Source organism: Schistocerca americana, chromosome X (assembly GCF_021461395.2).
Source record: "Schistocerca americana isolate TAMUIC-IGC-003095 chromosome X, iqSchAmer2.1, whole genome shotgun sequence".
In the NCBI taxonomy this organism is placed as follows: domain Eukaryota; kingdom Metazoa; phylum Arthropoda; class Insecta; order Orthoptera; family Acrididae; genus Schistocerca; species Schistocerca americana.
Window position 1 is genome coordinate 684500460 of NC_060130.1, and position 64282 is coordinate 684564741.

The 64282-nt window shown below is 44.9% G+C and overlaps 1 protein-coding gene across 1 annotated transcript; it reads left to right on the top strand.

The window, feature by feature from the left end:
• The first annotated feature begins 32175 nt into the window (after positions 1-32175).
• LOC124556676 lies at positions 32176-60619 on the top strand. Its single transcript, XM_047130642.1, has 2 exons — positions 32176-32219; positions 59772-60619. Exons 1-2 carry the CDS (start codon positions 32217-32219, stop codon positions 60090-60092), a joined length of 324 nt encoding a protein of 107 aa, XP_046986598.1. The 5' UTR covers positions 32176-32216; the 3' UTR covers positions 60093-60619.
• Positions 60620-64282: the final 3663 nt, after the last annotated feature.

Consider the following 64282-nt stretch of genomic DNA (forward strand, 5'->3'; position numbering starts at 1 on the left):
AGCCTGATGGGTTGTACAAGTTACGCCCATAGTGCGTCCCCATCTGCACCAGCGATCATGATGGACTTTCCATGGCACCAGAAATCCAGCACGGTAGCCAGCCCGTTGTGGTGGGGTCATCATATACCCGCTAGGTTGTAGCCCCGTGACAACACAGGGATCGTACTGCCAATACCTGAGCAGCACCCTCCCCACGTCGGCCAAGGAGTAGATGCCCGTCTCCTTGGGGCATCAGGACTCCCGGCAACGGTCATCCTGCCAGGTGGCGCCCGTGGGGAGAGCCCCTGGTCAGAGTGGGTGGTATCGGGGCGGACGTTTCGCAGATCAAACGTCAACATGTATGAGGTCTTTTAAAAAGAAAGGTGCTGTCTCTGGTTCTGGTTCTCCTGCCCTTTCCCCTTGGCCACTCCCTGGGAGGAAGGACAGGCCCGCCAGCCGCCGGCTTGGGGCGAAGTACTTCCCCCACTATTTGGTCTGTTCTCGAACCGATGGGGGGACGTTCGCCACCTCCAAGCCTATGTTCTTTGTCCAGCACAGAGGACATCTTCAGGGAAATCGAGGCTCCCAGTAAAATGCGTTCGGGGTCCGTTCTTACAAAGACCACCTCCGCCACACAGTCGGCGGCGCTCCAGGCGTGCAACCGACTAGGGGACATCCCAGTGTCCATTGTCCCGCATCTGGCACTGAATACGACGCAGGGGGTTATTTTTCATCGGGACCTCATGCTGCAATCTGATGAGGAGCTCAGGGCCAACCTGGAGCGCCGAGGCGTGCATTTCATCCGGCGAGTCCAGCGCGGCCCCAAAGACCGTCGCATCGACACCGGGGCCTTTATCCTCGCCTTCGAGGGGGGCGTTCTCGTTCTCCCGGAGAAGGTAAAGGTGATGGGCTACCGGTGCGACGTGCGACCTTACGTCCCGCCTCCTATGCGCTGCTTTCGGTGTTTGCACTTTGGGCACATGTCGTCACAGTGTGAGGCCGAGCCCCTTTGTGGCGATTGTGGACGTCCTCTTCTTGAGGAACATACATGCACCCCACCACCTCGGTGCATTAATTGTCCTGGCATCCACTCGCCTAGATCTTTAGACTGCCCCGCGTATCAGAGGGAGAAGAAGATTCAAGAACTCAAAACTTTGGATCGTCTCTCTTATTCTGAGGCCAGGAAGAAGTATGACCGCGTCCATCCTGTGACGTTGACAACTTTGTTTGCCTCCATCGTGTCCACTCCTTCCACAGTATCCTCACCCCTATCCTGTCCCCCCTCCACCTCCTCCCCGATCCGGGGTCTATGCCTCCGCCTCCCAAATCCCTCCCTTCCAAATCCTCCTCCCCCGCGGCCCCCGCCCCCTCTGCCCCAGGGGCCACTCCTCCTCCTCCTCCTCCTCCTCCTCCTCCTCCTCCTCCTCCTCCTCCCGCCTGAGAAGCGATCCTATTCTCGGGCGTCCATCGGGGAAACGTTCCGGACCCCGGCTTCCGAGGTCCGGCGTTCCAAAACAGACCCCGCGCGTAAGAACCTTCTTCGGGTCCAGCCCACCATTCCTGTGCCTCCTCGGGCTTCCAAGGCGGCTTCCAAGAAGGCCTCTCTATCCCCCTCTCCACCCCGACGCATTTCGTCTGACGCTCCATCCGTGAGTTGCTGCTTCCGGCCGTCCTCAGTTTCGCCGGGACGCTCTGCTGCCAGGCGCTCAGCTGGCCTCTTGTCGGCAAATGATGCTGCCCTCCTACGCAACCCGGGACAGCGGCCGCAGCTGGCGACGACTCGATGGAACAGGATCCGCCTCCCGCCGGTTATAGCGTTGTTCCCTCGAAACCTGGCCCTCCGCGGCCGTCGAGGTGACCAGCTCTTCCCCCGTCTCGTTCCCCCCTTTTTTCTGACTAGCGATGGCTTTGTTACATTGGAACATAAGAGGTATTCGATCTAGTCGGGAGGAGTTACAACTGTTCCTCCGCCTGCACTGTCCGCTCGTCCTTGGTCTCCAGGAAACCAAGTTGCACCCAACTGACGGTATTGCTTTTACCCACTATACCTCGGAGCGGTCTGACCTAACCGTTGTGGACGGTATTCCAGCTCATGGTGGGGTCGTGTTGCTCGTTCGGGACAATGTCTGTTACCATCACATCCCATTGACCACCCCACTCCAAGCAATAGCTGTCCGTATTACTCTTTCTGCCTTTACTTTTTCAGTTTGTACCGTCTACACTCCATCGTCATCCGCAGTTAGTCGGGCTGACATGATGCACCTGATTGTTCAGCTTCCTCCGCCGTTTTTATTTTTAGGCGACTTCAATGCCCGTCATCCTCTTTGGGGCTCTCCTGCATCCTGTCAAAGAGGCTCACTCTTGGCGGATGTCTTCAACCATCTCAATCTTGTCTGCCTCAATACTGGCGCCCCAGACTTTCCTCTCGGACTCCCACTTGTAGAGACGCTATCCGTGCTCGACGACGTGCTTTACGCACCTTTCGCCGCCATCCTACGTTGGCGAATTGTATTGGATACAAACGACTCCGAGCGCAGTGCCGTAGAGTCATCAAAGACAGCAAAAAAGCTTGTTGGGCCTCTTTCACCAGCTCCTTTAACAGTTTTACTCCCTCTTCTGTCGTTTGGGGTGGCCTGCGCCGGCTGTCGGGCATTAAGGCCCACTCCTCAGTACCTGGCCTGACCTCGGGTAATAAGGTCCTTGTTGATCCTGTTGCTGTCTCCAACGCCTTCGGCCGCTTTTTCGAGGAGGTTTCAAGCTCCGCCCATTACCACCCTGCCTTCCTTCCCAGGAAAGAGGCAGAAGAGGCTCGGCGACCTTCCTTCCACTCGCTGAATCTGGAAAATTATAATGCCCCCTTTACTATGCGGGAACTCGAACGTGCGCTTGCACTGTCCCGGTCCTCTGCTCCGGGGCCAGATGCCATTCACGTTCAGATGCTGGCACACCTTTCTCCGGAGGGCAAAAGCTTCCTTCTTCGTACCTACAATCGCGTGTGGACCGAAGGTCAGGTCCCCATGCGTTGGCGTGACGCCGTCGTTGTTCCTATACCCAAACCTGGGAAGGATAGACACCTTACTTCTAGTTACCGCCCCATTTCTCTTACAAGCTGTGTCTGTAAGGTGATGGAGCGCATGGTTAACGCTAGGTTAGTCTGGATTCTTGAATCTCGACGCCTACTTACCAATGTTCAATGCGGCTTTCGTCGCCGCCGCTCCGCTGTTGACCACCTTGTGACCTTGTCGACATTCATCATTAACAACTTTTTGCGAAAGCGCCGAACGGTAGCCATGTTCTTCGATTTGGAGAAGGCTTATGATACCTGTTGGAGAGGAGATATCCTCCGCAGTCTGCACAGGTGGGGGTCTACGCAGTCGCCTGCCCCTTTTTATTGATTCCTTTTTAACAGATCGAAAGTTTAGGGTACGTGTGGGTTCCGTATTGTCCGACGTCTTCCTCCAGGAGAACGGAGTGCCTCAGGGCTCCGTCTTGAGCGTAGCCCTTTTTGCCATCGCGATCAATCCAATTATGGATTGCATTCCACCTAATGTCTCAGGCTCTCTCTTTGTCGATGACTTCGCGATCTACTGCAGTGCCCAGAGAACATGCCTCCTGGAGCGCTGCCTTCAGCGTTGTCTAGACAGCCTATACTCTCTCTGAAGAGAAGACGGTTTGTATCAACTTTTGGCGATATAAAGCGTTCCTTCCGCCATCCTTACATCTCGGTCCCGTTGTTCGCCCATTCGTGGAAACAACTAAGTTTCTAGGGCTCACATTGGACAGGAAACTTTGTTGGTCTCCGAACGTCTCTTATTTGGCGGCTCGTTGTACACGTTCCCTTAATGTCCTCAGAGTTCTTAGTGGTTCATCTTGGGGAGCGGATCGCACTGTCCTGCTTCGCTTGTATCGGTCCATAGTCCGATCGAAGCTGGATTATGGGAGCTTCGTCTGCTCGGCCATCCCTCTTACGCCTTCTCAACTCCATCCACCATCGGGGGTTACGTCTTGTGACCGGAGCCTTCTACACTAGTCCCGTCGAGAGTCTTTATGCTGAAGCTGCCGAATTACCATTGACCTACCGGCGCGACGTACTGCTGTGTCGGTATGCCTGTCGGCTGTTGTCACCCCTCTCATCATTCCCTCTTCGACGATTCTCTCGACCGTCAGTACGGGTTGTATGTGTCTGCCCTGCTGCCCCCTGGAGTCCGCTTCCGTCGCCTGCTTCGACAATTGGATTTTGCCCTCCCTACCACCTTCAGAGAGGGTGAGAGCCCGACACCACCTTGGCTCCAGGCTCCAGTTCATATTTATCTCGACCTTAGCCCGCTCGCGAAGGAGGGTACTCCGGCTGCAGTGTATTGCTCACGGTTTGTCGAACTTCGTGCGCGACTTGCCAGTCACACCTTTATTTACACCGATGGCTCCAAAACTGACGATGGTGTCGGCTGTGCCTTTGTCGTCGGGGCCATCGCCTTTAAATACCGGCTCCTCGACCAATGTTCCAGCTTTACGGCCGAGCTTTTTGCTCTCCATCAGGCCGTTCAGTATGCCCACCGCCATCGCCATTCATCGTATGTACTCTGCTCTGATTCACTCAGTGCTCTTCAGAGCCTTGGAGCTCCCTATCCGGTCCATCCCTTGGTGAAACGGATCCAGCAGTCCCTCCATTCTTTTACTGATGATGGCTCTCCTGTCAGCTTTCTGTGGATTCCCGGCTATCTAGGAGTGCCTGGGAATAAGGCTGCTGATGCTGCAGCCAAGGCTGCAGTCCTCCTGCCTCGGCCAGCCTCCGATTTTGTCCCATCATCTGATGTTAGTGGGGTTGTTTGTATTAGGCTTGTGTCGTTGTGGTGGGATGCTTGGTCCTCACTTCAAGGAAACAAGCTCCGGGCAGTAAAACCGTTCCCAACTGCTTGGACAACCTCCTCCCGACCGTCTCGGCGAGAAGAGGTCCTTCTGACCAGGTTGCGGATTGGGCATTGCCGGTTTAGCCACCGCTACCTGCACTCCGGTGACCCAGCCCCGCAATGCCCTTGTGGTCATGCATTAACAGTGCGCCATGTTTTATTGTCGTGTCCCCGTTTTAGTCAATCTCGTGTTGTCCTGTCTCTGCCATCTACTTTACAGGATATTTTAGCTGATGACGCTCGAGCAGCTGCTCGTATTCTGCGTTTTATAACTTTGACTGGCTTGTCCAAAGACATCTCTTTTACTTATTTTATCTGCATCTTTGTAAGGACTTTCTGGTGTCCCACCCCTCCCCTTGAGTTTTACTAGATTCTATGTGCTCTAACAATTGTGACTGGGCGCTAATGACCTCAGTAGTTGAGCGCCCTTAAACCTCAACAAACAAAAAAAAGCTCCTTGACTTCAGGAATGAGTTTGACATCGGCTCAGGCTGCCGCTTAGTTGAAAAATACGAGCTTGAGTATCTGACCAGACTTGCGGGGTATTCCAAGACTTCCCTGCAGATAAGTAAACACTTCGTTCTTAACGGAAGGGAATCGGCAGATATATAGGTAATTTCCGGAGACTCCCAAGGAAGTGAGATAGGACTGTTAATTTTTACAAGGTACTTGTACAATATGATCTAGTAGAGAGCGTCTGATGCTCTTTATCATTATTACAGACAAGCGCATCTCCTGCGAACAAAGTAGCAACGCCAGAAGATAGTACTGATTTGCAGAACGACCTGCAGAGCGTTGTTGAATTATGTAGGCTCTGGCAGTTGTCCCTGAACGTAAATAAATGTAACATATTGCGTATGCATAAGAACGCCACTACTGTAAAACTACCTTGTTGATGAGAAACTGCTGGAAACATATCTACCGTAAAATGTCAAGGAGTAACTATCCAGGGCGACCTAAAGAGGAATGACCACACAAAACAAATAGTAGGAAAAATGCCAGACTGAGATTAATTTTTTGTGGAAGAATCATAATGAAACGTAACTCATCTCCGAAGGAAGTGGCTTATAAGGCGCTTGTCAGACACATTCTTGTGTTGATCAATCTGGGATCCTTACCAGGTTAGACTGATAAAGATCCAACGAAGAGCGGCGCGTTTCATCACGGGACCGTTTGGTCGGCGCTAGAACGTTACCGACGTGTTCAGCATACTACTGGCAGACGTTAAACGAGGTGGTGTTCATCACGGAGAGATTTACTACTGAAATTTCGATACTTTCCGGGAAGAGTTGTACAACATATTACTTCCTCCCACATACATTTCGTGTAATGACCAGGACGGGAAAATTCCAGGAATTAGAGCCAATACAGACGCTTACCAACAATCACTTTCCACGCGCAGTTCTCGAGTAGAACAGGTTAGAGGCATCAGTTAGTGGTGCCAGAAGTACCCTCCGCCACACACGGTTAGTTGGCTTGCGGAGTATGATGTAGAAGTTATTAACAAAGTTCGTGTAGCATACCTTCAGCCGATATTGTGATGTGATAAAACTTGCTAAAAACTGTAAATATTTATGAAATAATAAATTGCTGTTATTCATCTACTAAAAATATTAAGATCTGGGAAAGTCGTGCTACCTTCACATAACGCGTAACTGTGCATTTGATATTGACATAGCAGGCCGCTGTGGCCGAGCGGTTTTAGGCACTTAAGTCCGGAACCACGCTACTGCTACGGTCGCAGGTTCGAATCCTGCCTCGGGCATGGATATGTGAGATGTTCTTAGGTTGGTTAGGTTTTAGTAGTTATAAGTCTATGGGACTGATGACCTCAGATGTTAAGTCCCATAGTGCTCAGAGACATTTGATATTGACATATTTACATATCATCTTAATTACACAGAGTAACACTAATTCCGCGGCATGGGATTTTTTAATCAATTTAAAGTAATTATGGTCTGCTCAATACGAAAATATTTTTATTGGATTTAATCTACGTTTTGAGATGGAGGCAGTCTATTTATACTGGAAATTAAATTATAAAAAAAATTAAAGCGTTTATTTTGAATTTGATTTCAAACAGTGCTATAAATGATATGAATATTTTTTGTTGCCAAGAATAATAAAGTTAATCATAAGAATTAAAACGTTTTGTATGGGATTTTCTCAGACGTTCTTGGTCCGGACAGTCGCTCTGCAAGTTCCAGCAGTAGTGTCATCACATTACTATCCCAACGGCCTTAATACTTTTCCTCCATAATCTTCCACTCCTAGTGGAACTGTTCCCCTTGCTCTTAGCTGTAATCGCCAAAGTTGTCGGGAAATTTATCTAAATGACTACAGAAAATGCAATTTCATACTCATATTAGCTCCTAGTTTTTGGAAATTCTGGACCAGTTTGTTTACTATTTCGGAATCATATCCTGTCGTTCCCCCCCATGAACCATAGACCTTGCCGTTGGTGGGGAGGCTTGCGTTCCTCACCGATACAGATAGCCGTATAGTAGGTGCAACCACAACGGAGGGGTATCTGTTGAGAGGCCAGACAACCGTGTGGTTCCTGAAGAGGGGCAGCAGCCTTTTAGGTAGATGCAGAGGCAACAGTCTGGATGATTGACTGATCTGGCCCTGTAACACTAACCAAAACGGCCTTGCTGTGCTGGTACTGCGAACGGCTAAAAACAAGGGGAAACTACGGCCGTAATTTTTCCCGAGGACATGCAGCTTTATTGTATGGATAAATGATGACGTCCTCTTCGGTAAAATATTCCGGAGGTAAAATAGTCCCCCATTCGGATCTCCGGGCGGGGACTACTCAAGAGGACGTCGTTATCAGGAGAAAGAAAACTGGCTTTCTGCGGATCGGAGCGTGGAATGTCAGATCCCTTAATCGGGCAGGTAGGTTAGAAAATTTAAGAAGGGAAATGGATAGGTTAAAGTTAGATATAGTGGGAATTAGTGAAGTTCGGTGGCAGGAGGAACCTGACTTTTGGTCAGGTGAATACAGGGTTATAAATACAAAATCAAATATGAGTAATGCGGGAGTAGGTTTAATAATGAATAAAAAAAATAGGAGTAACATAGTGAACGCATTATTATAACCAAGATAGACACGAAGCCCACACCTACTACAGTAGTTAAAGTTTATATGCTAACTAGCTGTGCAGATGACGAAGAAATTGAAGAAATGTATGCTGAAATACAAAAATTATTCAGATAGTGAAGGGAGACGAAAATTTAATAGTCATGGGTGACGAATTCGGTAGTAGGAAAAGGGATGGAAGGAAACGTAGTAGGTGAATATGGATTGGGGCTAAGAAATGAGAAGAAGCCGCCTGGTACAATTTTGCACAGAGCACACACACCTTCATCCTAGCTAACACTTGGTTCAAGAATCATAAACGAAGGTTGTATACATGGAAGAACCGTGGACATACTGACAGGTTTAAGATAGATTATATAATGGTAAGACAGAGATTTAGGAACCAGGTTTTAAATGATAAGACATTTCCAGGGGCAGATGTGGACTCTGACCACAATCTATTGGTTATGAAACGTAGATTAAAACTGAAGAAACAGCAAAAAGGTGGGAATTTAAGGAGATGGGAACTGGATAAATTGACTAAGCCAGAGGTTGTACAGAGTTCTCGAGAGAGCATAAGGGAACAATTAACAAAAATTGGGGAAAGAAACACAGTAGAAGAAGAATGGGTAGCTTTGAGGGATGAAATAGTGAAGGCAGCAGAGGATCAAATAGGTAAAAAGACGAGGGCTAGTAGAAATCCTTGGGTAACAGAAGAAATATTGAATTTAATTGATGAAAGGAGAAAATATAAAAATGCAGTAAATGAAGCAGGCAAAAAGGAATACAAACGTCTCAAAAATGATACCGACAGGAAGTGCAAAATGGCTAATCAGGGATGGTTAGAGGACAAATGTAAGGATGTAGAGGCTTATCTCACTAGGGGTAAGATAGATACTGCCTACAGGAAAATTAAAGAGACCTTTGGAGAAAAGAGAACCACTTATATAAATATGGAGAGCTCAGATGGAAAACCAGTTCTAAGCAAAGAAGGGAAAGCAGAAACGTGGAAGGAGTATATAGGTCTGTACAAGGGCGATGTACTTGAGGACAATATTATGGAAATGGAAGAGGATGTAGATGAAGATGAAATGGGAGATACGATACTGCGTGAAGAGTTAGACAGAGCACTGAAAGACCTGAGTCGAAACAAGGCCCCGGGAGTAGACAACATCCCATTGGAACTACTAACAACCTTGGGAGAGCCAGTCCTGACAAAACTCTACCATCTGGTGAGCAAAATGTATGAGACAGGCGAAGTACCGTCAGACGTCAAGAAGAATATAATAATTCCAATTCCAAAGAAAGCAGGCGTTGACAGATGTGAAAATTACCGAACTATCAGTTTAATAAGTCACAGCTGCAAAATACTAACGCGAATTCTTTACAGACGAATGGAAAAACTGGTAGAAGCTGACCTCGGGGAAGATCAGTTTGGATTCCGTAGAAATACGGGAACACGTGAGGCAATACTGACCCTACGACTTAAGCTAGATCAAGGAAAGGCAAACCTACGTTTCAAGCATTTGTAGACTTGGAGAAAGCTTTTGACAATGTTGACTGGAATACTCTCTTTCACATTGTAAAGGTGGCAGGTGTAAAACACAGGGAGGAAAGGCTATTTACAATTTGTACAGAAACCAGATGGCAGTTAAGAGCCGAGGGGCATGAAAGGGCCTCGGCGGTTGGGAAGGGAGTGAGACAGGGCTGTATCCTCTCCCCGATGTTATTCAGTCTGTATATTGAGCAAGCAGTAAAGGAAACAAAAGAAAAATTCGGGGTAGGTATTAAAATCCATGGAGAAGAAATAAAAACTTTGAGGTTCGCCGATGACATTGTAATTCTGTCAGGGACAGCAAGGGACTTGGAAGAGCAGTTGAACGGAATGGATAGTCTCTTGAAAGGAGGATATAAGATGAACATCAACAAAAGCAAAACGAGGATAATGGAATGTAGTCGAATTAAGTCGGGTGATGCTGGGAGAATTAGATTAGGAAATGAGACACTTAAAGTAGTAAAGGAGTTTTGCTATTTGGGGAGCAAAATAACTGAGGATGGTCGAAGTAGAGATGATATAAAATGTAGACTGGCAATGGCAAGGAAAGCATTTCTGAAGAAGAGAAATTTGTTAACATCGAGTATAGATGTAAGTGTCAGGAAGTCGTTTCTGAAAGTATTTGTTTGGAGCGTAGCCATGTATGGAAGTGAAACAGGGACGATAGCTAGTTTGGACAAGAGAATAGAAGCTTTTGAAATGTGGTGCTACACAAGAATGCTGAAGATTAGATGGGTAGATCACATAACTAATGAGGAGGTATTAACTGGATTGGGGAGAAGAAGAGTTTGTGTGACAACTTGACTAGAAGAAGGGATCGGTTGGTAGGACATGTTCTGAGGCATCAAGCTATCAATTTAGTATTGGAGGGCAGCGTGGAAGGTAAAAATCTTAGAGGGAGACCAAGGGATGAGTACACTAAGCAGATTCAGAATGATGTAGGTTGCAGGAGGTACTGGGAGATGAAGAAGCTTGCACAGGATAGAGTAGCATAGAGAGCTGTATCAAACCAGTCTCTGGACTGAAGGCCACAACAAGAACAACGACGAAGCAGAAATGTTCGGGGTTATTAACACAAGACATACGTGAAGAACTCTCACTTTCTGGAAAAAAAACTCCCAAACAGGAAAGTTCCATGACGTAAATCACACAGTACCACGTTTGAAGGAAAAATTGTAACGAATGAGTAAAGCAAGAAGCTTACCTGCACAAAATGACTGAATGGCAGACAGGAGCTCACCTACGCGACGCTCTGTGAGAAGTAGAAATAGTTAAAGTAGTTTTCCAAATGTTCATGAGGTGCCGTCTGTCTGATTCCTGTCATAGTTACCAAGAAAAAGGCACTATCCCATATAGAGTAGTTACCTTCGTCGAAAAAAAAAAGTTAACGAGGGTAAATTAGTAAGTCTGTTTTTATAGAACGGTTTATCTTGAGGACCAGTTTATTCAAACAAAATAGTTTATAAATAATTAATAATCATACGTATCTAAAGACTCTCTAAATTTATGCCACAGAAAGATTTCCCCTGTTATTTACACACCTTCCTGTTTTGAAATTATTTGCTGTGATGTTCGCAAACGTCAGTTTTCATGTGCCGTCGTGTTGACAGATTGCTCCAATGGTTTGTTACGAATTTTGTAATCTACCGCACTTAAATAACTATAACGTTTATAATAATCACCCTAGACATGCTTTAGGTGGCAATGACTATACCTTAACGCCGCGTTTTTTCTGGAGTGTATTCGTAAGGTCTGTAATGTAATATCGTTGAAAACATGTTTCCTTATATTTGGCCCATCTTAGTTGCCATCGCCGCCTCTACCCTTTTCAGCCTCCTAAACCCGTATCTGGTCGCTCAGGCCACCTGCATTCCACACTGGCCTTCCTTGCCCAGCTAGCTGCCAGGCACGAGGTGTCAAAATTATACTCAATGCCTCCGGCTCCGCATGCCGCATTCTCATGTCGTCTCATGCTTTTGTATTAATGCACAACTGCCACATTCGTGCTAATAGTTGTCAAACACGCTCAAAACAACTGTTTAACGAATAATGGCTGCAGTTTCAGCCAAATGGACAGCCAGCTCTTCTTGAGTATCCGTGTCTTACCCACCAAAGGCTTCATCTCCTCCCACAAAAAGAACCCCACAAGAGTGAGGTTGGGAGTGGTTAATAAGAGTCCACCCCCGTCCCAATCCAATCACTGAGGAAAACACCGTCTAAATGGCAAAGTGTGGTGAAGCACCACCATGCTGAAACCATAGTCGTTGCCTGACTGTTAACGGTACATTCTCCAACATTTCAAGTAGTGCTTCACGGAGTAAGACAAAGTAATTTCCTCAGTGTGTTAGGCAGATGATATGGACCCATCAGATGACTTCACAATACAAGCTGTAGCAGGTCATGGTTTTGTGACACTAGATATTGAGCGTCATTGACTGAGGGGAGCAAAGGTCCATATTTTGTCAGGGATGGAGGGAGGGAGAGCGACACTTTGTGGGCAGTGGAATGGGTTCTTTCCTTGGCTCAGTGGCTGAGGTGTGAGTGGAACATTGGTGGTTCCACTAGGTCATTTATTCGCACATACTACCCCTTAAACAGGGTAGTACACTGTTTTAACTCGTTAAATTCCTCGCGGCAGCGGTGCAAGGTAGCGTGCAGATTGCAGTGACCGCTGATACGGCGACGGTTCGTGTTGCAGTGGGCCAGGCGGCGTATTCTTCCATTCAGTATCGTACCCGTGACTCACTGCGGCGGCGATTCGGTCTTCTTGTGAATTCTCTCGTTACGTTATTAACAAGTGGCTACGGCGTGGCGCAGTGCTCTGTCCCGGAGCTACCCTCAGATTCAGCGTCCTCTGATGGAGCTCATCAACCTCTACGTTCGCAGGTGACTCATCTGGTGAAGCCACAGTCCCTTCATCCTCACCAGCCATCTAGGTAAGTTCCACACGAACTTCTTTCTGGTAACTTCTGGGATGGCATCTTCTGCGTTGATCTATTGGCGCGGTACCGACATCTTCTGTCCAGCAGCGTAGCGGCTAATTCGTTGCAGCGAAGCATGGTGTCCTATGACTAACCATCGGTCCATCGTCCAGGCGACGTTTCTTACTCTCTCCGTTCTCCCCTCAAAAGACCGTGTCAGTTTGTCAGAGGTATTTATTCGGTGTTTTCGCCAATGTCGCGAAGTTTCTAGGGTGGTGACAGACTCTTCAGTTGTTGAACTATATGCTTCTCACGTTTGGCACACACATGATCGATGTCAATACACACGTCGGCTTTTCTTGTTTTACCTCTATGCTGCCGGCCGGAGTGGCCGAGCGGCTCTAGGCGCTACAGTCTGGAACCGCGCGACCGCGACCGCGACGGTCGCTGGTTCGAATCCTGCCTCGGGCATGATGTGTGTGATGTCCTTAGGTTAGTTAGGTTTAAGTAGTTCTAAGTTCTAGGGGACTGATGACCTCAGAAGTCAAGTCCCATAGTGCTCAGAGCCATTTGAACCTCTATGCTGGCGAGGTCAGGCATTGCCCTGCCGCCCTCATCCGCATCGCCAAATACATCACTGACGTGAGTTCAGTATACTAACAGTTTCTGTAGCATTGACCGATGATGTGTGAGCTGCGCTGGTCGTTCTCCTTGGAAGCATTGTCCATCTACTCGGTCGTTGGTCTGTCGAAGTGCTTCGCTGGTCATTGGCCTCCTTGTTAGACTGCTGCCACTTCCGAATATTGTGGCTTAACATGTCAGTCTCTAAAATGTTCACTTTACCTATGACTTCACATAGGTTTTCTTTTTACCAGTATGCTTTGAACAACCATAACCCCCCTGCAGGTCCGGGGGTTAGAATAGACCCGAGGTATTCCTGCCTGTCGTAAGAGGCGACTAAAAGGAGTCCCTCCCCCTCAAGGGGGTAGTTCGCGCCTGTGTCCGGAGAAGGACGGTTCCACGACCTATATTTGCGGTCATTTTGGTTTTTCACTTCATCTCGTTTCTTCCTTCCTTTGGTTGGTTCCATTCTTTGTTCTTCTCCATCTCACTGTCTTACTTACTCTTTCTCTTGCCTTCTTCTCCTTGCCTTCTCGTCCTCCTCTGGTCCCCGCCTCGGCGTTCGAGACAGTCTGTCCTTTCTCTCCCTTCTTTTTCCTATTCTTCCTTCCTCCCTGTGCGTGCCTGAAGGCCGACCCATGCGTTCGCACGCGTAGCTGGTGACAGGGTAACGCGTAATTCCCCGCCCTGGGTAGAAAAGTAGGGCACGCACGTACCCCCTGGTAAAGGCCAGGCCCAGGGAGGGGTGATTGCCTGAGCTGATACCTTCCGACCATGCCGATTAGTCCCTCCATCCGTTTCTCGGGAGGTGTGAACTGAGGCGTAAACATTCACCTAAGGCGGGAGTGCCCTCTGAGAGGGTCCCCACAAGGAAGGAGCGCGCCATCGGAGACACTGGCAATTATGGGGGACTCCTCCGCAATGGATTTCTCTTCTTCTCTCTAGACTTCTGCCCAAAAACGGAAACTTGCCAGCCACCAGTGACAAAAGTACTACCGCCTGCCCCACAGTTCCTCGTCGTTTCTCGATCTGAGGACGGAAAGGATTTTTCCTCTGTCAACACTTTCGTTATCCAGAAGGGCGTAGATGCCATAGCCGGATCTGTCAAATCTTGTACCAGGTTGCGTAACGGCACCTTATTACTAGAAACTGAGAGTGCCTTTCAGGCACAAAAACTGCTTCGGGCCACACTCCTGTAGACGTTCCCTGTCCGGGTGGATTCCCACCGAACTTTGAATTCGTCTCGTGGTGTAGTCTATACTAGCTCCCTCGACGGATTGACTGACGAGGAGCTTCAATCATTCCTCGCTGAGCAGGGCTTGACGGCTGTCCATAGGGTCATGAAAAAGGTCAACAATGACCTTGTACTGACCCGGACAATTTTCTTGACCTTCGATAGTGTTAAGCTGCCATCGCGCATCAAGGCGGGCTACGAAATTATTTCTGTTCGCCCCTATGTCCCGACACCTACGCGCTGCTACCAGTGTCAGCGTTTCAATCACACTCGACAGTCTTGTTCCAATGCGGCTAAATGTGTCACTTGTGGCAGGGATGCCCATGAGGGTGACTGACCACCTCCGTCTCCTCGTTGTGTGAACTGTCAGGGTGACCATGCCGCATCCTCCCGCGACTGTCCTGTCTATAAGGAAGAACGCTGTATCCAAGAAATTCGGGTCAAAGAGAAAGTGTCCACCTCGGCTGCTCGCAAGCTATTGGCTAGTAGGAAGCCCACGCTGCTCCCAGCGGGGAAATACAGTACTGTCCTCGCCTCTCCTCGGACTACCCGGGAGGTAGCAACCCAGACATGCGATCTGACCTTCAGCACCACGGTCGTCCGTTCGGCCAGTGCTAAGATCGCGCGGTCGACGTCTCCTCTTCCTCCCATCACCCCACAGACACGAGCACCTTCCTCAGCTTCTGCTAAGACGAAGACATCGAAGTCAGATGCACGGGCCTTCAAGAAGGAACCATCCCGTGCAGACTTCCTCCGTACCTCGACCTCCCAGCCTTCGACCGGTCCTTCCACTACACATCCTTCCAAAAAGGCGCATAGGAAGCACAGTTCTCCTTCTCCGCCACGGCGCATTTCTTCTCCTGCGCCACCCAGCGGTTGCCGCCCCAGGCAGTCATCCGTTTCGCCTGGCCGCACCGCTGGTAGCCGAACATCTGGCCGTTCACCGGCGGAGGAAGCTCCCCCTCCCGGCCGTCTTAACAAGATGGCCGATGAACCTATACAACCAATGGACGATGACTGTCCGCCTACTGATAGCGGCGGCAGTGCTCGCTCGAAGCCAGGCCCTCAGCGGCCTTCGAGGTGACCCCTTCTTGCATCTCCTTTTTCTTCTAACAATGGCACTTCTTCATTGGAATATTCGCGGCATTCGCTACAACCGAGATGACTTGAAGTTGCTGCTCCGCTTGCACCGTCCGCTCGTCGTAGCCCTCCAGGAAACGAAGCTACGCCCATGCGATCAAATTGCCTTGGCACACTACCTCTTTGCGTTTTGACCTACCCCCTGTGGCAGGTATTCCGGCTCATGGAGGGGTTATGTTGCTGGTCCAGGATGATATTTACTAAGATCCCATCACATTGGACACCAGCCTGCAGGCAGTTGCCGTCCGAATTACTCTCCCCACTTCTACATTTTCCATTTGTACCGTTTACACTCAATCGTCGTCACATCCAGGAAAGGGGTGATGCAAATTATTGCTCAGCTACCTGCACCATTTTTAACTGGAGACTTCAATGCCCACCATCCCCTTTGGGGCTCTCCAACATCCTGCCCAAGGGGCTCTCTGTTAGCAGACCTTTTCAACCAACTCAATCTTGTTTGCCTCAATACTGGCGCCCCCTACTTTTCTTTCAGACACATCTCACACCTATTCCCATTTAGACTTCTATATGTACTACCCAACTTGCACGCCAGTTTGAGTGGTATGCACTTTGATACATAATCGAGTGACCACTTACCGTGTGTTATCCATCTCCTGCAGCATACCCCCTCTCCGTGCTCAACTAGTTGGAACATCTCCAAAGCAGACTGGGGCTCTTCTCTTCCAGGCCGACCTTTCAGGATCAAACCTTCACAAGCTGTGGTAGTCAGGTCGCACACCTCACGGAAGTCACTCACTGCTGCTGAATATTCCATCCCTCACACTACTTATTCTCCACGTCGCGTACCGGTCCCTTGGTGGACCGCAGCATGTAGAGACGCTTTACGTGCTCGTCGACGTGCTTTACGCACCTTTAAACGCCACCCTACAGTGGCGAATTGTATCAATTATAAACGATTACGTGCGCAGTGTCGTCGTATTATTAAAGAAAGCAAGAAAACCAGCTGGGCTGCTATCACGAGCACCTTCAACAGTTTTACTCCTTCTGTTGTCTGGGATAGCCTGCGCTGGCTATGTGGCACTAAGGTCCACTCACCAGTTTCTGCCTTGACGGTCGCGAATGACGTCCTTGTGGCCCCTAAGGATGTCTCCAATGCCTTCGGCCGCTTTTTCGCAGAGGTTTCGAGTGCCGCTCATTCCCACCCTACCTTCCTCCCCCGAAAACAGGCAGAGGAGGCTAGGCCACCTAACTTCCGCTCCTCGAATCGTGAAAGTTATAATGCCCCATTCACCATGCGGGAACTCGAAAATGCACTTGCGCGGTCACGGTCCTCCGCTCCAGGGCCTGATTCTATTCATATTCAGATGCTGAAGAACCTTTCTCCTGCGGGTAAAAGTTTCCTTCTTCGTACTTATTATCGCATCTAGATTGAGGGACATGTTCCCGCATGCTGGCGCGAGTCTATTGTACCGATTCCTAAGCCGGGGAAGGACAAGCACTTGCCTTCCAGTTATCGACCCATCTCGCTTACCAGCTGTGTCTGTAAGGTGATGGAGCGAATGGTTAACTCTCGTTTGGTTTGGCTGCTCGAATCTCGACGCCTACTTACCCATGTACAATGTGGATTTCGTAGGCGCCGCTCTGATGTTGACCATCTGGTTACCTTGTCGATCTTCATTATGAATAACTTCTTGCGGAAGCGCCCGACCGCGGCTGTGTTCTTTGATTTGGAGAAGGCTTACGACACCTGTTGGAGGGCGGGCATTCTCCGCACCATGCATACATGGGGCTTTCGCGGTCGCCTCCCTCTTTTTATTCGTGACTTTTTAATGGATCGACAGTTCTGGGTACGTGTGGGTTCTGTCCTGTCCGACGCATTTCGCCAGGAGAATGGGGTGCCACAGGGCTCAGTTTTGAGCGTCGCTCTCTTCGCCATAGCGATCAATCCAATAATGGATTGCCTCCCAGCTGATGTATCAGGCTCCCTTTTCGTAGACGATTTTACCATCTATTGCAGCGCGCAGCGTACATGTTTCCTGGAGCGCTGTCTTCAGCGTTCTCTTGACCGTCTTTACTTCTGGAGTGTCGCCAATGGCCTCCGTTTCTCTGCCGAGAAGACGGTCTGTATTAACTTCTGGCGCTACAAAGAGTTTCTCCCACCGTCCTTACGACTCGGTCCCGTTGCTCTCCCATTCGTAGAGACAACAAAATTTTTAGGTCTTACATTTGACAGGAAACTTAGCTGGTCTCCACATGTCATATTTGGCTGCCCGTTGTACCCGTTCTCTAAATGTTCTCAGTGGTATGTCGTGGGGAGCGGATCGAACCGTCCTACTTCGCCTATATCGGTCGGTCGTCCGCTCCAAGCAACACCTTGATTTTTCACTCCCTGCAGCCTTTAGAGTGGGCGAGAGCCAAACGCCACCTTGGCTCCAGGCTCAGGTTAGCGTTCGCGTTCACCTTGACCTCGGCTCGCTCCCAAAGGAGGTTACCTCTGGTTCGGTATACCACTCTCGTTTTGTCGAACTTCGTTCGAAGTTCATTAATATGACCTTCATTTATACAGATGGCTCTAAGACCAATGATGGGGCCGGGTGTTCTTTTATTGTCGGGGCACAAAGTTTCAAATATCGGCTCCTGGATGCCATTTTAGTGGATGACCCAGGAGCAGCTGCTCGCGTTCTTCGTTTTATCAACTTGAGAAACCTGTCTGACATTTGATTATGCTGTTTTTTTAATCCTATGCCTGTCAATCTGTCTTTTATCGTGTTTTCCCTTTTAGCTGCTGTTCTAAACTTGTGCCTCGCGGTGCATTCCCAAAGTAGTCTGGGCGCTAATGACCATTGTAGTTGTGCGCCCTAAAGCCACAAAAAAAAACCATTAATCACAATTGTATATAATAATTCTTATACACCGTGCACAGCACACACATTCATAGTAAATCTGTAGATGGCGGTACACACGGATTGTCTTAGGATTTTCCAACTTCCAGACATAGCTATTGTGCTGTTGCATTCTCCTTACCACTCACCGAGCGACGTAGCACAGTGGTTGGCACACTGGACTCACATTCAGGTCGACGACAGTTTAAACTGGCATCCGGCCATCTTGATTAGGTTTTCCGTGATTTCCCTAAATCTTTTAAGGCAAATGCTGAGATGGTGCAAATTTAGACCTTGCAGTGTCTATTTTAGCCACTGGGTCCCACGAGAGCCTAAAGATAACAAATTAGACACCTGAAAATATATCTTAGGTTTTGAAGGTGACTTACTACTGGATAAAGCTAAAATTATAGTCCAATGCATAGATGTAAAACCTTACTTACGAGTTGCCCTGAGGTGCTTAAACCGTGTAGAATTTGGCAACATATCATCTAATACAAACGAACTTATCTGAGGTGATGGAGGACGACCACTAGATGGATGACACTGTGTACAATCGCCCTACTGCTCTATTTCAGATTACTGTCCCCTATCACCAGCTTATGTCCCAAGAAGGAAACAAGAGTATGAAAGCTTTTTGACCGTTCAACATATGAGAAAGCCAGGAAAAAGTACAATCATTTCCCTGTCCAGAGGAAACAACAAGCTACTGTCCCTCCTACCTCGACTTCTGCACTGGGAACATCAGTGCCCTGCACCCCTCATGGGACCCCACAACACTCTTGTGGATACGTGTGTGGCGAGTACAGGACCCCAAGCTAGTGCAGCTCTTTTCTTTCTGGGATACATACCTTCGCTTTCGACAACCCTCCCAGTCCCCGATCTTCTTCCTCCCCTTCCCCTTCTCCCTTTCTTTGGGAGTATGTGTTATGCATACATCTGGAGATGGAAGCTTGTGACTGTAAGACGTGGTTTCTCTTCTTTTGTCTCTAAACTGGAAAGTCTCTGTCCTTACTGTGTCCTTTTCCTTGATTCTTCTCTTTACCTTCTCCGCTGCGGTGCTTGAGAATTCTTTCCTTTTCTTTGTTCCTCATTGTGCGTGTCTGAAGGCCGACCTACGCGTTCCCAGGCATAGCTGGTGACAGGGTAACGTGTAAAATTCCCACCTTGGGTAGACAAGTAGGACATCTACATACCCCTGGTAAAGGTCACATCCAGGAAGGGGTGATTACACGAGCTGGTACCTTCCGAACGCGCCGATTGGTCCCTCTGTCCGTTTATCGAGAGGTGCGACCTGAGGTGTTGACAATCACTTAAGGACCCCAGAGAGGGCTCCAAGTAGGAAGGAGCGAGCCATCAGAGACACCGGTGATCATGGGGGTACTTTCACAATGGTTTCTTCTACTTCAACTTCTGCTCACAAGAGAAAGCTAGACGAGTCTGACAGAAAATTCTTCCATCAGTGCCAAAGTTCCTGGTTGTTTTTTCAGTCTGGCGAAGGTCAAGACTTCTCAACAGTAAACCCTGTCATTATTCAGAAATGTGTCGATGCGATTGCAGGTCCTGTAAAGTCTTTTTCTCAGTTACGAAATGGCACCTTTGTGTTAGAAACACAGTGCCCTCCAGACGCACAAATTGCTTCGAACTATGCTGCTATACATCTTCATTGTCTAGGTGGATTATTCAATGAGGACATTCAAAATTACCTGTCTGATCAGGGCGTAACGGCCATACATGGTCATGAAAAGGGTTGAAAAGGAATTGGTACGCACTCGCACTCTCTTCTTGACGTTTGACAACATTCAACTTCCATCAAACATTAAAGCAGGGTATGAGATAATTTCAGTTCGCCCTTACATCCTCAACCCTATACATTACTATCGGTGTCTGCAGTTTAATCATACCAGCCAGTCGTGTTCCAATACAGCCAAATGCGTTAATTGTGGCAGGGATGAGCATGAGGGTGACTGTCCACCTCCATTCCCTCGTTGCACCAGCTGTATGGGCACCCACGCTGCTTCCTCTAGAGATTGCCCTATTTTTAAGATGAACGAATTGTTCAAGAAATCGGAATGAAAGAAAAGGTATTTACCTTTGCTGCTCGTAAGTTATTCGCCAGTAGAAAGCCCACTGTGCTTCCAGCGGGTAAATATAGCACTGTCGTAGACTCTCCTCGACCTACTAAGGAGGTAGCCACGCAGACTTGCCTATCACCTTTGGCGTTACAGCCGTCAGATCGGCCAACCCATATATCACCCGTTCAGCCTCCCCACATCACCCACTCACTATAAGGCTAAACCTTTATTGGCTCCTGCTAAATCACAGGCCCCAAAATCGGACTCCTGGACTTCCAAAAAAGAGCCCACTCCTGAAGATTTTTTATGTACCCACACCCCACAACCATAGACTCATCCCTCAGCTCAACGTCCTGCTTCCAAGAAGGCTCATAAAAAACAGTTCCCTTCTTTCTCCGCCATGGCGTATCTACTCTACAGCGCCACCCAGCAGTAGCCACCCTTGGCCGTCTTCCATATCACTGAGACTCACTGCTGATGGCCGATCAACCAGCTGATCACTGGCGGCAGGAGCTGCCCCAGAACAACCTATGAATCAGGATCTTCTGCCTTTGGCTGACTGCCGTTCCACGCCGTCGGCTGCCGGCTCTCGGCGGTCGTCGATTGATGCCAATCATGGTGAGATTTTCACTTTTCTGTCCACCCTAGTCAATTATCCATTGGAATATCTGCGGAATTCGCTCCAATCGGGATGAATTGTTGAGCCTCTTAGGATCCTACTTCCCAGTTGTCTTCTGTCTTCAGGAAACAAAGGTATGTCCCCATGATCGCTTTGTATTCCCTCATTTCCAATAAGTCCAGTTTGGTCTCCCCTCCGTTGATGGCGCTCTGGCACATGGGGGACTTATGATTCTTCTCCATGATACTATCCATTACCACCCAGCCCCCTTAAAACTCCTTCAAAGCTGCTTTCTGGATACACCTTCTCTCTTTGTACCATATACATTCCAGCATCCACATCAATGGCAAGAGTCGATCTCTTTCATCTCCGCCGGCCGCGGTGGTCTCGCGGTTCTAGGCGCGCAGTCCGGAACCGCGCGACTGCTACGGTCGCAGGTTCGAATCCTGCCTCGGGCATGGATGTGTGTGATGTCCTTAGGTTGGTTAGGTTTAAGTAGTTCTAAGTTCTAGGGGACTGATGACCACAGCTGTTGAGTCCCATAGTGCTCAGAGCCATTTGAACCATCTTTCATCTCCTTGGTCGGCTCTCTCCCCCCCCCCCCCCCCCCGCCCCCCCCCCCCATCATTTGCTGGTTGGGTACTTCAACGCCCACCACCTCCTTTGGCCATCTCCACATCCTTGTCAGAGAAGCTCCCTGTTGGTTGACTTCTTCCACCAAGCGGATCTTGTCTGTCTGCCTACACGTCAACCTACTTTCATTTGGACCTTTCGGTCGGTACTGTTTAGCTAGCTTGGCGCTTTGAATGGTTTGCTGATACTCTTCAGTGACCATTTTCCATGTTTCCTTTGATTACAGCCACAAGTGTCATCTATGTGCCCGAGATGCTGGCAGTTTTCCCAAGCTGATTGGACCCTTTTCTCCTCTCTAGCAACATTTGATGACAGTCAATTTCCTAACATCGACGATCAGGAAGTTATTCTTACAGCTGCGGATCGTTGAACACCTTTTTTACCTCCCCTTTGCTCCGGCGCCGCCCCCCCCCCCCCCCGCCCCCTCGCCCACAATTGAGCGGGGGACGTGCTCTTCGCGTTTTCCGACATCATCCTACGTTGGCCAATTGTATCCACTATACGCAGTTACGTGCGGGATCATCTGCGATAGCAAGAAGGCAAGCTGGAACTTCTTTACCAGCTCCTTTAACACCTTTACTCCCTCACCTGTGGTTTGGAGTTGAATTCGACGGTTATCCGGCATGTCTAATTTCTCCCCAATCTCTGGGCTAACTGTTGCGCAAGGTATCTTAGTGGACCCAGTCGCAATTTCTAACTCGATGGGTAAGCAGTTTGCTGAGATTTCGAGCTCTCCAAATTACTCGCCAGCCATTCTCCCGAAGAAACGAGCAGCGGAAGTGCGACCTCTTGCTGTCTCCTCAAAATCGCGAAAGCTATAATACCGTTTTTTTTTCCTATGTGGGAACTCTCACGCGCTCTCCTCCTATCGCTCTTCTGCCCCTGGACCAGATGGCATCCACGTCCAAATTTTGCTGCATTTATCATACCGTAGTCTGCGTTACCTCCTTCGCCTTTATAATGGAATTTGGACCGACAGTACCTTTCCCAAAAGATTGCGGGAAGCTATTGCCATTCCTGTTCCGAAACCTGGAAAGGACAAACATCTCCCCTCCAGCTATCGCCCCATATCTCTGAGTAGTGTATGTAAGGTTTTGGAGCCTCTCCGTGTTGTGAGTGGTACCTCTTGGGAGCAGACAGTGGTCCTCCTCCGCCTATATCGCGCCTTAGTACACTCGAAATTGGACTATGGAAGCATAGTTTGCTCCTCTGCACAGCCGTCTATTCTTCGGCGTCTAGACTCTGTCCACCATTATGGATTGTGTTTAGCGTCTCCAGCTGTTTACCCCAGTCCCGTGGAGAGCCTTTATGCTGAGACTGCTGAACCTCCACTGTCCAATCGGCGAGCTGTCCTTCAGAGTCCTTACGCTAGCCATGTCTTCAATTCCTGCTCATCAGACCCATGCTTTCTCTTCCTTCTTCCGACGCCTCCTTGGCTTTAGGGTATGCAGGCAGCCCTTCCCCTGTGCTGCCACTAGGAGTCCGCTCCCGTCAACTGTTGCATTCCCTTTCCTTCCAATTTCCAAACACTTTCTTGACAAATGGGGCTACAGCGCCACCTTGGCTTCGCCCCCCAGACTTCTCCGTGACCTTTTCCAGCTTCCCAAGGATAGTATACCCCCCACCCCATAGTTTGTCGTCGTGCTGCTCTTCGTGCACAAATGGATGCCACATTTATTTACAGTGACGGCTCAAAGACCACCTTTGGTGTTGGGAGTGCCTATATTGCTGGCAACAACCCTATCAGATTTCGGCTTCCCAACCAGTGTTCGGTTTTTACTGCGGAGTACCACGCTGTTCTCCAGGCTGTCCAATACATCCATCGCCGTAAGCAGATACAGTATATTATATGCTCGGATTCGCTCAGCTCTTCTCAACCTCCAAGATCTTTATCCCGTCCACCCTCTGGTCCACTGGATTCAGGACTGCCTCCACATGCTCCAGTTGGGGGGCGTCTCTGTGGCATTCCTCTGGATCCCAGGGCATGTTGGTATCCGCGGAAACGAGGCAGCCGATATAGCGGCAAAGGCTGCCGTCTCTCTTCCTCGGCCCACTGTTAGCATGGTTGCGTTTGCTGATCTACAGAGCGTTCTTTGTCCTCCTGTTGCTCTTTTATGGCACACACATTGGTCCGCACCTCAGGATAATAAATTGCGGGAGATGAAACCTCTTCCCTGTGCATGGACGTCTTCCTCCCGGCCTCGTCGTTAGGAGGAAGTAATTTTAACTAGACTCCGGATTGGACACTGTCTTTTTAGCTATCGATATCTTTTAAGTGACGATCCTCCCCCACTTTGTCCCTCACTGCTATCAACTGTGGACGGTGAGACACCTTTTACTTCAGTGTCCCTATTTTAATCCGCTACGCGCCCGTCTACAGTTGTCGCCTGGATATATCTTCCCTTTTAGCAGATAACACGCCCTCAGCCGATCGCGTCCTTGAGTTTGTGTCAGTGAGATGACATCGGTCATTTGAAGTCCATTTCGGGGAAAACAACCACCATTCAATAGCAGTTTTCTAATATTTTCTTCCGTTTTTAGTTTCCCTCCTCCTTGATTTTCGCTCCCGTTGCTGCTGATTTAAATTTAAGTTTTTTTACCCTTCACTAAGCCACAGAATGGGCACTTATGAACATAGCAGTTTTGCACCCTAAAACCATAATTTAAGACAAAAAACCTTACCCTGCACACTTATATTTTTCCGTCCTGGCCCTGCTACCCAAAGAACCACAGCCCTGAGTCCTCGCCGGCCGCTGTGACCGAGCGGTTCTACGCACTTCAGTCCGCAACCGCGCTGCTGCTACGGTCGCAGGTTCGACTCCTGCCTCGGCATGGATGTGTGTGATGCCCTTAGGTTGGTTAGGTTTAAGTAGTGTTGAGTCTAGGGGACTGATGACCTCAGATGTCAAGTCCCATCGTGCTTAAAGCCATTTGAAACCTGAGCCCTAATAACAGCCAGCAATTGCGATAGTCGCGAACACCGAACAACCCAGTCATCTGTAACAGATTAGTATATGGATACTACTCCTACCGAATACATATCCGAGGAGGAGAGAAGTGGCAGCCAAAGATCAAAGCGGTCCTGGTAACACCCAGCTACCCTGGTTAACCCCTCCACTGCTTTCGTAATCCTGAGAGAAGGGCAGTACTCCTGCTGTAACACCTAATCCAGTAGTCGCTGTTGAGGCCACTCTTAATTTGTAGTGTTAGAGAGCGCGTTGCCTCAGTGGCGCCACCCAATCGGTCACGATCATTTGAGTTTATCGCGCTAGTATCTAACACACACGTTGCGATGACTGTAGGAGCGTCCACGTTTTACTCGTCCAAATATGTTTTGCAACTCAGCAAGCCACCGCGTCCCATGAGAATCTGCTACACTTGCGGCTATGCTAAATGTTACTACTTCCAAACGTTATCTCCATAATATCTTCGAAGCCTCTCATATTTACTTGAAGACTGAATATATGAGAAGAGCAATCTTCAGAAGATCACATTAGCGTCTAGTATACTGTATTCATAAAGATGCACTGTTTCCCAAAAATCTTTCAACAAAAGTATTTCATTTACTCTCTCTCTTATTTCAGACGTTCGTTCCTTCTTGTATAACTTTGTTTCATTACCTCTAGATATCTACAAGATGTGATGCGCTTGAGTAATTTAAGAACCGATCTTGTAATGGGATACTACCAGGCTTTTTCCCTTGGATATGGAAATAGCCATGCATTTATCAACGTTTAGAGAGCTTCCATTCAGTGCACAACGTAAAAATATTGAGTCGCTCTGGGTTTACAGAAGATACTTTCTTACAAAAAGCGGTAGCAGTCTGAGTGATCCTAACACTAACGTTTTTGTACTGAGGACATTAGTAGTGCTGTTACACTTCTTTAGCGCATACCAGATTTGTTGTGATATACAGCACATCACCATGCAGTGTGGCGTACTAAGCTCCATTGGTAAAAATAAATCCTTAGACTCATCACTTTTTGTGAAGGTATTCCATTTGAAAGGGGTCTTGCTTTTAAACCATAGACACACAATCTCGGAAGCTTTTCGAAAGACGAACTGTTCATCTATAGCTAATAAAGTTAAGGAAACAATTGCAACACCAAAATTTACGGTGATGAAAGTTAGAGAATACATTTCTCTAGGTTCACATTTGATTAACATTGTTAAATCGGAGTTTAATGTAAGCGCGAGATAAGCGATTGCAAATGTGAAACGCTGGTAGACCAATAACAGGTGTAACCGCCAGTATGTTGAATGCGTGCAGGCAAACGTGCAACTTTGCAGAAAAACCTAAGAAATTTTTGTCTTATGTCAGAGCGGTAGGTGGATCAAAACAAAATGTCCAGACACTCTGTGACCAAAATGGTACCGAAACAGAGGATGACAGACTAAAGGCCGAAATACTAAATGTCTTTTTCCAAAGCTGTTTCACAGAAGACTGCACTGTAGTTCCTTCTCTAGATTGTCGCACAGATGACGAAATGGTAGATATCGAAGTAAACGACAGAGGGATAGAGAAACAATGAAAATTCCTCAAAAGAGGAAAGGCCACTGGACCTGATGGGATACCAGTTCGATTTTACACTGAGTACGGGAAGGAACTTGCGCGCGCCCCCCCCCCCCCCCCCCCCTTCTTGCAGTGGTGTACCGTAGGTCTCTGGAAGAGCGTAGCGTTCCAAAACCAAAAGATTGGAAACGGGCACTGGTCATCCCCATTTTCAAGATGGGACATCGAACAGATGTGCAGAACTATAGATCTATATCTCTTACGTCGATCAGTTGTAGAATTTTGGAACACGTATTATGTTCGAGTATAATGACTTTCCTGGAAACTAGAAATCTACTCTGTAGGAATCAGCATGGGTTTCGAAAAAGACGATCGTGTGAAACCCAGCTCGCGCTATTCGACCACGACTCAGAGGGCCATAGACACGGGTTCCCAGGTAGATGCCGTGTTTCTTGACTTCCGCAAGGCGTTCGATACAGTTCCCCACAGTCGTTTAATGAACAAAGTAAGAGCATATGGACTATCAGACCAATTGTGTGATTGGATTGAAGAGTTCCTAGATAACAGAACGCAGCATGTCATTCTCAATGGTGTGCCGCAGGGGAGTGTCTTAGGACCGTTACTATTCACAATATACATAAATGACCTTGTGGATGACATCGGAAGTTCACTGAGGCTTTTTGCGGATGATTCTGTGGTATATCGAGAGGTTTTAACAATGGAAAATTGTACTGAAATGCAGGGATCCGTACCAGATAGGGTTGATAGAAGAGATAGAGAAGATCCAACGGAGAGCAGCGCGCTTCGTTATAGGATCATTAAGTAATCGCGAAAGCGTTACGGAGATGACAGATAAACTCCAGTGGAAGACTCTGCACGAGGGACGCTCAGTAGCTCGGTACGGGCTTTTGTTGAAGTTTCGAGAACATACATTCACCGAGGAGTCAAGCAGTATATTGCTCCCTCCTACGTATATCTCACGAAGAGACCATGAGGATAAAATCAGAGATTAGAGCCCACACAGAAGCATACTGACAATCTTTCTTTCCACGAACAATACGAGACTGGAATAGAAGGGAGAACCGATAGAGGTACCCAGGGTACCCTCCGCCACACACCGCCAGGTGGCTTGCGGAGTGTGGATGTAGATGTAGATGTAGATGCATTATGTTGTGCATGATTAGTTTCTGGGATGGGGTTCCATGCTAGTTGCACTTGGTCGGTCAATACAAGGACAGTTAATACTGGTTGTGGATGACGCTGGAGTGGTAGTCCAATGTCATACGTGTTCGATTGGAGACGTATGGTGGTTGGGTTAAAACAGCGGTAAGTGGACGAGCATACTCTTGTTAGAAAACACCCCTGGAATTCTGTTCAGTCGCCAGATTGACGTACAAATTTGCAGTCAGGGTGTGTGGGATAACCACGAGAACGCTCCTGCTGTTACATGAAACAGCACCCTCGACCATAGCTCCATGTGTAGGTTCAGTGTGTCTAGAACGCAGGATGGTTGCAGGCCCTCAGGTTTGGGGTCAGGGAATGCACAATGCAGAGGGTGTGGCATGGAGATGTCCTTGAAGTAACAAATTTAACAGTTGTCACTGGTGCCAACTGCTCCTCAAATTGCTGCTCCAGATGGAGTAAGATGAGACAGAACCATACGCCGAACACGACGGTCTTCCCTCTCTGTACTGCCACCTGGCCATCGGGTGCCTAGTCCTCCTGAGACAGTACATTCTCGTGATCACCGCAGCCGCATTCGTGTACAGTGGCTACAGTCCTACCAAGTCTCTCTGCAATTACATAGAAGGAACATAAAGCTTCTCATAGCCCTATTACACGATCTCGTTCAAACTCAGTGAGTTGCTGATAATGGCGCCTTCGTCGTCTTAAAGGTATTCTTCATTAACATTAACCAACACATCCAATATCAAAAGTAACGCTCACGATCGTTACAGCTTGTATTTAAAGCAAAGCTGATTTGCATCCTCATAGTGGCGCTATGTGCTACACACTCATGCGACTGGCGCAAAATTTGAATAGACGTTATTTTTCAGACGTAGAAAGGCGCCTACCAACTTCTTTATGCCGCAAAAACTCCTCCTCAGTGTTGCGATTTTCTCCATCAGTGTACTTGTAAGATACCGCGCGTATGTCATAAGGGTTTTCTTCCTGGACTCGTGCTGATTCTTTGAGAGCAGCTGCTTTTTCTGCAGCAACAAAACGGTGCAATCTCTTACTCTGCTCCAGGAATCTGCATCAAACAGTCGTTAGCGGCATTGATGTGAAATTACGCACATACGTGGTGGTGGTGGTGGTGGTGGTGGTGGGTTTGCCATTGCCTTCCTCCGACCGTAATGGGGATGGATGGATGATGATGATGATGATGATGATGATCTGACCCCGCCGGGAATCGAACCCGAGAGAACCCGAGACCCCGTGCGCAGGAAGCGAGAACGCTACCGCGAGACCACGATGTTCAAAAAATTCCGGAACATTCGAAACGTCGTCCCAATGGTTTGTTGAGCGAAATGCGGTTGGCATCCCTGCATACACCTGTGTTTAATGTGTAACTGATGGGTCTCGTATGTCCGTTATTGTTCAGTGCTGTATTGAGTAGAACGTTGTGTCGCACAGTTTGCGAATTCGGAGATGGCAGAGATAGAGCAGCAACGCGTCTGCATTAAATTTCGCGTGAAACTGAAGAAAACCGGTACAGAGAGACACCAAACACCTCGCCTACGGTGACGAGTGCTTAAGCTGTACTTCGTGTTACGAACGGTTCACACTGTTTAAAAATGGCCGGACGGTAGTTCAAGATCACCCTCGTTCAGCATGCTTTTTGACGTCTATCGACGACGCTCATGTCAGGAACGTAATTGTGCGTGACAATCGAAGACCGTCAGGGAGATTGCAGAATAATGTAAAGTTTAAGTTGGATCATGTCATGAAATCCTGACACAGCATCTTGGAATGCATTGTGTTGCCGCCAAGTTGGTCCCACGGCTCATGAGTCAATACCAGAAAGACTTTCACACTGCAGTCTGTGAAGAGCTTTTGGATGGTGCAAATGAGAACGAAATCTTCCTTAAGAGAGTCGTAACTGGTGATGAGACGTGGGTCTAAGGTTATGATGTTGAGACAAAGGTTCGATCTTCACAATGGGCTGGGAAAGGTTCTCAGAAACCAAAAAAGCTCGTCAGGTCAAATGTCAAAGCCATGCTGATAGTTTTGACTTCTAAGGATTACTGAACCATTAATTCGTGCCACAGCGACAAACTGTTAATCGCTGGTACTATCGGAACGTTTTGCGACGCCTGTGAGAAAATGTGAGAAGGAAAAGGCCTGCACCGTGACGAGACAATTCATGGTTCTTGCATCGCGATAACGCACCTGCACATTCATCCCTGGCGGTGCGTGACTTGCACAAAAACGAAATCACTGTGCTCTCTCATCCTCCGTACTCTCTAGATTTGCCCCCGGCGAACTTTCATTTCAAAAGTTGAAAACCCAGCTGGAAGTACGAAGATCTGCAACGATAGACGAGATAGGAGAAAATTCGCAGAGGGTGCTTCGCGCGATCCAGAAACACGCGTACGAAGACTGTTTCCGGAAGTGGAAACGGCGTTGGGACCGGTGTATAAATTGTGGAGGAGAGTATTTCTAAGGAGACCATGCACAATAAGTAAAAGGTAAGCATACAAAAATGTTGTGGACAAAGTTTCGGAAAGTTTTGAGCAGACTACGTACGTACCCTTCTCATAATTAGGACTGACCCGTGCACTTCCTAGTTCACATGGGAGCATCCGCTTTGCGAAATATTCTCATTAAATTTGGCATAGGAATGGTTGCACAGCTCCGCAGCGTTTCGCATTCTATCTTTGTGTCTTGTTAACTTTGCATAGGCTTAGTTTTCCTGCAATGGTGTGTGTAATATTCACACATGAATGCAATTTTAAATTTAGTATTTAATACCTAAACTTATTTCTGCTCCTTATGAGCCATCCTCAGTGGGGCTTACTCTTCAGAATGTTAGGTACTGTAAGACGGTATTTTCATTATGTCAAGCTGTAAAATGATGAAAATATGCTCTTTCAGTACTAGAAAACAAGACCTGAACATTAGCCACTGATTACACAAAAGTGCTGGCACGTGTAGCATAAAGGTTATTTAAAAGGAGTAGTTATTCACGTGTTGACCTCTTATAATTGTCTTTACATGAAGACACGTATTGTAAGATAGTCACATAATGAAGCTTACGAATTTTCTTCTGAACGTAAGTCCAACAACTGATAAGGGGACTGTACGAAGTACCCCTCAGAGATTTGATTCATATTGACAGTGTGTGTAGGGCAAGCCTAAGACATCTAAATAATAAGAGACAACTCGCGACGCAACTCTTAACCATTTTCGTGATAACATAGATCGAAAACTTTAGGCCTGCTCATGTAGCCTACTTTGTATGGTCGCTAGAATAAAAGTAATTCGCAGCAGAGCGAATCGCTGCAGTTCTTAGGTGTGAGGCCTATGGATGGTATCTTGCTGAAGTTTTTTTTTTTTTTCTCCAACAAACTATTACGAACCCAAAGTGAAGCAGGCGAAAATGGACAGCTATTGTGTTCCGCCTGATTGTAAGATTAGGACTGTCGATCTCGCGACAGAGTATCCAGGATAGTCTGACCGCTCTTCATAGAAGGGATAGGCACGCCTCGGAATCGTGAAAGATTTGAAAAGATGGGAAGAACACACAAAACAAGGTGAACGAAGATCAAGCAACTTAAAAATTGGTCAGTGAACCTAAGATTGTTTTATGGAAACGAGAGAGTGTAATCAGCAGGCGACAAACTTGAAGCAGTGTACTCTTACTGTTAGTCAGTTCCCGATTTGATATTTCAAGCTCCTAACTCTTGTCGTGCTCTACTAGCGAAGACATCGGATTCGTCAGAGAAGAATCAAGACTTGTATCAGCGTGTGAACGCGCTTCACTGCAGAAGATCCTTGGAGCAACCTAAAAATTCCGAATCCAGACTAGAGCCATCTATCCACAATGTGAAAAGGATTTTGTTCTTAACACTGATCAAACAGGTATTATTAAGAACCCATTCTTTCATATCAATTGAAATAAAATTTTTAGACCACAAGATACTAATATGTGAGCTACATTTGTTGCAGGGTGCCAATATGTCAACGACCGAACACGCACCGAACGAGGAACAAAGGTGGTTCTTGTGCAGCGAAAGGATATCCACAAGGTGACACAGTCCTACACTGCACAGTATGCTGTCATATTATCAGAAAAATTACTAGCAACGGTCTTAGTCTGCTTCGAAGCCACCCACCACTGGCTCATTTGGACCAAGGTGAAGAAATCAGTTGTCTGCACGGGAATACAAAAACATTACGGTAACATCTTCAGAGGCTGTCAGACTCACAACAGCAGTACACGAGAATAATCTAACCATAGTCTCGAAGCCATACGTGAGAAGAATAAAAATTCTTCTGCTCAACGATTCACGAATACGGCAAACGATAAAAATAAACTGCCAACGAGACTCTAAGGAGACCTCGCCATTATGAAATTCGGCGCTTACTCTGTCGGCTGCAAACTCCTTATATTCTAGCGGCCATACAAAGTAGTCTGCATAAGTAGGCGTCAGATATTCAAACGCGATTTTCTCGAAAATAGCTGAGAGTTGTCTTCCTGTTTACAAATGTTGAAGTCCTAGTCGTGTCCTACACAGTCAGTGACTCAAAACGGTAAGGGGTAGTTCGTACTGCCCCTTGTGACCTAAATCCTGAAATTGCAGCAATATTTGTTTGAGGCTCTGTTCCATCTAGCTCTTCCGCCGAACTCTTCTTGTCTAATCGTACGCTGGTATGTTGGAATGACAGATATCGTTGCATACACACAGTGGAAGTAACAAGAATATAGGTCAGCAGCCGGAAGGCTCTGGTGCGTCCAGCGCCACGTCATGTGTGTGCATCTCTGAGCGACGGAATGCGTGCGTTAGTGCGTGCGTCAGGCGAAGGCGGGAGCAGAATATAAGCGGTGGAGCACTGCCTCTGCGCACAGTTGCCGTCCTGACCATCAGTCATGGTGAGTAAGTCTTCTCTGCCTTAGCAGCGTCGCAAGCAACTTGCCGATCACTCATTTCGACGTCTTTGCTCGCACATTATACGCTGTTTTTGATAATAGCCACGCTGTCGTAAACTAGTATGCACTATGTATTGCTTTGCTCTTAACAACCGTTTCTAAATAGGCGATCATCCGCAGGGTGTCATTATCTACCGTACAATGCGTGTAACATTACTTTATTATGAATGAATTCCGTGCCTTGTTTCTGACTTGGCACATCGCCTCCTCTCTGGCGCTGCGAACATAAAGTGCAGAAAGTCGTATAAGCAAATCAGTGTGTAATGTCTCTTGCAGCGGTCTCTCCGCGATATTTTCAGAAATTATATAAATTATGTAACTCAGTACATATCTCGAAATATCTCTTCTTATCTTACCGATTCCTAAACTTTAATATACGATGATTATCAATGCAAAGTAGTTTCAAGCCCTATTATTCCTTGGAGCGTCCATTTACTCCATGGAATAGCTTATCTGCTATCTGTTTTCTCTTATGAAAAGAATTAGGCAATGCTTGCCGATTAGCCGTGAGAGGAGGAGGTATGTATTGTTGAGCTAGTCGCCATCTTGATGAGATTCTGTATGAGAAGGAATTTAATACATGAACTAAACTAAAGTGTGTTCGCGTATTATTTAACTGATTATTATTGACAGTGTCTGCTTACTACGCTGTGTTGCACGGGATCAGTGGGGAACGTCTGATTTACACTGGACGAACCTGCCGTTTTGTATGCTCAAGATATCCAGTTACTTCAAATAAATGGGCTAACACGGTCTTACCAGCAGATCTCCGGTCTTCCCCATGTGCTCACCGAAAGTTAATAATTATTACAAATGTTTTCGGGAGATCGACTGACAATTTTCGACGCATCGAGACTTCGAAATTGTTTCACTGCCTTATGGAATTTAAGTTAAGCTCAATTTAGTCAGGATATAACAGTATTGAACTGTGTGAATGTGATAAGCCTGCTTTGTGAAAGAAAATTCCCTTAACATACGAATGTTTTTACTATCCTGATCAGTGAAGCTAAATCAGGCCGGTGTGAGGTTTTTAAATTTTTTGAATACCAAAAAAAATATTAAAAGTGGCAGCTAGCCCCACATGTTATGTTGAGATGAGACAACTTCAGAAAGACGAAAACAGAATTTAGGAAACAATTTTCGCTCCCGTATTTGTTTTAAGACTTAGAGCGGTTTTGCTAGACAGGTCAAACACAATTTCATGATCTTTATTTTACACAAACCGTCCTTATAAATCAGCTGTTCCAGTTACTAATTTAGTCAGCAGAATGGCTATTTCTCTTAAATTAAATATGTAGGTAGACACCTTCGTATGCAGTCTCATACTACTTCTCTGCAGGAAAAGTCACTCTATGCCGGTTAGCCGATAAGTTTTAAAAACAAGACGTAACATTACATCCAAGCACGTTTCAGATAAGTTTGTGCATTTCATGAGAACGAAAAATGGAGTGTGGAAGAGGAAATTCGGCAGCTAGAACCACATTTCCATAACCAGTATTGGAATGTTTACACGGACAAGCGGAAGAAGTGTTGGGAAATAGATTAGCGAAATCCAGTTTTGGGAGCCCAGTGTAAACGTAGTGACAGATAAGTAAATGGAAGGACATGTGTAATTCTGTGAAGTCTCGATTACTGAGAGTATTTAAATGCGGGCATGTGCCCACCTTAGTCTCTAATACGCAGTGCCCGTTTTTTAACTTGCAAACTGAAATAAAGTTGGTTCGCTTATAATCCATATCACTAAAAACTGCACAATGCAAAACTACTTTTTTTTTCTGCTGCGGTTCGAACTCTGCTAAACTGTAATTGACTCACAGGCAATGCTGTCTAGGGCAAGAGCATTAATGCCTGGCAAAGTAATGTTGTTTAAACCAACCTTAGAGTTAGACTGCTTTACGTCATGTACTTTATCTTTTGCGAAATATTAGTGTTTTCACTGTTAAGTAACTAAACTCAGCTCCTGCTGTAATTTAATAAAGAGCTCAGTTTTCCCAGTTACAACAACAAACCATAGCCTGCAACTATGTCTCTCTGAGTACTTTGAAGAAAATACTGAAACTCAGTTTCAGGAAACGACATATTTGAACTACACTTAATGTTCACGATACAGAAAGATCAGCTTCGGTACGAGAATTGATCAACAATACACATTTATTTCTAAAATAGTTATCAAATCCCTATCTAGCTATGGTAACATTTCATTACAGGCAAACCTAAAAGATCAAAAGCAAACGAAACATATAGGTATTTGCCATTTCTTTTAAATACTGATGTTGAGGTAAAGCAGTCATCAACCTGAAGACTGAACACAGTGCTTTACTAGACTGGGTTCTACTGGAGGTATTACGCTTTGCCTTCCTCCTACCTTCAAAGTGTCATACTCAGCCAGTTACAAGGAAACCTATAGATTAACGTGGACTCCACTTTTTTTCGCATTACCAAACATTCCCAAAGGTGTAAGAGGTGACAGAAGAATACTAGGACCGACCGTAGATCGGCGGTGAATAGTACTGCGTTGAGAGTAAAAGATGAGCCGAGTTTGCTGTAAGGGCGCAGAGTTCTACGTGTGGACCCGGACGCGCTGCTATCGTGTCCAGAGCAAACAAGTGACACATACACGCCATCCCTCCGACCACATTTTTTCCTCTTGTTTGTACGCTCCCGCTGACCGAATGATATGGCAGCCTTCACACTCAAGGTATCTAGTCTGGAAGAAGCCAGTTTCATTTCTGTTAATCGCGGAGTGCTAAGTTCCTACGCTGAAGGCAGCTGTAAAAATTCAGAAACAAATTTCTGCTAGCAGTCTGCTACATAAATATGAGCACAACTACCTTGCTTAAAAAACGGTGCGTTAACAAATACTCATACTATTTGGCATCTCAAACTCTCCACTAATTTAATCCTGGAGGTATCATGACTCGTATTTACTCTTCTAATACTAACCGTTGTAGAGGATTTCATTCAGGGTAATCATACAAGCATAATTATACATTCTATTTGTCGTAGTAACCAACCATAATGAAAGCTGTGAATTGTTCCGGTGCACGTACTTACCAACAGTTTCGTCGAGGTAGTAAGGCTACTTTGCCAGGTGTTCTGACGAAAGATGTTGTGTGTGTGTGTGTGTGTGTGTGTGTGTGTGTGTGTGTGTGTGTGTGTGTGTGTGTGTGTGTGTGTGTGTGTGTGTGTGTGTATATATATATATATATATATATATATTACCAAGGGTTCGAACTACAAATATGTTACCAGTTCATCTGTAGTTGTTAGTTATTCCCTTAGCAGGGACGTTGCAGTGGACGACATATTTTGCGTATTTCCATTCAATAATTCTTACTGAATAATTATTTAATTCCTCACTTAGCAAGTGCTGATCGCAAAAAAAAAGCAGTTGGGATAATTGGCATTAACTCGTAATCATCTTGTAGTTACCTCTTCAAGGAGTTGTATTGTAACTGCACCTTCGCATCAACAAAATTTTTGATCGTTTTCCCAGTACGATAAAATGCCAGACAGGTAGCAGTCAAGTTCTAAATCAGACTTAAAATAATACCTCTCGGACAATTTCTTGTATTCCACAGATTAAATTTATTTTATAACAGTTAGCCTGAAAAAAATTAGTTTTTTAGTTGCACGGATATAACTGAAAAATTATAATTTTGTTCTGGAAACTCACTCATTCCATGTCGTTCCGATAAAAAGTCGTTCAGATCTATGGTACAGTAACAGGAGTGGCGAGCAGCTGCTCGTTAGTTTTCAGATGTCTGACAGGCAATGTTTGAAGACGGTCTACATGAGTATGCATCGCAAGTATGTGGTTTACTATGTTAGAGGTGTGATTTCTAGCCTGATGTAAGTCACTCAGGTCGACCTTCAACGGACACGAGAGGGAGAAAGTGGAAGTGTCGAAACTGTTAAAGGAAGACCGGAGTGTCCCATAACCGAAGGCAGAAACTGATGTATTCACCTGCATCGGGACTTTGACCAGATAGGTAAGAACCGCTTATTTTCACACTGACACACTATCAGATATTAAATAGTCTTGCTCTCGAATTAAAGCTCTAGCATTGTACTGTTCGTCCCCCTATGAGTGTCGCAGGCTACTGAACCAAGAAATGCAATGATAAATACCAGAAATACGTTCAGATATGTTCAATCTGAATCGCCGTGTAAAAACAGATTAATCTAGCTGTCTTTCATCCTTATGGCCACGTAAGCTGTGATTCTTCTCGGTGATAGTATCAGCGTCGTTCGTGGAAGAGCCTTAGATTGTAACATTCCAAAGTAATAGCACAATTTCTCGTCGCCCAGTGTATCCAAATGCTAGCTGTTAAAGGGGGAGGGGATAGTTTGAAACCAATCGTGCTTGAATTACAGATCCCACATCTGTAAAGCGCAAATGCCCGAGCCTGTTATCCTGAGGATACTTAAGCCATCAGTTTTGGATTAGGGTCCAATGGCTCGTTATAACGATAGCTGCTGAGCTTATGAAAAAGAGCTCCGAGTATTTAGATGCAGTAATTTAAGAAGTTCGTGCAACACTTGCTGTAATCCTGTTCCTCAGTTCTCTTTTTCTCTGTGGTATTACGTATACGTAACTGGGAGAAATCTGGTCAGAGGTTTCGCTACGGTGCAGTCTGTCTTCAGTAAGCTAAATCCTCTAAAAGGTGCCCGAAACCAGTAGGTTCTGAATTATATAAATGAGGACATGAGAATATTTTCAAATGAGCTAATGATCTGAAATGAATATAAAGTTGTTGACAAAATAACGTAAACCATACAGAAACAACTTGATAGCAACTGTTGAGTGACTTTAACCAGTCTCAGTGCATAAACAAGTGACAGAACTGAACTCTTCATTAACAATTACTGGTCGCCATTGATGGACACATTGTCTGTAACAGGACTAATTGCCGCTTCACCAGAACTCTCAATGCTGGATCCTAGAAGTGTATTTTTCACGGACAGATTGACAGTTGCTTACTGACAGGTGCTCTGTGACACGATACGCAAATATATCCTCAAATTCTAATGTACTAACAGTTTTTGTCGAGGGCCTAAGCTAGTTCTCGCAATCTTTCTATCCCTGCTGGTAAATTTCATCCGATTAGGGTGACACCTGTTACAAAATTTTCTGCATATTCGTTCGGTTCTCCTGGCGCTTACTCCTGCTGTCATACATAAAAAGCATGTCTAAAAGTTCCTTTACCAGTGATGGTTAATCTTAATCAGTCGCGAACGGTAAACCGTGTAACAGACCTAAACTTCTGTGGTTTCTTAAGGTAGCGCACACAGTTCAGAAACGTCTTTCATCCTTCTTATTAAAGATCTCGTACCGCCTGAAACATCCATTTCTGATAATTTACTATCTCGAAATTCAGTAAGGGGTCCTTCACAGTCCGTAATATTTTGACGCTACAGTTTTTGGATACCAAGTACAGTATAACCCTTGTGATAAGTGATTCTTTGAATGACTACAAAAGTGTTTGAACCAGAAAAATCTCAACTTCGTCTGAAAGATTTCACACTCCATTGTACACGAAGTGAGCTTCCCATGTTACCATCTCGTTTTAATATTCTAATGAGAAATCCTTAGATGACAAAATCTTACTTAAAAATAGACGTGTTGCCAAACGGAAGTACGCAGCCTTTTAAACGTTTGTAGATAATTTACCGTTCTCGGCACTAGATTGCCATCGACGGATTAATTCGCTAAAAGCTTAGACACATAATTCCAGTTAGGCATTCTGACCTTTCTTAATATGTGACTATATGATGGCAATGAACACATCTTTTACAAGACTTCATGGTGTTCGGAAGGCTTAACTGCAATTATATATCTTGACGAACTTGTTAGCAAATTAATCTTACCTGAAAACAACAATAGTGTGTTGAAACAATTATGTGAACATAGTAATTTTTAGACGAACTTGGACGTAGTAAATTATTAGAGAGAATCTTAAAAGAGTTAATGTTAGCTGCATTAAGAGTATGTCGCTTTCGGCTGAACCAGTAAGTTTTTTTTCGCTACCCGGCGGAGTCTTTAGTTTCCAGCCCCTAATAGGTATTGTCACTATATAACACGCACATGCTTCCCATTCGCTTTGGGTGCAACATCCGAACTGATGTTAGCAGGTACTAAGGCTGCTTAAAAGCTTAATTTTTCGATTGCATAGCTGTCGAACCTTCCCCCATGAACCATGGACCTTGCCGCTGGTGGGGAGGCTTGCGTGCCTCAGCGATACAGATGGCCGTACCGTAGGTGCAACCACAACGGAGGGGTATCTGTTGAGAGGCCAGACAAACATGTAGTTCCTGAAGAGGGGCAGTTGCAGGGGCAATAGTCTGGATGATTGACTGATCTGGCCTTGTAACATTAACCAAAACGGCCTTGCTGTGCTGGTACTGCGAACGGCTGAAAGCAAGGGGAAACTACAGCCGTAATTTTTCCCGAGGACATGCAGCTTTACTGTATGATTAAATGATGATGGCGTCCTCTTGGGTAAAATATTCCGGAGGTAAAATAGTCCCCCATTCGGATCTCCGGGCGGGGACTACTCAAGAGGACGTTGTTATCAGAAGAAAGAAAACTGGCGTTCTACGGATCGGAGCGTGGAATGTCAGATCCCTTAATCGGGCAGGTAGGTTAGAAAATTTAAAAAGGGAAATGGATAGGTTAAAGTTAGATGTAGTGGGAATTAGTGGAGTTCGGTGGCAGGAGGAACAAGACTTTTGGTCAGGTGATTACAGGGTTATAAATACAAAATCAAATAGGGGTAATGCAGGAGTAGGTTTAATAATGAATAAAAAAATAGGAGTGCGGGTTAGCTACTACAAACAGCATAGTGAACGCATTATTGTGGCCAAGATAGACACAAAGCCCATGCCTACTACAGTAGTACAAGTTTATATGCCAACTAGCTCTGCAGATGATAAAGAAATAGATGAAATGTATGACGAGATAAAAGAAATTATTCAGGTAGTGAAGGGAGACGAAAATTTAATAGTCATGGGTGACTGGAATTCGTCAGTAGGAAAAGGGAGAGAAGGAAACATAGGTGAATATGGATTGGGGGGAAGAAATGAAAGAGGAAGCCGTCTGGTAGAATTTTGCACAGAGCATAACTTAATCATAGCTAACACTTGGTTCAAGAATCATAAAAGAAGGTTGTATACATGGAAGAATCCTGGAGATACTGAAGGTATCAATTATATAATGGTAAGACAGAGATTTAGGAACCAGGTTTTAAATTGTATGACATTTCCAGGGGTAGATGTGGATTCTGACCACAATCTATTGGTTATGAACTGCAGATTGAAACTGAAGAAGCTGCAAAAAGGTGGGAATTTAAGGAGATGGGACCTGGATAAACTGAAAGAACCAGAGGTTGTAGAGTGTTTCAGGGAGAGCATAAGGGAACAATTGACAGGAATGGGGGAAAGAAATACAGTAGAACAACAATGGGTAACTCTGAGGGATGAAGTAGTGAAGGCAGCAGACGATCAAGTAGGTAAAAAGACGAGGGCTAGTAGAAATCCTTGGGTAACAGAAGAAATATTGAATTTAATTGATGAAAGGAGAAAATATAAAAATGCAGTAAATGAAGCAGGCAAAAAGGAATACAAACGTATCAAAAATGAGATCGACAGGAAGTGCAAAATGGCTAAGCAGGGATGGCTAGAGGACAAATGTAAGGATGTAGAGGCTTGTCTGACTAGGGGTAAGATAGATACCGCCTACAGGAAAATTAAAGAGACCTTTGGAGAGAAGAGAACCACTTGTATGAATATCAAGAGTTCAGATGGCAACCCAGTTCTAAGCAAAGAAGGGAAGGCAGAGAGGTGGAAGGAGTATATAGAGGGTTTATACAAGGGCGATGTACTTGAGGACAATATTATGGAAATGGAAGAGGATGTAGATGAAGATGAAATGGGAGATACGATACTGCGTGAAGAGTTTGACAGAGCACTGAAAGACATGAGTCGAAACAAGGCCCCGGGGGTAGACAACATTCCATTAGAACTACTGATGGCCTTGGGAGAGACAGTCATGACAAAACTCTACCATCTGGTGAGCAAGATGTATGAGACAGGCGAAATACCCTCAGACTTCAAGGAGAATATAATAATTCCAATCCCAAAGAAATCAGGTGTTGACAGATGTGAAAATTACCGAACAATCAGTTTAATAATTCACGGCTGCAAAATACTAACGCGAATTCTTTACAGACAAAAACTAGTAGAAGCGGACCTCGGGGAAGATCAGTTTGGATTCCGAAGAAATGTTGGAACACGTGAGGCAATACTAACCTTACGACTTATCTTAGAAGAAAGATTAAGAAAAGGCAAACCTACGTTTCTAGCATTTGTAGACTTAGAGAAAGCTTTTGACAATGTTAGCTGGAATACTCTCTTTCAAATTCTGAAGGTGGAAAGGGTAAAATACAGGGAGCGAAAGGCTATTTACAATTTGTACAGAAACCAAATGGCAGTTATAAGAGTCGAGGGACATGAAAGGGAAGCAGTGGTTGGGAAAGGAGTGAGACAGGGTTGTAGCCTCTCCCCGATGTTATTCAATCTGTATATTGAGCAAGCAGTAAAGGAAACAAAAGAAAAATTCGGAGTAGGTATTAAAATTCATGGAGAAGAAGTAAAAACTTTGAGGTTTGCCAATGACATTGTAATTCTGTCAGACAGCAAGGGACTTGGAAGAGCAGTTGAATGGAATGGACAGTGTCTTGAAAGGAGGATATAAGATGAACATCAGCAAAAGCAAAACGAGGATAATGGAATGTAGTCGTATTAAATCGGGTGATGCTGAGGGAATTAGATTAGGAAATGAGACACTTAAAGTAGTAAAGGAGTTTTGCTATTTGGGGAGCAAAATAACTGATGATGGTCGAAGTAGAGAGGATATAAAATGTAGACTGGCAATGGCAAGGAAATCGCTTCTGAAGAAGAGAAATTTGTTAACATGGAGTATAGATTTAAGTGTCAGGACGTCGTTTCTGAAAGTATTTGTATGGAGTGTAGCCATGTATGGAAGTGAAACATGGACGATAACTAGTTTGGACAAGAAGAGAATAGAAGCTTTCGAAATGTGGTGCTACAGAAGAATGCTGAAGATAAGGTGGGTAGATCACGTAACTAATGAGGAGGTATTGAATAGGATTGGGGAGAAGAGAAGTTTGTGGCACAACTTGACTAGAAGAAGGGATCGGTTGGTAGGACACGCTTTGAGGCATCAAGGGATCACAAATTTAGCATTGGAGGGCAGCGTAGAGGGTAAAAATCGTAGAGGGAGACCAAGAGATGAATACACTAAGCAGATTCAGAAGGATGTAAGTTGCAGTAGGTACTGGGAGATGAAGAAGCTTGCACGGGATAGAGTAGCATGGAGAGCTGCATCAAACCAGTCTCAGGACTGAAGACGACAACAACAACAGCTGTCGAACAACTTTAAACTCTTTTTCCAAGAAGGGTCAATTGACTTGAGCTATTTACCTATACTTCTGGTGCTAATACTTCTCATTTCCCTCTAGTATTCTCCCTAAGTATCGGTTTCCTTCAAGATTAGTTTAAGCCTGCGGTTCTTCGGCTTTCCTGGAGAATCCTCTTTTTCCCCTATCGTGTAACAACTGTACACCCCTTCAGTCACACAGTGTTCTTTCTGTGGCTCTGATATTTTCCTTGTACGATGCTTTAAATTCATTCGAATAACCTTTCCTTGTTCTAGCTTAACATGAATCTTAATATCAAATTCACATCGTTTCTCTAATTTTCTTCTATTCGTTTCTACTACTTCTTTCTTATGAACTGAATACAACTTAGTGTCCTTGACTCTATATTTGTTCCATGAAACTACTGTAAAAACATTGGATGTTACATGTATAACTTGGAAAACTGTGTGAGACAATGATTAAACTGACCTAGATATTAAACATTCATTCCGCTCCAGTTACGAATGAAATGTAAGGTTAACTGCTTAATCTTCCTTCCCCGACTATACGTAGTATATGTGGCAAATTGTACGTCGCCTGTGGTTCACATTCCACATCAAAATCTGCATTCCATCCGTAATAGCTCAGTGAGCTGGTAATCAGGTTGGAAGACGATTAAGTTAGTATGTGTTCAAAGTAACCTTTCGCTTTGTAATCTCGATGCTTTTACTTAAAAGGAGCTACGCAGATTTTTCGACTTGACCTTCTTCTCAAGAACTTTAGTTATCTATGTGAAAATTCAGTTAAATGTCTGTCCTGTGCCTCGTTCACGATAGCTCGAAAACTTTCCTGTGATTATGTAGATAGCTTCTGCTGCTCTGGCAAGGTACGTAAACATCATTAGCACTATCACTTGACTGACAGAAGCAAAACATTTCCGGCTCAACTAGTTATGTGTTAAGGCATCTCAAGAAAATCACCTTAAAGCAACTGGTCGCAAAAGCCCACTTCAAAATCTGGCGTTGTCTTACAGCTTCGGTATAGCATAGCATATGTTTCATTATTGATTTATAGAGCAATGATGTCGCATGAGCGCTCAGTCAGGTGTATCTTTCATCGTGGTCATCATGTATATGTTTTGAACCATTATTCCATGATAGAGTAATTCATGAAGAAAATTAAGCATCTGAGTAGGCCGTACTATGTCAGACTGTACGAAGTCAGTTACAGCATTCGTCAAATACTCGTTGGTTTGAATTTATAGTTATTCCTTAAGGTTGAAAGTAAAAGAGAAAAATATTTGTTCACAATTAATAACTGGTCATATGACTTAAAAGATAAAATATCTATGGTTAAAATTTTGGAAAGACTTCATATTTTCGCAGTAGTGTTTGTAGCCGCTTCGGAATCATGTTGAGGTTCCTTTTTAATGGTGTGATTAATTTCTCACTTGCACAGTTTCACGGCAAGGACGGATAGGGAGTAAGATCAGTCTCTTTGGTGGCGACTGAATAGCCAACTTAATATCTCAGGAGTTCCGTAGTGCTGGATGAACACTCTTAGCCTCGCGGCCAAAATAACTGGAGGACCTCATTTTGGCGTAAGCTTTCGCACATCATCCCTTTGAGACAGTTAAGTGAGACACAAAGACTGATTACCAGTCAGTGACTAACTGAAATCAAAAAATAACTTCAATGTATAGAAACTGTTCGCTCTCCGTGAAGTAATGTCGTACCTTCTGAACTAGTACTACCTTTCGTGCCCACAAATGCAGGAACTGGCATCTAATCGCTTTTGCTGGTCCACCAGAAACGTGCAATATCTACAGAAAATTTCCAAAACTAACACGAGATCAGTTGCATTGTACTAGTGTTTATATTGTAATATGCCGGCGTCAAGCCGGCCAGTGTGGCCGAGCGGTTCTAGGCGCTTCAGTCCAGAACCGCGCGACCGCTACGGTGGCAGGTTCGAATCCTGCCTCGGGCAAGGATGTGTGTGATGTCCTTAGGTTAGCTAGGTTTAAGTAGTTCTAAGTTCTAGGGGACTGATTACCTCAGAAGTTAAGTCCTATAGTGCTCAGAGCCATTTGAACAATTTTTTTTTGTCGGCGTCAAAACGATTAGACAAAGGCTGCATTGTTGAAGATGGATTTATAGGCCTGCTTTAAGGCTCACACATTTTACATCGAGAGACCCATGACGGGACATGGAACGACACTCACATCCAGTCTCGTCAAACACACACAAAATATTGCCACTTGACGGAATATACATTTAGATACCTTACTTTGCACAGCTTGAACGGTATTATTTGCAAAATTGGTTCTTATGCAACCAGCGATATAAAGAAACCGGAGACTTTTTGCGTCGGTAAAAGACTAGCACTAAAGTGTATTATGCTACCATATCACACAGCACGTCTGAAATTCCAAAAAATTTTCTTAGCATCACATGGCATGTGCCTGTTAGTAATAAAATTGGACTTCTATAACCTAAAGTAATGGACCCGATGGTGCAGAACAGAGACGTAGTGAAGACTATTAGACGCAAAAACATCATTTGTGCATTATGCCTTGAACATCACGCAGCAGTCAGTTAAGCAAGAAAGTGACAGTTGACGATAAAAACAATACAACGCAGATGGTGGTAGCCGCTCTTCCGTTTAATGCTTCGAAATGACAGAACATTCGCGAGTGGGATTAAAACGAAAATTACGGTACACATTGGGAGGAAAAATCGCTGTCCACACCGGCGATGTCAGTGTTCTGAGCGCCATATATCGTCTAGACTTCTATCTCATGCAATGCTCAACGAAGAGTTTGTGATAACTTTAAATTCACTTGTAAATTTAATACCGCGTAGTGGTTCTGAATTTACCATCTGGCTTATAGAGGTCATTGAATACAATACTAAAAGCCATCAGTTAACGCTCGCGTTAAAACCTAAAGCACGATCCAAGTGTCAAATCACAGCACGGTTTTGGTAGGTAAACTGAAAATTTATCAGAAGTCTACAGTTGAAATCTGCCCACCATTATAACAAAGAGCAATATCTTTCTTGTTGAGTACTTCAGTTCCTACTAACGGCTACAAAGAAACTACATGGTGTGTGCCCGTGACCTTCAACGACTGTAAAACTATTAAGATAGAATTTTTCCGCTTCTGTTGTATTTTACTGTTAGAAGAGTAATTTCTTCCTTTAGGCTATTTTGAAGTGATTTTCTGCGACATAAAAATAAGCTATAAGCATTAAAATAGCTGTGGTGCCGGCTAGGTTCGAACATTATGAATTACCTCGAAGAAAAACATTTGACACAGGCAGCACGGATTCAGAAAACATCGTTCTTATGAAACACAACTACCTCTTTATGCTCATGAAGTAATGAGTGCTTTCGACAGGGTATGTAAAATTGATTCCATATTTTTAGATTTTCAAAAGGCTTTAGACACCGTTCCTGACAAGCGTCTTCTAACCAAACTACTCGCCTATGGAACACCACCTCCGTTGTGCTACTGGATTCGTGATTCCCTGTCAGAAAGGTCACAGTTCGTAGTAATTGACGGAAAGTCATCGATTAAAACAGGAGTAATATCCGGCGTTCCCCAAGGAAGTGTTATAGACCCTCTGTTGTTCCTGACCTATATTAACGACGTAGGAACCAATCTGAGTAGCCCTCTTAGATTGTTTGCAGATGATGCTGTCATTTACCGTCTTCTGAAGTTATCAGATAGCCAAAACGAATTGCAAAATGATTTAGATGCGATATCGGTGAGGTTCGAAAAGTGGCAATTGACCCTGAATAAAGAAAAGTGTGAAGTTATTCACATGAGTACTAAAAGAAATCCGCTAAATTTCGATCAGGCGATAAGTCACAAATCTGAAGGCTGTAAATTCAACTAAATACTTAAGGATTACAATTACAAATAACCTAAATTTTAACTATCACGTAGTGTTGTGGGTAGAGCAAATCAAAGACTGCGATACATTGGCAGAACACTTAAAAGGTGCAACAGGTCTACTAAAGAGACTTACACCACGCTTAACCGCCCTATTCTGGAGCACTGCTGGGCGGTGTGGGATCCGCATCAGGTGGGACTGACGGATAACATCGGAAAAAGTTCAAAGAAGGGCAGCTCATTTACTTGCCACAGACATTATACGTGAATTGGAGTGCCAATCATTAAAACAATGCCGGCCGAAGTGGCCATGCGGTTAAAGGCGCTGCAGTCTGGAACCGCAAGACCGCTACGGTCGCAGGTTCGAATCCTGCCTCGGGCATGGATGTTTGTGATGTCCTTAGGTTAGTTAGGTTTAACTAGTTCTAAGTTCTAGGGGACTAATGACCTCAGCAGTTGAGTCCCATAGTGCTCAGAGCCATTTGAACCATTAAAACAAAGGTGTTTTCCAAACGTTCTGTTGGTACACACCTACATAGGGAGAATTGATCATCACGATAAAATAAATCAGGGCTCGCACAGAGAAACTGAAGTGCTCGTCTTTCCCGTGCGTCGTTAGTGTGAAATGGTAGAGACAGCTTGAAGGTGGTTCATTGAACCCTCTGCCAGGCACTTTATTGTGAATAGCAGAGTAATCACGTAGATGTAGACGTATGAGGAAAATCATTGTCAAATTATCAGCTCCACTTATATTAAATGGAAATAATATTGGAATCCCTTTGTTAAAAGTACATTATATAAAGCATAGCACAGGACTTCCTGTGTGTAAATTTCTATGTTGGGATACACAGGCCTGGCCATGCAGTTTAGTTCCCTTCTCATAAAGTAGCACCTGGTGTAATATGAAAAAAGGCACACTTGGAAACAGGCTTAGTGACACAAATTCTGTAAATATATACGCAACTGCTTCCCTTTCACTTCTATTTACACATAAACGCAAGTTCCCAAGATTGTGAATTCTTAAGTTAGGAATACGCTTAAAAATAAGTACTCCTGAGAAAATTTTAGTTCCTTTGAAAACCTGAAATACTTAGTAAGAGATAACGTTGTGTGAAATTGTGTTTTACTTAAAATTTACACATTGAATGATATTTACACCAACCTAGGTTACAAAAAATAAAGCAAAATAAATATGCACCACTTAAAATGTACTGGAGACTATATAATACGTAGAGACCGCGCGTTCTGCTTTAGTGGATAGTAAAACGCACAAAAATTCTTAGGCAACCAATTTGTTCCTTTCAAAGATGCCAACCGGCTAAAGACAAGTGAAAATTTTTACTATTAGAGTTAAATCTTATGGATATGCTTACCAGCAGGTTATGATGAAATGAGGCGGAATTTGTTTCCTTCTAACATGGAATAAGGCCAGTTGTAAACCACGCAAAACAGTTAATGAGGGGAGATGTTATTTCCAATTAGGTTCTTCTTCCGTTCTTAGCGTTTTTAATTTCTCATTGTTTTTGTTCCTGAGTAAACATTTTTCCACCTTTTTTTCTTGAAACCGCCTTGAAGTTTTTCAATTTTGGTTCTGAATGTTTTCGAATATTTTACGTTATTTTAATCTCCTCTAAGTCTTTCTCATGATATTTGATCCTTGGAGTTTCGTTCGTTATTGAAATACTGTATAATTCTTTTAGTCCATCTATTTTTCATTCTTTTTACACTTCTAAAGAAATTTATCCGCCTTCTCCGGATTAAGAGTTCCAGAATTTTTTCATACTCCTTTGTTGCTTCATAATTTTTAACTGCCGTTTTCTTCTATGGTTGTTCTCTGACCTTTTCGAAAGACTCGTTTTTTTTTCTCCTCCACTTTTTCTATTTATCCCACTTTAAGTATGGCAATGCAATCTGCTGCATAGAGCACTTGTGGTTTTACAACTGTTTCGTAGCGTCTGATCTTCGCGTTAATGGCAATAGGTTTTTATGTAGCGTCATTGAGTTGATACGTATATCATCTCCATCTTCTGGGATGTAGCATTGTTAGCTTCTTTGCTCATTTCAGTGGTTTGAGTGATTTCTAAGACATATTTAAATTTTTGAACTGTTAATTTTTCTAAAATGTGTTGTCAACGGTTAGAGGAACCTACGATACGAATCATGCATTCTGTTTTGGATGTCGAGATTTATAGCCGTGCTTTCTTTAAAATTCTTCGGATGAGGTTTATTTAGGTGATAGCTGATTCTATATCTTTGACAAAGATTGCGAGGATACACCCAAAGGCCAGGCAGTTGATTTTGAATTATTCCAGCTTTTTGTCATACAGTTCACCATTTTCTAACGATTCTTCCCCAAGCGCGATTAGAGTGCAGGGGAAAGTCCTTGTCCAACCCTTGCTCGCATCTGAAATGGTTCAGAAATTGGGCCTTTGAATTTCTTTCGATTTAGTGTTGGAGACAGATCTCTAAATCCACGGAAATTAGTTTTGCACATCATGTAGTGCCTTGTTATTGACGTTTAATATTTGTTTCACATGTCTTTTAATAACCCCATTGTGTCTCTACTTGCTATTCAAACTTTATTATTGGACCACAACTGTTTTTTTGTAAGTTACTGATTCTACCGTCGTCAGAACAGGTTGTTCGTTGGGCATCCGCCAGGCACATTTGAAGCTACACAATTTACCATTATTAATCACTACAGTCAACGTTCTTCCGGTGCTCCACACAATTGACGACATTTAAAATGTAACGCCACTTGGTCGCGTAAACATTGTTATGAGCAGTGATTTATAAGTCGCAGCGCTATCACGAAAATAGAACAGTACAGGCAACAGAACTGCCAATGAATGTCCCTGCCTCAGTTTCACATGTTTCCTTTAGAACAACATGCGTTATACGCAACGGAATCACTCGCCATGGTTTACTGTATCTGACTGGTTCGCACAGTAAACTTCAGGATTGGTAGCCCTTGGCATTTCTGAAACCTACCAGAGATGCTTGTTTTGTGCTTACCTGAAGTTTCTATGTAAACGTAGGTAAGAATGGAGACGAAAAAAGTTAGCAAAATGTTTTATAATGAATACCAGAACTGGAGTCCCCAAATTTCGTAGAGTGTGCGACTTACATTACGCTCTTTGTAGGAGTGGAATATGTATGTCAAATTTTGTACGCTTGTGGCAATCTACAGCCATCGCCATGCATGCTTACATGCTTAGATCCGTACGATACTCCTGCTAGCAATATTCCAGGGAAGATCTCATAGGCATCAACAATTATCGTAAGCAGTAAGATAATTGGCAGCACAGTTTTTTTTTCAGCTATTTACAGTCGCCATGTTGTGATGGTCTAGTAGGTACCTAGCTGTCGATCTTCAGCCATGGTAAAAAGCAGTTTATATCCACACGCACGCACTTAAATTATACCATAACGATGATACGCTTCTCACTAAGAAGTGGTTTTGAACCGTCCTACCGAGCGAGGTGGCGCAGTGGTTAGCACACTGGACTCGCACTCGGGGGGGGAGGACGGTTCAATCCAGTCTCCGACCATCCTGATTTAGGTTTTCCGTGATTTCCCTAAACCGCTTCAGGCAAATGCCGGGATGGTTCCTTCGAAAGGGCACGGCCGATTTCCTTCCCCATCCTTCCCTCACCCGAGCTTGCGCTCCGTCTCTAATGACCTCGTTGTCGACGGGACGTTAAACACTAATCTCCTCCTGAACCGTCCTCTGCCCAGCCTATCAACCTGTCTGAGCCCTTACTTCCCAGATACGTGATTATTCATAGTCTGGGAGGGAAAAGCGATTAAAACTGCCCTGGGAAATATATGGAGTGTCTAGATGTGGACGTGGGATTTGCGGTACGCGTACGCCAGTGGGCTAAGTTTTTACAGGTTCGGGTCTGCGATGTGGCATCTTCATTACTAGTATAATATGCGAGCTCAAGGATTTGAAGAAAGCGATAAAACTTTGTGAGGGCAGAGATCCAGGCTACATTTGCATAGGCGAGGATAGGACGTATGAGGGTCTTACCTTTCTGGATAACGGTCGTTCGATTTATCCTCTATTGGTGTCTGAAGTTCAGGCCTCAAATTATGCATGCTCTTCGCTCACTTTACTGATAGGTAGTTTGCATTATACCTTCAGTGTTTGAAAATCACAACTTGAATGTGTGGTAATCCAGACACAACGATGCATAGAACAATACTGGTAATAAGCAACTAGGATTAGAGAAAACTTGCATTCGCAAACTCAGCAGTGCGCTATGTGACCAGAAAGGTCATTGTTAAGCCTAATTCACACAGTAAAGAGTAGAGGTGTAAACTTAAGAGGAAATGGCATTATGGCTCGTAGGCATAAAAGGTCGTAAATATGTATAACAGTATGACAGGAATTGGGCAGATTGGTCGGTCGCTGGGAACTGGGTTTCACATAAATACTATATACCAGCCCTGTGGAAAGCCTTTATGCTGAGACTGCTGAACCTCCACTGTCCAATCGGCGAGCAGTCCTTCTGAGTCGTTATGCTAGCCATCTGTCTTCCATGCCTGCTAATCCAGCCCATGACATTTTTTCGACGCCTCCTTTGATGTAGGGTATGCAGGCCGCCCCTCCTCCCTACTACCACCGGGAGTCCGCTTCCGTCAACTGCTCCATTCTCTTTCCTTCCGCTTTCCTAAAACCTTCTTGACAACTTGGGGTACAGCACCGCCTTGGCTCCGTCCCCGGATCTGCCTGCTCCGTGACCTTTGTCGATTTCCCAAGGATGGTACCCCGTCACTTGTTTATCGTCGGGCATTTGCTGCTCTATGTGCACAAATGACGGACGCCACATTTATTTACACCGACGGCTCGAAAACAGTTAGGTGTAGGGAGTGCCTATATTGTTGGCGACACCCCGACTCACTTTCGGCTTCCTGACCAGTGTTCGGTTTGTTCTGCGGAGCTTTACGCTGTTCTCCAGGCTGTCCACTACATCCGCCGCCATCAGCGGATACAGTACGTTATCTGCTCAGATTCTCTCAGCTCTCTCCTCAGTCTCCAAGCGCTTTACCCTGTCAACCCTCTGGTCCACCGGATTCAGGACTGTCTGCGCTTGCTCCACGTGGGGGGCGTCTCGGTGGCGTTCCTCTGGCTCCCGGGACACGTTGGTACCTGTGGAAATGAGGCGGCCGATATTGCAGCCAAGGCTGCAGTCTCTCTTCTTCGGCCAGCTATTCAATCGATTCCCTTCGCCGATCTACGGAGCGTTTTATGTCGTCGTGTTGTTCATTTATGGCACGCGCATTGGTCGACACTTCCCCATAATAAATTGCGGGACGTGAAAGCTCTTCCTTGTGCTTGGACCTCTTCCTCCCGAACGCGTCGTCGGGAGGAGGTAATTTTAACTAGACTCCGGATAGGGCACTGTCTTTTTAGCCATCTTTTAAGCGGCGATCCTCCCCCACTCTGTCCCCACTGCTCTCAGCTGTGGACGGTAAGACACCTTTTAATTGAGTGCCCCTATTTTACTCCGTTACGCTCCCGTCTGCAGCTATTGCCTGATATATCGTCGATTTTAGCAGATGACACGCGCTCAGCCGATCGCGTTCTCGAGTTCATTAGTGCCAGTGAAATGAAGTCAGTCATTTGAAGCTTTTTTTTTGGGGACAACCAACCCCTTTCTGTAGTGGATTTTTAAGCCTTCCTTCTGCTTTTAGTTTTTCCAATTTTATGACTTTCGTTCCCATTGCTGCTGATTTCCATTTTCGGTTTTTTACTGTTTCCTAACTCACAGACCGGGCGCTAATGACCATAGCAGTTTTGCGCCCTAAAACCAAAACAAAAAAGAAACATAAATACTACAGCTCATAAAGATACGCGCCCACTAGTTACCTGTAAGAGTAATTTCAGCATCCGTAAAGAATAAAAGAAATACCAGATAACAAAGAAGAGATAATAGCGTCAGTCGTCGCATTTTGCCCTATTGTCCCTCGACATCTTCCTGCAAATGAAGATTCAAAGTTTATGAAAGAGGCTGCATGTCAACAGATGAAGAATGTCAATTTTTTAATTGTCACCAGTTCGTTGTACTCTTTCAGCCTTCCAACTGATAGAATATTTCAGATCCTTACACCAGCAAATTCTATGCCTATCTTCAGAAACTGAACGCACTATTCGTGAGGCGAAACTCTCGTTGGCGTTAACATGACAGATAAAATCGGCCACTTTCGTCAACAGCGGTCGTTCAGGGATATGCTGCGAAACCTCACCTTGGCCAGACCATGTAAATTTCCGTTTACATAAACAGGATCATAATATTCAGTTAGAAGAAACGCCACACTCTAATCCAGCACTCCTGGAATATTTCCCCAAATGATACCGCCTGTCTATTGATGGTTTTTGTAGCTATTATTGTTTTCCTAAGATCTCAGAATATGCAGCTTGAAAAAAATAAAACTTGAATCCTAATCATTCAGATATGACAGTGGGCATATTCATTTCGAATGTATTCTTCTCAGTATATGAACATTTAACAAACCCTGTTAATGTACATTCCAAAGTACCCGCTATACACAAGAAAATATCCACAAACTGTCAACAGCATAACATCGGCATTGGAGCATTACAGAACTGCGTCATCTGAAATGTGAAGAAAGGACCAAATTAAGATTATCGCTGCATATCAATCTTTGCACCATTACGTGTGGATAGTACTTGCATCAAGAGATGTTGATGCTTCATGTAGGATAATAAATACGTAATACCTGTTCATGTAACAGGTCCTAAAGCTGAATATTTTTAGTTAATACAAAAAGCGTTCAACCTGTAGTGTTACTTCGCCCTGAGTCTGCTCGCAAAACAGATACGTATTTTTCTCTAATGGCCATTGATCGTGTCTTTAACAACTACTCCTATTCTCTTTAGTTGAAGTTTGCAACGAATTTCCTATCATGTGGGAGAACTCAATGTGTGTTCAGAAAGTAACAGGAATTTTGTAATTTCGCGTGTTGTACTAGTTAGGAAGCGCGTAACTTTAGGTGTTCATAATCATGTCTGAAAGTATCTGTACAGTGTTAGCCGTATCGTATATCCCTTCCGTTGTCAGTTGTCTGAAGCTACATGTGTTTTGGTAGTACCTGCGATTATGTCTTTCGTATAAAATGGGATAGTGTTGGACATTTTTAAAACTCTTCTGCACCTTATTCGGTTAAGAGAGAAAATTTAATAGTGTTGAATATTGCTTAGACAAGTTTGCTACGAGTAAAGCATACGAATGGTGTTAAACGTCACGACAAAGGCTGTGAAGACGTTGAATATGAAGAGTTCTGAACGCCTCAGCATTCATTGACGAACGAGATGGCGGAAAAAGTGAAAGTATTATAGATGATCGCCGAATCACAATGGGAGAAGTCACTGATAATGCTGGCTAACGCAACAATTTTTTGTTTTCGGGTATGGAATTCACATTATAATTTGTTGGAAATTAATATAGAACAAAACCAGAGGCGAATGCAAGTTGCCCAAGAGTCTAGATGAAGTTGACGACGCCGCAGAACTACTTAAACCTGTCATAACAGGTGATGGATCATGATGTCGTAACTGTCATTAGTGGCGGCCAAGCGGTTCTAGGCGCTTCAGTCCGGAACCGCGCGACTGATATGGTCGCAGGTTCGAATTCTGCGTCGGGCATGGTTGTGTGTGATGTTCTTAGAACTACTTAAACCTAACTAACCTAAGTTCTAGGGCACTGATGACCTCAGATGTTTAGTCCCAAAGCTCTGACCCATTTGAACCATTTTTGAACTATCATTAGGTTATAAAACTCCAATTTTATTACTAACGGGCACATGTCATGGCACGCTAAGAAAATTATTTTATGGATGTCTGACATACTGTGTGCTATGGTGGCACACAACGTAGTGTTAAGATCAGAATGGAAGCATTCTGGATCACGAAAACCGAAAAAGCTCAAAGTGCGCTCAAATATGGTTTCGTTAACTGTGTTCTTCTAATGGAACGCCTTAGTGCGCCAGGAGTTACTGCAACAAGGTCGAGCGACAAATTAGTAGTACTACTTACAATTTAAACGCCATTTGCGTGCACAATCCGAAAAAGAGAGATATTTGATCAGAGGCGAAACAGTTTATTCATTTTGCACCACGATAATGCACCCGCTCAGACTTCCTAGCCATTACTTAACTTTCTGGCCAAGATCGATACTGTAATCACAACCTATTTCATATTCTGTGTATCCGCAGCTGTGGAAAGGCATGTTCGGAAGAATTCGGCTAACAACTGGTAAAATTATTTGTTTAAACACAACAGGTTTCGTGACCTAAAGCCACATCATCAGGTGCAACGATGTTAGGTCATCGCTCCTATTCAAAATTTACCGTTCAGTGAAAATTGTCAATACCATAACCAATGAAAGGTGACGAAGCACTCCATTCATTTAGGCCAAACTGCTGGTAGGTGAAACTTGCAGTCAGAGCCACGTTTAAAAAATCTTCCCTACCTCAGTGCGACGACAAGGCAACCCGGTGTTGAGCAAAGGAAAAGCTGCCCTCACTATAGACTCAGAGGAGCTGTAATGCAGCGACATGTTATTTTTCGTATAAACTAAAGACCTGAATTTTTTCTGAGGCGGGAGTAAATTATTGATCGTCATAGTATTACGTTATTCTATCACCACACCGATCTCACTGTCAAAGGCAAACAGGTGGCGCCCTTTCAGAAAGGCTATCGGTGACATCTGAAATAATATATAGAGCTAATAGCATTGAGTTCAGTAGGCAACTTGACCTGCTAAATGCAGCAGTAAAAGCAACACATGACCGTGGCAACAAAAGGGACAATTAAGTTGGAAACTACATCAACAAAGTATTCGTGGTGTCGATACTACACTGGAGTGAAAGACTTAAGAACCAAAGTAACTAACGCGTGGTGTGTCACTGCCAAGTAACGTAGCTCGATGAAACTTGGACCATATAAAGAAAGAACCGCTACAATACACTACAGAAGGTAACTCAAAGAAATACGCAATGAGACAGACATGACACGTTGAATAAAAGACAAATTACACTGAAGTCAACGCGATTTGTGATGGTCCCCTGATCATCACAAAAGGCGGGACACGGCTCTTAATAGGGGGGTGGGGGGCGCGATCACAACGGACGGCAATTCATGCTCTGCAATGTGCGCCTATGTTGGCCACGAGACTGGTGAAGAGGTCTTGAGTAGGGTGTCTGATTCCTCCGCCATCGTGGTTGACATCTGCTAAACAGTCGGTCCATATAGACGGACTGCAGTCTTCCAAATCAACACGCACTCGATGGGGTTCAGTCGGGAGAGCGGGTAAACTAGTCCATTCGTAGAAATCCTCTCGTTCCAAGAGCTCTTTCACCTGGGCTTTTCAATGCGGTCGCGCATTGTCGTCCATAAAACGAAGTCCGAACCGAATCCATACCTGAAAAGAGTGGAAATTATTACAATAACATTGATCGGCGAGTGTACGATCTTGAGAGATCTGGATGTCAATACGCCCACGCAACATTATACTTCACCGCACCGTAGCTCATGGACCACCAAATCGATCACTCACTACTGTTCCTGGGTGCACTACGTGTTCAGACCTCTCCCCATGAAGGGTGCGTCCAGATTTACTACTCATACTGAATCTGCTCTCATCCGAGAACTGCTGACTGAATCTCCTCGTTGGTCCAGTTCCCATGCTCTTGACGCCACGGCAAACGGTGCCGCATGTGTGTGGGTGTCTGGCGAGTAAGATTGCGTGCCTTGCAGTCCTGTTAAATGTGGTTCCAGTTGCACCTGCTGCTTGGCGTGGGTCGTCCTTGCCTGTTGCTCATCTGCTGCTGTAGTTGAACGTGGTTGACTACCTCTGTCAGGCAACAGCACCTGTGTTTCGGTATACTTCCCATGCACGCAAAACAACGCAGTGAGGAGTAGCAAACTCCTGGGCGATACTCGTCACACCCAACAGGGAGTACTTCATGGAAACATGTGACAGAATGGTTCTAGTTTTGTAACACAGGACGTGTTTTATATATGGAGAACACCAGTGAGTGTACAATATTCTATTCTTCCAATACTGAAACTTGCAGCTGTAATGTTTCGGATGAACAGGAAAACCCCAGGTAGCACTGGAAGAAAATGCAGCTAGTAAAGCTCGTGAAATGATTTTAAGTAGTCGTGCCTCCAGGGAAAGCAAGCGAACAAGGTAAGCTACATACGAATCTGTAAGAATACAAACAGCGAAGCTCCTGAAGCTTTCATATAATACAGATCAAGAAAGAAATCTGAAAAGGAGGCCAGAAGCAAATGTTCATATATGTAGAATGAGATTACAGATATAGATAGTAACATAACTAATAATAAGAAAATGTATTGAACAATACTGTCAACACTCAAGCATATTAAACTTACAAGGAACGCAATAAGAAAAACTAAAGTTGCACAAAGGGTAACAAAGTTAGTCCTGTTCCTTGCACTATATCTGAGACTTCATCGTTGCCGTTTTGAAATTCATAGTCAATTAGCATTGAAAAGGAAATGCATTGTGTGCCAAGAATTTTGAGACATGTCCTAACCAAAACTTAGCTAGTAATACAATACGGGATCCTGAAAATAATCTGAAAAGCTTGGAAGTGTGTTGCAGGGTAGTTCGTGCTGAGAAATAATTGTTAAACAAAATTAAATACGTTGCGCCGTATCCGAATTAGGACTGAAGTTCGCCATTTGGACCGTTGGGTGCGCAAATGCAAGTGGCCCGCCAGAGACGGTGTCGCCAAACGTGTTCTTCGTTAGTTATCCTTCAACCGAACAAGAGAGATAAAGTTGTATATGGTACGGTAGTAAGGATGGAACCAGAACCTAAGTCTCTTCAGTCTCGTGCACTATCATCTACGCTATGAGAACTGACACTAACATTTCTGGCAGACCGCTTGAATTTGCACGCGCAACAGTCTGATTGGCTGACTTCAATGCTAATTGACTATGAAACGGCACAACGTATCTAACATTTTTCTCTTAACAATTATCTCAGTTCAACCTAACCACCGACATCCTTACAAGCTGTACAGACCTTGACCATGAACTGAAACTATATTGTTTCAGAAACCTTTTAAAATCCCAAACGTCTATGATATGTATATGCAGATTGAAGCGACGAATGAAAATTTGTACTAAGACCAGTATTCAAACCTGGGTCTCTTGCTCACCAGGCCGATGTGCTAACCTCTACACAACCCTGGTACAGTGACTTTGTAGAACTGCATAGATTGCCCTCAGTCCTCCCTCAATCCAAATTCCCATTCACGTCTGTCACTTCGTTTCATATAGCTGAGTTTGAGTAAAGCACCTATGCCTGGGTTTCAGGCAGGATCAGCAATTTCGTTCGATGCTAAGGTGCTATCCCAACACAGTTGGAGAGCCTCTGCAATTCTGTTACTTTATTGGAAATACAAAGATATGAGGCGTGAATGGGAATTTGGATTGAGGGCGGAGACGTGACAGCGTAGTCCATGCAGTTGTGCAAAGCCATTGTGCCAGGGTTGCGTAGTGGTTAGCGCATATGCCTAGTGACCAGGAGACATGGAGTCGAATACCGGCCTTGCTAAACAAAAAAATCTTCATTCGTTGCTTCGTTCTGCACACATACCTCTTTCTGACCACCTTGTCCGCAGCTCGTGGTCTTGCGGTAGCGTTCTCTCTTCCCGCGCACGGGGTCCCGGGTTCGATTCCCGGCGGGGTCGGGGATTTTCTCTGCCTCGAGATGACTAGGCGTTGTGTCTTTCATCATTATTTCATTATCATTGACTCGCAAGACGCCGAAGTGGCGTCAGCTAAAAAGAACTTGCAATTTGGGCGGCCGAACACCCCGCATGGGGTCTCCCTGCCAGCAATGCCGTACGATCATTTCACTTTTTCTGACTACCCTGTACAACAGAAATAGTAAACCCCTGATCACTGTTAACCCGAACAAAAACAACTTACCGACAACTGGCAGCATCACTTCTGTCAGCACCTCTTCTGTCAGCACCTCCCCTCTGAGTCATACGTGGGGAGCTCAGTTGTTAGAGCATTGCCCTCTTAAGGCAAAGTTCTGGGTTCGTGTCAAAATACGGCACACACTTTGAATCTTACAGGAAGTTTTAAGATACTCTCTGGTTCCAACAATCGCTGAATTTGGATATTAAGAAACTACAGTAATCCGCGTTGAAAAAAGGTAGCCGGTTACACTGATCTAGCACCTAAAAGAACTAAAATACTTCAGAACTATAAATTACATAAGCGCATTGAGTACCATTTAGAATTTAATCCCATGGTTTGTAGATAAAGTCCGAGCATGGCTCGGCCCTCAACTTTGGGTTATAAAGACCGCGCCCAAGTACGGTCGGGCAGCAATTTTCTAGACGCGCCTGCCATCTCTCAAACTAATGGCGCATATACGGATGTCTCAGTACCTATCCATCGACTGGTGTTGCCTTCTGTTAATTTCTAGAATTAATTCGAAAGAAACGTTAGCGAACGTAACAGTCGCTGTCACAAATGTTAAGTTTAGCCATTTGCTGTAATTGTGCTACAAATACTTAAATGTCTGTCTGGCTGAGATATTCAAGAAGAATATAATAATTCCAATCCCAAAGAAAGCAGGTGTTGACAGACTACAAAATTACCGAACTATCAGTTTAATAGGTCACAGCTGCAAAATGCTAACGCGAATTCTATACAGACGAATGGAAAAACTGGTAGAAGCCGACCTCGGGGAAGATCAGTTTGGATTCCGTAGAAATGTTGGGACACGTGAGGCAATACTGACCCTACGACTTATCTTAGAAGAAATATTAAGGAAAGGCAAACCTACATTTCTAGCATTTGTAGACTTAGAGAAAGCTTTGACAATGTTAACTGGAATACTCTCTTTCAAATTTTGAAGGTTGCGGGGGGTAAAATACAGGGAGCGAAAGGCTATTTACAATTTGTACAGAAACAAAATGGCAATTATAAGAGTCAAGGGGCATGAAAGGGAAGCAGTGGTTGGGAAGAGAGTGAGACAGGGTTGTAGCCTGTCCCCGATGTTATTCAATCTGTATATTGAGCAAGCAGTAAAGGAAACAAAAGAAAAATTTTGGATTAGGAATTAAAATCCATGGAGAAGAAATAAAGTTTGAGGTTCGCCGATGACATTGTAATTCTGTCAGAGACAGCAAGGGACTTGGAAGAGCAGTTGAACGGAATGGATAGTCTCTTGAAAGGAGGATATAAGATGAACATCAACAAAAGCAAAACGAGGATAATGGAATGTAGTCGAATTAAGTCGGGTGATGCTGGGAGAATTAGATTAGGAAATGAGACACTTAAAGTAGTAAAGGAGTTTTGCTATTTGGGGAGCAAAATAACTGATGATGGTCGAAGTAGAGAGGATATAAAATGTAGACTGGCAATGGCAAGGGAAGCGTTTCTGAAGAAGAGAAATTTGTTAACATCGAGTACAGATTTGTCAGGAAGTCGTTTCTGAAAGTATTTGTATGGATTGTAGTCATGTATGGAAGTGAAACGTGGACGGTAAATAGTTTAAACAAGAAGAGAATAGAAGATTTCGAAGTCTGGTGCTACAGAAGAATGCTGAAGATTAGATGGGTAGATCACATAACTAATGAGGACGTATTGAATAGAATTGGGGAGAAGAGTTTGTGGCACAACTTGACTAGAAGAAGGAATCGATTGGTAGGACATGTTCTGAGGCATAAAGGGATCACCAGTTTTACTGGAGGGCAGCGTGGAGGGTAAAAATTGTAGAGGGAGACCAAGAGATGGATACACTAACCAGATTCAGAAGGATGTAGACTGCAGTAGGTACTGGGAGATGAAGCTTGCACAGGATAGAGTAGCATGGAGAGCTGCATCAAACCAGTCTCAGGACTGAAGACCATAACAACAATTTCTTATTATTTTAAAATTCGTAATCCAACAAAGAACTAAATATGAAAAAAGTGTTGAAGCTTCGTCTTTTCTAGTATAACTCTTGAAGATACAGCTATTACATAGGCGCCAGTAAAGCTTTCAGCAAATGCATATTTTTCTAAGCGACCTTCGTCCATACTGCTAGATTTGGATGCGTGTGCGCACATTATGAATTTGGTTTCGGCATTGTGCAGCTGCGCGCGGTTCTGGTGTTGGCTGTGGCGGCTGCCGCGGCGGCGCAATACGTGTCGCCGTACGCGGTGGGCTGGCACCGCTTCCCTGGCGTGCTTCCGCAGTACCTGTCCGGCAGCAGCCTCGACAACCGCCAGGGCGAGGTGGTGTCGCAGTACGACCTGGAGACGCGCGTGTCGCAGCTGCCTCCGGACCGCCAGCCCTTCTGGTACGTCAACAAGGAGGTGCTGGAGGCCATCAAGCACCAGCAGGTGCCCGTGCCCGCCACCACGCCCGCCGCCCGATTTCGCCGCGCAGTCCTGCGGCCTCTGCCCATTGCCTAAGGGGCAGCTTCCCGCGGAACCGTCGCAACGCGGATCTCCCCTCGACTTCTTCCTAGCCACTCTGTCGGTACACTAAGTGGCTACTGTATTTTTATCCTCAACGTAGTTTCCAATTCGTCATTTTAGTGATCAGATTTCTCGACGCACATTTCCTTGCTAGGTGACAAGTTCATTAATATATCTTACTGTCTGAAGAAACTAGATTTAAATCTTTATACAGTGATTATTAACACCATTGTACTCGAACTGTGTGCGTCAGTTGCTCAACCTTTTCGTGCCTGCTACTATGCACTGGTTCCTTAGACCTTATCGCATCAAAATCTTTCTATTCGCGTCTCCTTAATGGTCCAGTGATGCGATTTAGTAGTTATGTTGAGGAGTTGGGGTTCGTAAAGATAAAATTATGTTTTAGGTGGACTTAGTGTCTGTCCAATTCCTTCAGATGCTTGCTTTGTATAACTTCTCGTTTCTTTCTCGAGATTTTTTCTGCTATCATTAAGAGCATAAATGTAAAAAGTCGAAATAAACTAATGAAGCATATTTTATTCGTTTCTTTCTGATTAACCGCTCCCTAATTAAAATTACTTTCCTTTCCATCTTCTTTCATTTGCCTGGAAAGCAAATACTATATAAATTGAGAGCAAGGGGGCTGAAAAAATTCAGTCTAATTCACCAACAGAATGTAACGGTGTATACTGTATTTGCTTCTGTGTTCATAATCTTTGGTTTCATATTTAATGTATAACTTTCATTTTTTACCATCGTGCATATGGCACAGCATATGTAAAAGCGGAAGAAATACACATAAAGTTTTGCATCACCTCGGTTCCGGAACATTTACAGAAAACTGGAATAGAGATAAACATGAACATCATTTCCTCCCATTTTAGTGCTCATGAAAACAACACACTGCATGTTGTACCACTATACAGCGAGACCTTCAGTGGTGGTGTGGTCTAGGTTGCTATACACGCAGATACCTCTGAGTAGCACGTCCTCTTGCATTGATGCATGCCTGTATTCGTCGTGGCATACTATCCACAAGTTCATCAAGGCATTCTTGGTCCAGGTTGTCCCACTCCTCGCCGGCAATTCGGCGTAGATCCCTCAGAGTGGTTAGTGGGTCACATCGTCACTAAACAACCCTTTTCAATCTATGCCATGCATGTTCGATACGGTTCATGTCTGGACAACGTGCTGGCCACTCTAGTCGAGCGTTGTCGTAATCCTGAAAGAAGTCATTTACAAGATGTGCACGATGGGGGCGCGAATTGCCGTCCATGAAGAATACCTCACCGGTATGCTGCCGATATGGTTGCACTATCGGTCGGAGGATGGCATTCACCTATAATACAGCCGTTACGGCGCCTTCCATGACCACCAGTGCCGTACCTCGGCCCCACATAATGCCACTCCAAAACAGCAGGGAACCTCCACCTTGCTGCACTTGCTGGACAGCGTGTATAAGGCGGTCAGCCTGACCGGGTTGCCACCAAACACGTCTCTGACGATTGTCTGGTTGAAGGCATACGAGACACTAATCAGTGAAGAAAACGTGATGCCAATCCTGAGCGGTCCGTTAGGCATGTTGCTGGGCCCATCTGTACCGCGCTGGTGTCGTGGTTGCAAAGATGGACCTCGCCATGGACGTCGGGAGCGAAGTTGCGCATCATGCAGCGTTTTGCGCGCAGTTTGAGTTGTAACACGACGTCCTGTGGCTACACAAAAAGCATTATTCAACATGGTTGCGTTGCTATCAGGGTTCCTCAGACCCATAATCCTCAGGTAGCGGTCATCCACTGCAGTAGTAGCCCTTGGATGGCCTGAGCGAAGCAAGTTATCGACAGTTCTTGTCTCTCTGTATCTCCTCCATGTCCGAACAACATCGATTTGCCTCACTCAGAGACGCCTGGACACTTCCCTTGTTGAGAGCCCTTCCTGGCTGAAAGTAACAATGCGGATGCGATCGAACAGCGGTATTGACCGTCTAGGCACGGTTGAACTACAGACAACACGAGCCGTGTATCTCCTTTCCGGTGGAATGACTGGAACTGATTGGTTATCGGACCCCCTCCCCCTCCCTCCCTCCCCCTCCCCCTCCCCCCCCCCCCTCTCCACTGTCTAACAGACGCTGCTCATGCATGGTTGTTTACATCTGTAGGCGGATTTAGTGACATATCTGAGCAGTCAAAGGGACTGTCTGATATAATATCCACAGTCAACGTCTATCTTCCAGAGTTCTGGGAACCAGGGTGATGCAACACTTTTTTCGTGTGTGTAACTTGAGCATTTAAAATAATAAATTTTATCCTGCGAATTCTAACTATTTTGTCACTAACAAACATTCTTTTGCAAGTAGCAACGTTCTGATGAATATGGCCATTCGTTGAACATTTCGGACATAAAAACGTTCTCTTCTTAAATCTGGTTGAATGACTTCCCTGTGGTACAACGTTTTCTTAGGTACTAAACATATTTAAACCTTTGCAAAATCTAACTCAAAAGCATGACACTGCGCCTTAACCCAACGCCACAAGGTTCCTTGAAGAGTGGCATAAGCTTACGGGTGGCGGGCCATTAGTGACTGCAACAGCATAAAAATTCCTATGTCCAATTTATTTTTACTGTTTCCTTGTTAGAGCTACAAAAAGTTAAATCACTGAATTTCTCAGAGATGTCTTCTATGTTGGCTACAAAAAAACTTCCATTTTTGAAGATTTGCATAGGCTGTAGATTAAATGAGTCTAACTTCTTGCACTTAGTTTCACATCTGTGTGTGGAACTTGCAAATGTGCAGGAAGCTGTTGTATTCTACTTCTAACGTTACTGAACGACGGTGTTGCTTTTCATGTACATTATGCCGACTTATTCTTTCAGATGAAACATGTCCACTGGGCTGCTTACAGCATTTATCCAGTATATTAAAAACTCTAGAAAGTAAATGTGATCTGCTGTTCAAGAATATTGTTGGCACAGCCCCTCCTGGAAACTGATCAGAAAGGCCATTGCAGAAGACACATTCCATATACGACATAATGAAAATATCAAATGTTCAGTGCACTCGAATAGTAGCAAGGTGGCGGCGGCGGCCCATACTCAGAAGAGCGTACGGGGCGATGCGGGAGACCCGCACCGCCGTACTACGCAAGGTCCTAGCGAAGGTGGTTTGCCATTGCCTTTCTTCGGCGGTGGTGGTGGTGGTGGTGGTGGTGGTGGTGGTGGTGGTGTTGTTTTGTCGTCGTCGTCGTCACCGTCATCTCGAGGCAGGAAAAACCCCTGACCCTGCCCGGAATCGAACCCGGGACCCCGTGCGCGGGAAGCGAAAACGCTACCGCAAGATAGTTAAGTGAAAATTCGGAGGTTTTTTTTTTTATGACAGTTAAAGTATTCAGAGCAGTCATGCAGACCAGACGATAGAAGGAAAGACAAAAACTGTGCACTGCCAATGATGGGTAGAGGTGGTGGAGGGAGCTGAACATCACAAAACTGAAAGAACGGAAATTTTAAATATAAACCATGTTGCCGAAATAGATTGATGTTAAAAGTAGTACAGTAATGTCAAGAGTGAAGAATACTTACAACTGAATGTGTCACAGGAGTTACACCTTACCATATATGAATGGGAATCTCTCACTTGGCTCCAGAAAAGTAGCAAAATTCTTGATGAGCCCATAAAGCACCCCAAGAAGTAACATTTTCTCGATCAGGTATGCATGTCAACGAGCAAACCTGGCCAAACACCACAGCGTCGGGTGGGCTGAGGGATCAAGAAGAAAAGGCTGCAGCCGGTCTAGCGATGGACCAACTCGAGCATACGCCAAACAGAGTTAAGAGTTGAAAGTTTGCGTGAACAGTGTTCAGACTTGAGACAAAAATGAGACAACATTCAACGCAGATTAAGATTACCTTCAATTACCCAAACCGAGCGTCGCTGTTTCCCAATCAGTGGTTACACATATAGTGACAAGCGTGATGGATACTACACAGGGCGCAAGTTTTGGTCTTTCGGCTTGAGATTTTGAGGGTAGACTTGTGGAAAACCAGACATGCGGCATAGATTTTGTCAGGTACGGTTTAAATCGCTCTGAGCACTATGGGACTTAACTTCTGAGGTCATCAGTCCCCTAGAACTTAGAACTACTTAAACCTAACTAACCTAAGGACATCACACACATCCATGCCCGAGGCAG